Source organism: Sinocyclocheilus grahami, unplaced genomic scaffold (assembly GCF_001515645.1).
Source record: "Sinocyclocheilus grahami isolate Dianchi unplaced genomic scaffold, SAMN03320097.WGS_v1.1 scaffold335.1, whole genome shotgun sequence".
Taxonomy (NCBI): Eukaryota; Metazoa; Chordata; class Actinopteri; order Cypriniformes; family Cyprinidae; genus Sinocyclocheilus; species Sinocyclocheilus grahami.
Genome location: NW_015505514.1, coordinates 1206208 through 1276234, shown reverse-complemented (window position 1 = coordinate 1276234; position 70027 = coordinate 1206208). Strand labels below are relative to the sequence as shown.

The 70027-nt window shown below is 36.8% G+C and overlaps 3 protein-coding genes across 3 annotated transcripts; all 3 read left to right on the top strand.

The window, feature by feature from the left end:
• Positions 1-40280: 40280 nt before the first annotated feature.
• On the top strand, positions 40281-47432 carry LOC107602780 (small glutamine-rich tetratricopeptide repeat-containing protein alpha). Its single transcript, XM_016295354.1, has 6 exons — positions 40281-40442; positions 40523-40585; positions 40664-40701; positions 45031-45180; positions 45482-45604; positions 46840-47432. Exons 1-5 carry the CDS (start codon positions 40281-40283, stop codon positions 45591-45593), a joined length of 525 nt encoding a protein of 174 aa, XP_016150840.1. The 3' UTR covers positions 45594-45604; positions 46840-47432.
• A 76-nt stretch (positions 47433-47508) lies between these two features.
• LOC107602814 (zinc transporter ZIP3) lies at positions 47509-51670 on the top strand. Its single transcript, XM_016295408.1, has 3 exons — positions 47509-47722; positions 48259-48580; positions 50745-51670. The coding sequence occupies exons 2-3, from the start codon at positions 48374-48376 to the stop codon at positions 51480-51482; spliced, it is 945 nt and encodes a 314-aa protein (XP_016150894.1). The 5' UTR covers positions 47509-47722; positions 48259-48373; the 3' UTR covers positions 51483-51670.
• Positions 51671-55943: 4273 nt separating this feature from the next.
• Positions 55944-66429, top strand: LOC107602812 (excitatory amino acid transporter 5-like). The gene is made up of 8 exons (XM_016295402.1): positions 55944-56473; positions 59703-59782; positions 59890-60105; positions 61298-61340; positions 63826-64036; positions 64125-64224; positions 65363-65596; positions 65696-66429. Exons 1-8 carry the CDS (start codon positions 56219-56221, stop codon positions 65934-65936), a joined length of 1380 nt encoding a protein of 459 aa, XP_016150888.1. The 5' UTR covers positions 55944-56218; the 3' UTR covers positions 65937-66429.
• The last annotated feature ends 3598 nt before the right edge of the window (positions 66430-70027 follow it).

The window sequence follows — 70027 nt, the reverse complement described above, 5'->3', positions numbered from 1 at the left end:
ACAAAGCCCGGAAAACAAACGCTGTAGTCCAAACGAGCCGTTCGTTGTAGTTCTTGAAAAGGGATTTTTTAAAAACAAAATATCTCCCTTTGGAGTGGACTTTGAGATTTGTAACTTTCTAGATCTTTTTTATGCCCAAACATACACACTACACACTGACTAAAATTAAAAAAGTGAAAAAGCATAATAGGACCCCTTTAAATAGCAAATGCATTTGCGCCCATGGGCGTGCTAGTCTGAAAATGAGGTGTGTTCAGGCGCATTGCTGGCGCATTTTGAGGCAACTGAAAAAGACTGCACCATTTCCCAACAAAAACCTGGTCTAAAGTCTGGCGCAATATTTTTTTTGTTATTTAAAAAGAATGTTAGGAATATGCGCCTATAGGCAGATGCACAATGCTTATTACACACAGGGATGCGCAGCAGCACACAAACATTTTTAAAAATGAAAAATGAAAGGATTAAAATGTAAAAGATTATTATTGTGTACATAAATATAAAAATGCCTACAATCACAATCAGAGGCGTCATGCCCATTCAAAGTTTGACTCAGATTTTTGAGCTAAGTGGATTTTGAATGCAGCTTCCAAAAGACAAAAAATAGTGATTAATATTTTCTATATTTAATACAATCACACAGAACATTCAGTGCGTCATATCATCAGCTGCTAAATTCAAATATGCGTTCGCTGGCTGGCGCTGAGCCAACAACAGTTTCTACAGCACTGCGCCTTATAACCAATCACACACCATGCTGTTGAGCTTATGAATGCAATGACCAATCAGAACTGTTCAGATGAGTCATCGCTAAAATGTCGGTGTTTTCTTCACTGCTCGCTGACTGAATACCTTTTTCTGGCGAATTCTCTCGTCAAAAACAACGAAGTGCAAATGTGTGTACGAATCTGTAAGATATTAATTTCACAGTGTAAACAGATTCAGTGATATTTTAATGGGAGTTTTTGAGAGTGCTTGAACTCTAGACTGTCAGTGAAAATGTTCTTTGATAATGCAAATGTTCTTTGCTCTCTTTCTGTACATTAAAAGTGTTATGACAATGTTAAATTCACATTAAATATAAACTCAGTCGTATTAAAAATATGTTATGGCATGACACCCATATCTGTTAATTAAGTAAACAGACAGGTTTTAATGCATAGTTAATAGATTACATTATTAGGTTACTTTGACCATCGCCCACTATAGATCATCATAATCTATAAGGGTGAGAATCAAGATATTTCATGATAATTCAGTTAATGCGTTTGGGAATGTTTCGAATAAAAAGGAAAAAAATTAATAAAACAAATGCTGTTGTGGCTGCTGAGTGTCACATGATGACCCCCCCAACTCGTGCCCCCCTCAAAAATAATGAGTACATGACGCCCCTGATCACAAGGATAGTCTTTGTATGTATCAGAATTACGAGCACGAGCAGATCCGTTCCCTCACTAGAGAAGCGTTCAGTTTTTCCACTTGCAAATTCCATCATGTAAATAGTGAACCTGCCTTGGCGCAAGTGCAGCTGGCTTTTAAAGGGAATGGGAGATGAGACTCTGATTGGTTTATGGCACGTTACGCCCAAAACACACCCATTACTGATTAAGAGAATGGGGACAACACTTTTAGACCATACGCCGGGCGCGCCGACCATTTTCCTGTCCTTAAACTAGCAAAAGTGATTCGGACACGCCCTAAGCGCAATGCGCCATGCGCTTTAGACTATGTGCTTAGATCGTTAAAATAGGGCCCAATGTGTGAGGCATATTTGCAAAGATTGACTTGCGTATTATAAAGGCATAGTTATCCCAAACATAACAAGCTTTAGCTCTAAAGTAAATAGGTAGATAGATAGACAAAGCGATTGTATGGCTTTAGAAGTTATGAAATATAGTGCACAAGTTATGCGGCCACTTTTATGATACTGTTATTGTGCCTTAAAACTTGATAAGCTCAGTCTTTATTTGCTTTCATTATATTAACAAGAACAAACTGAATAGTCTTCATAAAATACCTTTTGTGTTCAACAAATTGAAAGTCCTATAGGTTTGGAATGACAGAATTTGTGAAAATAATAAATAATTAAAATTTTTAGTTCAACACTCCCTATACAGTAACAGAGTACATTTTTTTTAACATTTTCATAGGTGGCATTTCTCACATTAGAAGACAGATCTGTTTTATAAATTATCAAAACATGTTGATAAATTAACTGTGAGCCACACCAACCATGCAGTAAGTGTCTGATATGTATTTCTGTCAGCTAAATAAATGTAATGTGTAAATGTAAAGAATTCAGTCGGGAATGACAAAACGCCCAAGGCAAATGTCCTGCAGACTAAATAGATCTCTGCAGGAATCTTTTTGTTTCAGCATTTGCATGGATGGACTGCTTGGGCTGATGGTTATCTCACATCATCCTGTCAGGCCAAGAGATCAAAATCACACACTGAACAGTCTCTGTTTAATAAAGGCAACTTGTGGCAGTTTACTTTAGACCTTTTCCACAGTCACATTTCCCACGACAAGCGTGGCTGGTTTATTCCAAGGTCAGATCTCCTGCTGAATGCATTATCCTCTGAGCTCCCATGTCAGCTGAATGCTGAGAGACAGAAGAATCTTTAACATTTGTGTTCATTTCAGTATTGAAGGCTGATTTTGCCATCATTTACTCACCGTCATGTTTGTTGGCACAAAAGGAGAAATTTTGAAGAATGTTCATGCTGTTCAAATGAATATAATAAACAGGGATTGTCAAGCTCTGAAACAACAAGCACAATAAGAAATAGAAGAACTGTACATTTGAAAAAACAAAAAACCCCAGCTTGGACATTCTGTAAAATGTCTTATTTTATGGATTATGCAAAAACAAAAGTAAAGGTGAGTAAAGGAGTGTTAATTTATATCTATATCTATATCTATATCTAAAGAACTTTATAGAAATAAAGTTAGCATCTAGTTAGTTTCCAGAAGTTAGCACAGTTTGACCAACAATTGTCTGTCAACTATTTTAATAACAACAACAACAACAACAACAACAATAATAATTATTATTAAATAGGTTTGTTGTATTGTACTCCTTTATTATATTTTACTACAGATGTGGTCAACTTGAATAGTACTTTTCAAGATACATGAGGACGCCAACAGCACAAATGACTGGCATCAATCATTGGGCAGTTTTAATTATAATAAGGACCAGAGAATATTAATCTTATAATCTTATTGTTATAGAGCCTCTGACTATTATTTTCACAAATCATATCTTCTGTCACACTACACTATTTGTAACCTATACCACTGATCTTTAATTCATTACTTCTCTATTAAAGCGTTACTCCACCCCAAAATAAAAATGTTGTCATTAATCACTTATTAATCACCCCCATGTCGTTCCAAACCCATAAAAGCTTTGTTCGTCTTCGGAGCACAATTTAAAGGGGTCATATGATGCTGCTAAAAAGAACATTATTTTGTGTATTTGGTGTAATGAAATGTGTTTATGCGGTTTAAGGTTTAAAAAACACATTATTTTCCACATACTGTACATTATTGTTTCTCCTCTATGCCCCGCCTTTCTGAAGCGCGTTGATTTTTACAAAGCTCATGGGTCTGAAAAAGCGAGGTGTGCTCTGATTGGCCAGCTATCCAGTGCGTTGTGATTGGCCGAATTCCTCAAGCGTGTGACGGAATTGTTACGTCCCTTACCATATTGTGATGCCTGCGGCAACCACATGTGACGACCCTGGGCTGGACTCCGCTTCGTCCACGGTGAAAGCCGATCCGGCAATCAACAGCACGAAGTTGAAGTATTTACTCAGCGACCAGCACGGATCAGCTCCAGGAATGACGAAGCGATATCGTCCTCTTTTGGAAGGCCAAACAAAGTAGTTTCGCTTTCACAACGAAACACACAGCGCCTTCACGTCATGGCGGCGGCGGCAACAATACTACAGCGAGAATAAAAGTTACGCCTTCTTTCTTTGCGTGAACATTTGGGCGGCGTTATGCAAATCATCCCACATAGTGAGGTAGATATGTGGGGGCGTGTTAGAACGAGTCGTTTTAGGTAGGTGTGGCTGACTCTTAACTTTTATAAAGAATATCTCTTTGGATTTGAGACTTTAGTCTTTGCAACTTTACAGATCTTCTTTATGCACCAAGAGCTTGTAACACTCCAAAGAGAAAGGAAAAATTGAAATCGCATCATATGACCCCATTAAGATATTTTGGATGAAAACCGGGAGGCTTGTGACTGTCCCATTGACTGCCAAGTAAATAACACTGTCAAGGCCCAGAAAAGTATGAAAGACATCATCAAAATAGTCCATCTGCCATCAGTGGTTCAATCTGAATTTTATGAAGTGACGAGAATATTTTTTGAACGCAAAGAAAACAAAAATAATGACGAACGAAGCTTTTATGGGTTTGGAACGACATGGGGGTAAGTGATTAATGGCAAAATTTTCATTTTGGGGTGGAGTAACCCTTTAACAAACGACATTGTATTTATGACTTATTTCTTGATCAGTTAAAGGTTAAGTGTGTAATTTCGTCTCCACTAGGGACTGTGTTCAAACAGGTTTCCTGAACACTTCCCTGTCTGTCACTGGCTGGGCAAAGAGATATTCCCACCTCAAACTCATGCCATTGGTTGAGTCAAACAAACAAACAACTGTTTCGTTTTTATTTTTTGAGGGAATCAATCAAATGTTGCATATTAAGCTGGGATAAGAAACTATAACATTGAATTAACATTGAAAATTGAAAGTATAGTTAATTGGAAGCATAGATATAGTGATTGTATGTTTTTGTAATTGAATCTTAAGAGGAGTGTATGTGGGAGTATTTGTTCACAAACAGCTCAGTTCAGTCTATTTGTCAGCCATAATTTATATTATAATCAGTTTTGCAATATTGCTGAGCTGTAAGCCACAGAATATTGAAACAAGCAGTTTATCATAAGCAAGTAAGCTGACCAATCGAAATCCATATGCTGCTTGTCATTACCTTTTCTAATTATGATGTAACTTATAGGTGCAGAATGATTTTGATAAAAGCTTTAATTCTTCAGATAAGATTTCTGTATCATATGCAAAATGGGCGATAAATCATAGGGAAAGAGTTTTGAAAGTGGGAGGTTGAGATAAGCCTGAATGTTTGTTTTTGAAGAAATTCTTGGCATTTGTGAAAACAAAAGTTTGTTTCAGGAAATTATTCTTGGAATCAAACAGAAGTTATACTCACCTCACCCTCACCCTCACCCTCATTTGATTCCTCATTTGAAACATAATTTTTTTCCATGGAACACAGAAGTTGAATTATAGTTGAATTACACTGAAGAATATAGCATTATTTACATTTAAAATAAAGTAATCTGAAATTTAGGATATTCACTGCTTCTGAATATTCATTACCATTGAATATTCATTATTCATTGGATTTAATTCTAATATCAGTCCAATTGCACAGAAAAGAGTGACCTCCTTCTGTGTTTCACAAAAGGAAGTCTTACAGGCTTGAAATTACATGAGGTTAAAAAAAATGATTACAGAATTTACATTTTTAGTTGAACTAACTATAAATGTAGATCCTGTCCCTGCAATATTTAAGCCTTTTTTAACACATTGCTTTAATATCTCTCTACTGATTGATTCTCACCACTGAATGCAGTGATGGCCCTGACTGTCTCACCAGGTAACAGGATCCATCCAGTGACCCGCTGAGTGATGATGTTGAGAGGTCTTGTTTGTCACTGTTTGTTATTCTCCACACAGGATGCAGCTAATGGCCTGCACATACTCAGATCACACACCAACTGTGACACACACATAGAATACGGACAGGTAATGACAGCTTTTTAAGTAATCACAAATAGATGGGTACATGAAATTGGATATGTTACACTTTGTGCTTATTTTCTATTTCAGATGTAATGCTTCCTCTGTGAGATTTCTACATTTCTAAACCACATCACATTGCAAAATTTATAATAGCGGCCTTCAGAATTAGTGGCTGAGAAACTGTTGCAAACTTTCTGAAATTTAACATTGCTTCACTCTGCACATGAAAAACCTCATGCATTCATAATGCCAGTCAAGAGAATACATTTTCTCTTTTACAGATTTATTATTTGATTTATTTGTTTTTGCATGTTACAATAAATTGTAATATAATATAATATAATATAATTGCATCATGTGTTAAAGCATCAACCTCTGAGGTTTCATTAAAAATATCTTCATTTGTGTTTTGAAGATCTTATGGGATTGGAACAATATGAGGCTAAAAAAAACTCAATCCACTAATCTCGGTGATTTATTGCAGCATGTTGAGGGATTGTCATATTAAACCCGGCACCGATCTCACAAAAAAAATAACTATTTTATGAGATGATGATTTTGTAAGAATTTGCATGATGTGAATCATTCAGAAACGTACGTTTTTTAAAAGAAAAAAACGTAAGCATGAGGGTCCCTACCCTAGTGAAAAATAATCAGACTAAAATGTATTTGAAATACATTTATTTCATGCTACGTATACAAATAGATTTACATATTTATTTACTTAATACAAAACTTTTAGTATACTAAACTGGTTTACTTATAGTCTGCTAAATTGGCACAACTAGTGCAGAAGTAGTGCTGAGGTCCAACTAAAGATTCACTGAAGTATATTTGATTGTGCTAAAGTGGAACTATTGCAAGTATACTCTAGGTACACTTTAAATATCTCACATTTAAAGACTGATATTATAAAGATCATACAATTCTCATCAACAGTGACATTAAAACACATTTTAGGCGTAATATTATTAAGAAATGTGCATTGCGCACAAGTAGTACTCCAAATAAAGTTTAATTATAATATTTATATCAGTAAGTCTTGAGCGACATGTCAGTAAATATGTCAATAGATTTGAACTATACTTAGTATGAAATAAATGTATTTGAACTATATTACGTTTTTACTAGGGTAACCCCACTCCTAAACATAACCGTCACTGGGGCATGAACATATTTCACGAAAGCAGACAAATACAAATTTGTCACTAATTAGACAAAATATTAAATAGTTACAAGCTGTGATTGTGTTGGCTAAACCCTAGTGCTATAAGCATATTCCTACATTAAAGAACAGACCAAACCTCCACCATTCACAGGATGTTTACAGTACAGTTACAGACTGTTGCCTCTGAGTCTGAACCATCCCAGATTACCAGGCTGGGTTATTGGCCTATCTTAATGTTTATGAAGAATGAAGATTTTTAATATCTTTTTTTTAATGTAATTTTACCTCAAGTTTAGTTATTGGAAACGTATAATGACCAATTAGAATTCGGTTGTAAAACTAACACCGTAAGAAGTTTAGGTGTTAATATACATATATGTCTACAGCATGTGCAGTGCCTTTTGTTTTGATTAATCACTGAAATGTGAAGTTTGTTTGAAGCAAGTTGCCAGCTGTGGTCTTTAAAACTTCAGTGAAATTGGAGGCCCATTTGCTCAGATCCAAAATTCTCTGGCAACAGAAACATAATTTACGTTGTTTAAAAATGCTTTAGTTATTTTCCTGTTGCACTTTTAATTTAAAGAGAGCTTCAATGTACCATCGACGCAGCCATGAAATGTGCATTATAACAGCGTATATTTTTCTCTGGGTGGGTTATAGACCATTTGTAAGGTATTAATGACAAAAATGAAAGGATTCCAAAGTGTGAGGTGTGAAAAGTTCTGCCCAAAAACAGAGTCAGGCACAGATGAGATCTCTGGAACAAACTTGTACCATATAGTGCCGTTCTCCTTACACAGCCAATGAAATATCTACCATTTATTTACACTTCAGCTTGACGTAATATGTCTAAAACGGTGCCAAAACCATCGGAAGTCAAGTACAACATGTTAACTACATGCAAATCACATCATCACTTACGTTGGCACAACTGAACGATATTGATTGTAGTTGTCGTCTTACAGGCAAGGCAAGGCAAGTTTATTTATATAGCACATTTCATACACAATGGTAATTCAAAGTGCTTTACATAAAAGAAAAGAAAATAATAATAATTAAAAAAAAGTCACAACAATAAAACAAGGAATTTAAAAATGTAAGAGGTTTAAAATTAATTTAAAACAGTTAAGAATAGAAAATGATTATACATAAAATATAGTGCAATCAGTTCGGACTGTCAGACTCTGTTTCTGTCATGTGTGTGTGTGTTTTGCTCCCGATGTGCCTTCCTTGCCCATATTTGGTATTCTTCCTGTTCCTGCTCCCTGATTGTTTCTAATTTGAGTCCTAGATCTCCTCATTTTGAACAACTTTGCCTCTACGGCCAATGCTGTCAATCAAACTGGTCATTACATATTCAAGATTATTTAAAAAAACTACTTTTGCGAACTAGTCCTAGGTTTTTTGTTCAATCTCGATCAAACCACTGCAGTAATATTCTCTGGACACTCTAGATCAATAATTATCAAAAAAATGTAGAATTTTGTCCTTTGGTTACTTAAAACGGGCTCATTTAGGAAAGGGGTGTGGCCAGATATACCCTAAAGCCTATAAAACCTAAACAAAAACTCAAAACTTTACGAAACTTGGTGACAACATGTGACAGAAGACACTAAACAAGCATGCAAAGTTTCATGAAGATCGAACTGTAGGTGGTGCTATAACAGTTGAAAAGGCCTCAAAAATACAATATTTTTATTGAAAATGACCTCAAATTACAGAACATGTACATATATTCATAAAAACACTAAATATTCATATCACATGATAGATCTCCTCATTTTGAACAACTTTGCCTCTAGGACCAATGTTGTCAATCAAACTGGTCATTACATATTCAAGATTATTTAAAAAACCTACTTTTGCGAACTAGTCCTAGGTTTATCGCTCAATCTCGATCAAACCACTGCAGTAATATTCACTGGACTCTCTAGATCAATAATTATCAAAAGAAATTTGAATTTTGTCCTTTGGTTAGCTATAATGGGGTAATTTTAAAAGGGGCGTGGTCATATATACCCAAAAGCCTATAAAACCTAAACGAAAACTCCAAACTTTACGAAACTTGATGAAAACATGTGACAGAAGACACTTAACAAGCATGCAAAGTTTCACAGAGATCTGACCATAGGTGGCGCTGTAACAGTCATAACTGTCAAAAATCATCATATTTCTTTGGTAAATTACCTGCTTTTGCCAAAAATGCTATTTTTAATCAAAGAATTAAGTGGTTACAGCCATGTTAACAAAATCTTTTTCCTTATGTGCTTAAATGCCTTAACTGCTTGAACCCCGGTAATCGCTGCTTGCAGCTATATTTTGATTTAAATTCTAGTTGAAGTGTTCTCCTGCGTCTCCTCGTTCCTTCCTCCCCAAGTAACCGTGACATGGACATTGCACAGTGCTCATTCAATAAATGCACAGCTAAACAGATGAGTTTTGAGTCTGCGTTTAAATGTGACTTTTTTAGCACATCTGATCTCTTCTTGGAAGCTGATTCCAACTGCGGGCGGCATAATAACTAAAAGTGGACTCCCCTTGTTTTGTGTGAACCCTTGGTATTTCTAACTGATTCGATCCTAATGATCTGAGTGGTTTGTTAGGTTTATATTCAGTGAACATATCTGCTATGTATTGTAGGAAACCTTTTCCTTGTCGAAGCAGAGACCAGGAGACTCTTGGGTATCTTCAGCAGAGTACTTTATTGAGAACACTCTGTGTGGCGCTGCAGTCATCAAAAGTCTGACTAAGGCAGTAATACATTGTAGTTTATATACATTTTAAGGGGGCGGGATACATTCAGTAGAGGTGGAGACAATCTAACCCATAGCATGCAAAGTAAGTACAGGCAATTAGCCCGACACCAGGATTTTCCCAGCCTTGATCTCATCAGCATAACAGTGTCATTCAAATGCATAGGTGCTAATCCAATCAGTCTGAAAGTCCTAATTCAATCAGTATAACTACTCAAAGATTGGGGCACAGGCACCAAGACCAATTTCAAACAAAAGGTGATAGTCTCAGTAATCTGGTTCATTTGACTAACAATAAGAGAACAGGAACAGACAGAAACCTCTTCCTACACTTTGCTTAAGATAATCATTTGTCTGATGTAATTTACCTTAAATGTTAAATACAATGTACTTCACCTTAGTTTTTCATGTGATGCTATGTCAGAACATAGGATCAGCATATTTTAAACAGATTCTTAAATTTGTAATCCCACAATTCCCCCTTTGAGAGCTCTAATAACTCTCACAAAATACAAATTTAGACACTTAAAAGTTCATTCTTGTAACCTGTGATCGTTACAGGCACATAGCACTTGCTTTGTGTTGATTGTCTGTAGTGACGAACGGCATGTTTACACAGAAACAAACATGCAGCTAGGGTCCGTGAAGTTCTTACGGGTAATAGTCTTTTCTGGTTGGAACTGTCATTTCCTCGTGATGCGCGTGGGTCATTTGTTGAATGAAACACTTGAGACTGTGGACGCATAGATAGTACACCAGTAGGAAAAACAACAGCAGAATTGCTATTAGCAGTATTTGTTGTAAAAGACTGCAAACGGGACAGCCATCAAGTGGTATCTGCACAGAGTAAGAAAGAAAACAAAAGACGACAGAGCAGTATTTGTTGTAAAAGACTGCAAACGGGACAGCCATCAAGTGGTATCTGCACAGAGTAAGAAAGAAAACAAAAGACGACAGAGCAGTATTTGTTGTAAAAGACTGCAAACACTAGGGTTGTATCCTTTGTTCGATCTGAGTCTGCTATTGTTGTTCCTTCTTTCCCAATTTCCTAATTTCTGCGACACCTAAGGAACAGTGAGGTAAGGATGGACTAGTGGATGGGGGAAGTTCTTACGGGTAATAGTCTTTTCTGGTTGGAACTGTCATTTCCTCGTGATGCGCGTGGGTCATTTGTTGAATGAAACACTTGAGACTGTGGACGCATAGATAGTACACCAGTAGGAAAAACAACAGCAGAATTGCTATTTCCTTGATCCACAGCCAGGGTTTACCTAACAGGTTTCCGAACCATGAAGACTTATATCTTAAGTCATCTGGTGTAATTTTGCTGAAAGATCAATAATGTCAATCTTGATCATGTTGATGGATGACTGAAGTTCCCGTATTTACAGTGTGACACATGAGTCCAGGTTTTCCTTCCCTGACACAACACTGCAGCTGCTTTAATCAACATCACTTGATGTGGTCTGTGCCACTTAGGCTCTAACGGCTTGTTTCTGAATTAATTTATCATGCAACAAACAACTCCAATTCTGCATTATCTATGGGAGTTTCTGTTACTTCACTCGTAGGTGCGTTTGAACGTATAACACAATTATGAGTAATATCTCCTTCATCCTCTAACACAACTTCAGTCATTGCAGACATCATACATGAGGATGGGTTTGTGACTGACACACGCTGTAAAACAATGTTCGGGGCTGTGAGGGTTGTTAACCAATTTCTCCAGGTGACAGAAGTGACTTTTGCTTGATTCATTAGTGCGGACACTGCATGAGGGCATCTTATGTTTACAGTCTGTCTGTTAGCCAATTTTGTAGGAATTACTGTAATTTCTGCACCTGTATCAAGCAAAAAGTCAATCTCTTTCTCTTGTATGCTACCTTTCACAAAAATTATTTTGTCATTGTGATAGATTACAGGGGAAATTAAGCACTCACAGCCCTATCAGTTAACACCTGAGCAAGCTGCTCCAACAGTTCGGTGAAGTGGGGAGGGGCTGCTTCAGAGTAGTAAGTAGACTGAGTAGGAGCTGAGTAAAGCTGTTAATTTCTCCTAATATCTTCTTGCTTTTCCTACACTCTTTCATCCAGTGTTCAGGTTTACCACAGTAATGACAACTGCCCTCCCTCTTAGGATTTTTACGTTTCTGTCGGTTCTCTGTATTGACCTGAAAGGATACTGCTGCAATCTTTACTCTGGCTTTAACATCAGAGTCTCTTTCCCATGTAGATAACCTGTCCAAGTTGTTTTGCAAACTTCCAGTGGACCAGGTTAGATCTAAGAACGGCAAAGCAGATCTGTACTCTGATAAAAGGCAGTCAAACCATGCTCGAACTAGTGGTCCTTTATGATCCAATACCTTCTCTGGAGTGTCAGCTATTCCACTGTATGCTGCAGCTGACTGACAAACCTTTCAGTGTATTCACTCACAGTTTCTTCTTTAATTTGCACACAATTAGTGATTCTGGACCAGTCTATTTTGGGCCCCATGATATTCTTTAGAATTTTCAAAACACCTTCTCTCAAATCGCCTTTACTGGCATGTTGTAGTTCAGAAGTAACAGCAGACTCAAAACTGTTGAATTCAAATTCAGTTAGAATTTGTGACATCAGCTGTGTGACTTCTACTAACGACATGTCATAGAGACGCATTTTGCTGATCAATGCTCTTCTAAATTCAGAAAAATTTGTGCGTGCTGAGGGTAAGCTCTGGGATATTCTCTCTATATCTTTAGGTCCTAGTGCTTTGGCAACAGTTTGTACTTGGACAACAGAAGAGTTGGGAGGAACACTTTCAATTCCCTCAATTCCCTGAGATCTACTCCTAGCTCCACATACCTTCACTGAATCTACAGGCACATCAGTTACTGATTGGATGAACTAGTGAACTACATCGGTTTCAAAGAAAGCTTGTAAGTCAGGATAATTGTTATCAGGCTGACTAATTTCTTCCACATCAGTTTTTGCTGCAGCTTTGTTGCGGTTCAATTTCTTAGTCAAAGAGGATACTCTAGCACGGAGCTCTTTGTTCTGTTCCTCTAGCTTTAAGTTACGCTGAGACTGTTGTGTATTTAGCGCTAAACCAAATTCTCTGTGGCAGCAGATAATGCCTTTCATATTGTTCTTGCGAATACATGCTCCTAGTACCTTTTTACACTCATCTACAGACCAAGTCTTGTCAGGATGGACCTCATATTTCTGAGTTAGTTCTTGTCTAACTTTCCCCGGGACTATTAGGTTCATTTGCACTCCTAACAGTGATTTGAATTCGCTATCTGACCACAAAGGAGTCGCGAGACCACCTTTTTCAGTTGTGGGGATCAGTCTAGCATTCTTTCTAAACATTTTGTGAGTTTCTTTGTTACCACACAATCAAAACACTAAAACTTCTCTGATCAACAGAGGTACGCTTGTTAACACATCAACTATTGTTAAACTTCCTTGGCAAAGCAGAGGATAACAAATTTGCTAGCACTTTACTCTAAACTTCCCTGCTTAAACAGAGGGTAACCAATTCTTCTCTGCCGAAACAGAGGGTAACAGATATTAACACGTAATGTACAGAAAGATTCAGTATGGAACTTACTCAGATCTTTGTTGAGCTTGAAGTTTCAATCTGGATTCAGGTGAGGAGCTCTATCCGGGTCACGGCACCAAAACTGTAGGAAACTTTTTCCTCGCCGAAGCAGAGACCAGGAGACTCTTGGGTATCTTCAGCAGAGTACTTTATTGAGAACACGCTGCGTGGCACTGCAGTCATCAAAAGTCTGACTAAGGCAGTAATACATTGTAGTTTATATACATTTTAAGGGGGAGGGATACATTCAGTAGAGGTGGAGACAATCTAACACATAGCATGCAAATTAAGTACAGGCAATCAGCCCGACACCGACATTTTCCCAGCCTTGATCTCATCAGCATAACAGTGTCATTCAAATGCATAGGTGCTAATCCAATCAGTCTGAAAGTCCTAATTCAATCAGTATAACTACTCAAAGATTGGGGCACAGGCACCAAGAGCAATTTCAAACAAAAGGTGATAGTCTCAGTAATCTGGTTCATTTGACTAACAATAAGAGAACAGGAACAGACAGGAACCTCTTGCTACACTTTGCTTAAGATAATCATTTGTCTGATGTAATTTACCTTAAATGATAAATACAATGTACTTCACCTTAGTTTTTCATGTGATGCTATGTCAGAACATAGGATCAGCATATTTTAAACAGATTCTTACATTTGTAATCCCACGGTATTTAGGTCCTAGGCCATTTAGTGATTTATAAATGAGTAAATGTACTTTAAAATCAATCCTAAATATAACTGGAAGCCAGTGTAAGGACCTGAGGACTGGTGTGATATGCTCAGATTTTCTGGTTCTAGTCAGAATTCTGGCAGCAGTGTTCTGGATGAGCTGCAGCTGTCTAATGGTCTTCTTCTGAAGGCCGGTGAGAAGACATTACAATAGTCCACCCTGCTGGTGATAAAGACATGAACAAGTTTTTCCAAGTCCTGACTGGAAACAAAACATCTAATTCTTGCAATGTTTTTTAGATGATGGTATGCTGAATCACACCAAGATTCCTGACTTGCTTTTTAGTTGTTAGACCCCGAGAGTCAAGGTATGCATTCACCTTGAGAACTTCATCTTTGTTTCCAAATGCAATGACTTCAGTTTTTTCCTTGTTTAACAGAAGAAAGTTACATGGATACTCTAGATGACTACAGGCTAAGAGTACTTGGCTTGAACATTATTTTAGTCTATTTGAAAAAGCAGGCAACAGTGTATTGTGTTAGAGGACTGCTTTCATTAACATTGCAGCTCGGCATTCTAGCAGCAAAAGCAATCTATCCCATATGTTCCCTTGCATGAAATGATAAGCCATTTCCCAATGGAGAAGTTCTGGAGACAACCCAGGCTCAACCAATCATCTGTCAGATGGGAAACCATGCATCATAATAAACATCTTCAGCGGTGCCAGACCTATTGATAGTCTGAAATTGACATTTCCATCCATGTATAGTAATTTTAGGATTAGAGGAAGGACTGATTTATGCCTATTAATGAAGAGACTGAATCCACCTGGCTGCTTCAAAACAGAAAAGATGGTGTATGGGAAACAGGTAAATTTAGCTCAAAGGGAATCATTTAAGATTTTAAAGGGAATTTTGGACAGAATCACTGTTTTATGGCTGATCACTGAGACAGCCAGTGATTCATTGAACGAGCCGTATAACATCAACTCTGCAATGGATATTTATATCCAAAATATAGTGAAAACACTATATTAATTAGCACAGTAACAAGATCGGCAGTTTAAGACATTAACTTGTAAGCACAAAACACAAGATACTTCTCTTTTCAATATAAATAAGGCTTTATTGGATAAATCTAAGACATATAAACTAATCTAACACATAAACACACGCATTCACACAAGTTGCAGAAAGACAGAAAGTCAGCAAATAATTAGTTTAAGAGAATGAAAATGTGAAATCCCAAGTTTACAGCAATATGTCTAATTGCAAAGACCTAAACAACCATCAATCACTTAATTAACCCTCGCATTGAGTTCCTCAATGAGGTTAAACTTTATATTAAATGCAACAGTTCAGCTAGGATCTGGAGGTACTTGCGTTGTGTGCGCGGTTCCCTTCCTTGTCTGGTTGCCGAAAGGGGTTTCCCGAGGTCGCTGATTGGCTGGAAGTTCAGTCTTGGGAAGCCAGTGGTTGGGCGTTGGCTGACGACGCAGAGTTGTGGATTGAAGTTGAAGTTTTAGACGGCACTCTTTCGGAGACATCTGGCTAGTGCTAGGATCTGATTTATGAACATCCTGTTGTCTTGGGCCTCTGTGGAATTCGGCTCCTCATGTTTCAACCATGTTTTGACCAAATCTTAGATTGTCTGATTCGGTCTGATATCCTACAATGGACATATCCTCTGTAACGTATTACTGAATGATAAAGCAAGAAAAGGTCAAGTGACTCTCAACTGGTGGGTTGCAACCCAGAAATGAATCTGATAGGATCGCAGATAGCAGGGAAAAAACAATGCAAATGTAAATAGTAACATTTATTGTGCATAAATGGAATGGCAAAATTAATAGGTGTAGTAAATCAGCTCAAAAGGGAAATATTTATGACTAATTATAACTGGTTATGATTAATAATAAATATTTAGATTAGATCTTAGAATTAACTTTAGCAGAATCAATATTACAATTATTTGATCTGTCCGTCCACCGAGCAGACAATATAATAATTTATCAATTCAAGGAAAGATTATTTTCCTGGCCAAGGACTGTTTGAAGTCAGACGGGGAGATGCGAGTGGTGGAGCTGTTCAACATCTCCTTGATAGTGAGAGGAACCATTGACAATTTAGCATCCATATAAATGTGTGATCTGGGGCCAGGACTGTAATTTATATGCAAATGTCAAAGGCTAAAAGGGGTCTCTTAAGCCATAAACCCCAAAGACCATCCATGATTTTAAGCAGACGCTACATAGGCTTATAAACATTTTAAAGCAAGCAGAAAAGGCTTCCCATATCCTTTGTTGTTCATGTCAAAGGTCAAGCATTCAATCAAACTGGTAAAATCTAGATGCCAACAAGAGCAGGTGTGTGACCATGACATGCCATTATGCTCAAAAAACAAGGAACAAGACTACAAAAATATTAAATATGGGATCATTCGCAATGAGAATAAACATTGTTTTTGCCAACCACAATGTGAAATGTGAAATACTAATTGTTGAGAGCATGAAACCAGTGAACTTCAACTGAAATTTAACCAAACACTATTAACCGCATTGATGTGTTGTTTATGCATTAATAGTTAGTCTTCACTTTGGACTACAAGGGCCCTATTTTAACGATCTAAGCACATGGTCTAAAGTGCACGGCGCAGGTACACTCAGGGCATGTCCGAATCCACTTTTGCTAGTTTAACGACGGGAAAAAGGTCGGCGCGCCTGGGTGCATGGTCTAAACGGGTTGTCCCTATTCTCTTAATGAGTAATGGGTGTTTTTTGGGCGTAACGTGCAATAAACCAATCAGAGTCTCATCTCCCATCCCCTTTAAAAGCCAGTTGCGCTCGCGCCATGGTGGGTTCTCTATTTACATGGCGGAATGTAATTTTTCATTTTTAAAAATGTTTGTGTGCTGCTGCGCTCTTTAAATAACAAAGAAAAAATATTGCGCCAGACTTTAGCCCAGGTTTGAGTTGGTCTATGGCGCAATCTATTTTCAGTTCCTCAAAATAGCAACGCGCCAACAATGAGCCTGAACACTACTTTTTTTTAGACCAGCACGCCCATGGGCGCACAAATGGTCGCAAATGCATTTGCTATTTAAACAACGAGGTGCAGGACGGGAAAATGAGAACTGCGTCGGGCTAAAACTAGCAAAAACACTTGCGCCGCATTGCGCCGGGTGTATGATAGGGCCCCATTAGTTAGTTCTGCAGTTTGTTGGCTGAGCAAGTCATACAGTTCTTACACTGATTACTGCACACTGTTTAATGATTTTAATTATTTTTCTTTGTAAACATGTTCTAGATGGACATTTTGCTTTATCAGCTTCTCATGCCTGTCACTGAGAAGTCAAAAAAAAAAATGCTGTCGGATTAGACAGATGAAACTTTATTGAAACTAAGGCTGTGTTCACACTTTGCAGATTTTCTAAGATTAAAACAAACTCTGGTGTGATTGCTCAGTTAGTGTGGTTTATTCAAATCAGTGTGAATGCTGCCATCCAAACCTTGGTGTTCGGAGGAAATTAACTATGGTGCAGTCGACTGAAATATGAACGCAATATGGGCCAAATACATCTAAACAAACCAAAACCCATTACAGTTCAGCACAGGCATCAGAACTGCTGTCTTCTTGTAGCAGATCAATTTCTGATGCTGTTTTGACTCTGTTACACATTTTATAAGCTCTCATCTGGTAAAAATACCACAGTATGTACAAACAATGAGTGGATTTATTCCATTTTGGGATTTGATAAGTTGTTCATTTAGATGTTCATAGCAAAAATACATCATAAAAGCTGTCTAATCAGGTTGTGAACTTATCTTTGTGCCTTTTCGTGTGTGTGTGTGTGTCTTTAAGTTTGGTGTTAAAAATTACAGCATAAACGCACTTCTCCTCATTTGGACATATGAAGAAAACAGTGCAGTGTTTAAAGGACATTTCTGTTGATTGACTTCACAAAGTTTATCGATATTTTGGTACTGATGTGTGAATGGTATCTTAACAGTAAAAAGATGGAACACCATTGCTTGTGTGAACAGCATATTTGTGTATTTAACAGAAAAGTGAATCTGGTCATTTTACAGGAATTTACAGTGTTTAATGTTTGAAACCAGCTAATGATTAAACTGCATCACTGTTTTATTGTCAGAAGTGCAGAAGCCGGTCTAAAAGGTTAACTTCTAGTCTGTATTTTCATTATAATTCAAATCAGACTAAAGCTACACAAGAGATCAGACGTGAATGCTGTATGTCCCCTGAGACGGCAGTGGAAGTTAGATGGGAATGAGAAGAGATGCCTTCTAATCATGTATCTGATTGATTAACTTGACTCCCAGGATAGAAGTGTGAAACAAAACAGCACACTGTCTCCACCCTGGTCAGCTGTTGTGTTCATGGTAAATGTGTTATTAAAGTGCACATAGAAGATGACATTTTTAATTTTTAGATATAATGGCTTTTTCCGTCTCAACTGAAATCCATTAAAGATGATTCTCCTGAGGACATTAGTGTCAGTCTTATCAACATTCTGCCAGCTATTCATGCTTGACAATTTCATGTTTGAGGTGTCTTAGAAAAAAATATGTTGCTGACAAATTCAGAAAGCAATGGTGTTACGTTGACAAATGGTAAGACTTTGACATTTAATGATGGATTAGTAGGCCTATTTAGGACTTGTTACTCAGTTCATGCATTATTCATTAATTTGTGCACAGTATATCATGGCAAAACAAAATTTGCTCTCTATATCCTGCTTTTTATTTGCCAGTGAGTATAAAAGAGAATAAATAGCACTCAATTTATATAGTGTTAGCAACCCAAGTAATGGGCTAAATTCCCAGTGAACTCACCTACTGATAAAATGCATTGCTTAAATGCACCAGACTTGGATCAAATCTTAATGAAGCTTTTTTTTGTTGTTGCATAGAACTATGAATTTATCAACAATAGGCTACATAAAAATGCATTGCATGTGTGTCAAAGTAAATGAGTCTCTAAAAATATCATATCAAATGTAAATGGTCATGTGTGGCTCTCACATTTTTATTGTGTTTTGGTGTTGGTTTAATTTTCAGTGACTCTTAGTTTGCCTCTCTTTGGTTTTCTTGCTTCCTTTGTCCTGTGTTCCCATCATCATTTGTTGCTATGGCGATTCATTGGGTTAGTATCACACCTGTTGGCTTTTTAGTTTGTTAGCATGTGTATTTATGTCCTTCAGTCTCTTCAGTTCTTTGTCGTTTGTGCATGCACATGGTTATGTTGCCTTCTATGGTTTGGATTATTTTGTCGGTTTAATAAAGTTATTGTGCTATTTACTATCTCATCCTTGTCTCTTTCATGGGCGTGTATCCATGACAGTGCCAACCCCACAAAAACATTATATTAATTTGTAAAAAGTTTGAAATACCTTGAAAAATATGTTTAAACTAAAATGAAAACATAAAAATAAATAAATAAAAAAAACTTTTTTATTTTAACTTAATGGTTACACCACATGACATTCTCAGAGAAATTAAAATTATTGTTGAAAATAGTTACTTTACATGAAACCCACATGAATCGGTAACTAAATACTTTATTATTTATCGTGGACATCTTTTTTTTTTTTTTGTAATTGGTTAAGTCCAGTTTACTTTTAGAGGCATTTGAAGACTAATGCAAACCATTCGAGTAGTTTTACATTTCCAGTAGTGTTTAGTTTTGGCTTGCTGAGCCAGTGTGCCCATTGTTTCAAACTGATTGAGAAGATTATCAGTCTGTAATCTGAATGTTGAAGTTTGTGTTAAAACGTTCCAGTTAAATGAAATGCATGTCAATATTTTTTTGAATACTTGGCAACAAGTTTATATTATAATTAGTTTGTTCCTGTGGAGCACATACTCAGCATCATTTTTCTGATACAACACTCATTCAGTGATTTAGTCAAGGCTTATTTTGTTTCAGCAGTTTTTTATCATTAGTTAATACTGACCAAGAAGAGAATATCAGCTTTGTAGGCTTTAATAGTAATGGTCAGTTCCTTGTTCATCCTGGCATTACTTCACAGAAATATTCCAATAAATGATATAGCAGCTGTGAAGACTTCCTGTACATTCAGTCCCCCAGAGAAAACGCACCGAATTTAAATAAAACAACATGATGTTTTACAACAATGTATGATACAGACAGAAAATGCAAATGTAGTTTTTTTTTAAAGCTTGTGTTTGCATTTGTTGTTGAACTGCATTTGTTTTAGAACTTTTAGAAATCATATATTTTCAAAAAATATGTACAGCTGTTTTACATCAGACATTCAATGAGATAAGAACCAGGGTTATTACAGTTAACTAACTGAAACTAAAATTACAACAACAAAAAAATCGATATACATAAAAAATTAAAACTAAAAATAGTTTTAAATATTAATAATAAATATTAATAATAAACAAATATTTTAAATTTAAAATGAAAACAGAAAATGTACAAATAAGAAACTATTCAAATTATTAATAAAAATTATAATAGTATCTTAATGATACTAAAATAACACTGATATGAATGTATTGTTCAGCAGGGGTTCCCAAACTTTTTTTTATGCTAGCAACCTCCTAAACATTTTAGAGTAAAAAATGCATTTGTTCTCTTTTATTTATCATTTTATTTTCTTTGTCATATTATTACATTGATTAGGTCTATATCAAATTTATTGTATTACGATATAAGAATGAATAAATCAATAAATTCAGTAAGTGAATCAAAATGATTAATTCATTGAGTTCATTCAGTAAAGGACTTGTCAAAGTGATTTACCAGGCTGAAATTGTTTATTGCTAAATCTTTTTCAACAATTCATGATTAAAGAAACTGATTCATAGGAGTCATTTGCTCGTGAATCAGACTACATGGGTTTTGTTGTTTTTGCTTCCACTGCAGGAAACACGGCTGTGTAATATAAAACACTTGTGATCATTTGAAAAAAATGAGATTACAGGTTATACCCACCAACAAGTTAACTGAATTTGACAATTTCTATTTCTCAAACTTCTAACATAGCATTAAAATCACTACCATTCTCCCACGCTGAATCACTTCTCAGCATACTGTATTATTCAATGCAATGGCTATTCTGAGAAATGAGAACTGATGTGATGTGATATTGGAGAAGCATCAAGACTAACATAACCCGTAATAATGTTGAAAACAGGCATATTGTTTACCCTTGAACAGCAGACAGACGCATGTTCCTAACCTGCACAGAAGGCTGAGGTGAGACATTGCTCGACCTACTGGGTTTCAGAGGCATCACATCAATGGGCTTATTGTATTCTCTTTGAAAGAAAGGCCCTGACAAAATGTCTTGCCAGTTCATCCATTTGTGTGCCGCACAAGAGCCCCAGTGGGTTGCGTGCCCAGAATTCACTGTGCCTGTGCTGGACAGCACGTCTCTCCAATACCATTACTGTCTGAAGCATCCACATAAAACCTAGGTCTATTTACTATAGACTATTTCAGGGGGAAAACAGGGATGGAAGATTCAGTTCTGTCATAAAGGAATAATGCATGTTCACTGAGTTCAGGTAAATAACAAATCAAGACTCTCTGTTTTTTCCCCTTCCAGCTCAAACACTGTATGGATTTAGTTGCTTTTGTAGGCTTTTGATTACAGTTAATAATCCTGATCGAAGCTGACTGGTTCTTTAAAGCTGCTACTTTTTGATATAGATATTTTTAGTAGAATTTACATGAAAGTGTATTCCAGACTCAGATAGTTAAAGTCACAACGTAAATTGTGGGGCAGGGACTTATGTTTTTTTTTTGCGTCGGTTGTTGATTGGATGTTGAGACAGAGGCAGATGAATGTGAGATTGAAGGGTCGGAGTTAGTTTAAGCGGATTCAGTGATTGCAGAATTCTGTCATTTTCACTGGAAGATCCAGTTATGACATTTTGATAAAACATTACAAGGTCAAAAAAATAAATAAATAAAAATTAAATCTAAGGTATTAAGACATACATGATGGAGACATAAAAGGAGAACTAGGACAGTTCTATGAGATGAAGAAAAAAAACTATTTAACAATTTATTGATCCACAAAAATTAATCTACACAGTTTGGTCACAGGCCCCCTATTGTCCACAGCAATATTCAGCAACATATTAGCCTAATATGTTACCTGTAGTACATCTGCTGTAATGACAAAGTTTATTATTATTATTATTTTGTATATACTGTATATATCTTGATGTTTTAGCTTCCACCCCCCTCCCAGATCTAGATGGTAGCATGCTTGCAATTCAATCAGTGTGTACACAATGAGCAGGACTGATCGTAAATTTGACATTTAATGACTTTGGCAAACTCGATTGCTTTCATCGAAGTCTCTAGTGTGCAGGAGATCATTTCCACATTGCTGGCTACAGGCTGCCTGTCAGCAGTGCAGTGTGACAAGCAAGACTCTGTAATTGAGTTTCATGCTTTACTATTCAGAGTGTTCAAACACAGGGCAAAAACTTGAGAGGTTTAAGTATCATTTTGCATTCTCTGAATTATGTTACGTCTCTCTGATAGGAGAAAAACATTTGCACATGAACACAACCAAGATGATTGTACTAGTTAGTGTTCAGTGGCTGTTTTGCATGAAATTGTGTGTGGATTCAGAAGCACGAAAGCAGAAAGCAAATCTATTGTGACATAATGGACGCTTCACCGATATGAAGGTATTCAGACGGTCAGCCTGTCTGTTTACACAACTCTTGCTGCTTCATTTGCATCAAAGCTGTATACTGTCCTACTTCAATCTCACGCTCTAATGAGGTTGGTTGCTCAATCATCTTCATTTTTTCTCACATTAATGAATTAAATCCATCACTTTCCATCACTGAAGACTTTCTCTCTGTATCTTCCATTCTTTCCTCTTGCTGGCCTCTAAGAGAGGAGTGGTTGTTTTTCTTTTATGGTTTTGGGAACTCTTGCTCAAATTATATTATAATTTTTATTTAGCTGACCTCATTTTAGTAACCTAATCACTTTGATAATGGAACTTGGAACAATAAATATATATCCATCATTCCTTGGCCAAATGTTGGCACCAACATTCTTTAAAAGTTTGGGAAATGTAAACAAATCATAACTGTGGGATTGTTAATCCATTTCATCATGACCTAATCAGGCGCAATATGATAAGATTCCAACGACAAGCAATTTGTCTTCAATGATAGCAGAAATATTGCGCAATGTGACACAGTCACAGCCAATCACAAGATTTTTGCTGTTCGTTGCACAGCTTTGAGGAGCAAGATTTTGGACCAATGATATTTCAGTGGGAGGGGTTACCAAGTTCAAGACTGCAGAAATAGAAAACACTTTTTTTAAGCAGAAAGACTGAAATAGTATTTTCTCATAAAACATACACTACCAGTCAAAAGTTTTTGAGCCATACGATTTTTTATGTTTTTTAAAGAATTCTCTTCTGCTCACCAAGCCTGCATTTATTTGATCAAAAATACAGCAAAAGCGGTAATATTGTGAAATATTTTTACTATTCAAAATAACTGCTTTCTATTTTAATATATTTTAAAATGTAATTTATTCCTGTGATTTCAAAGCTGATTTTTAGCATCATTAGTCCAGTCTTTAGTGTAACACGATCCTTCAGAAATCATTCTAATATTCTGATTTGCTGCTCAAAAACGTTTATTATTATGTTGAAAACAGCTGAATAGTTTTTTTCAGGTTTCTTTGATGAATAGAAAGTTTAGAAGAACAGCATTTATTTGAAATAGAAATCTTTTGTAACATTATAAATGTCTTTATCGCCACTTTTGATGAATTTAAATCATTCTTGCTAAATAAAAGTATTAATTTCTATAATCCCCCCCCCCTCCCATACCCCCCCCCCCCTCCCAAAAAATACTGACTCCAAGCTTTTGAATGGTATAGTGTATAATGTAACAAAAGCTTTTTATTTCAGATAAATGCTGATCTTTGGATCTTTCTATTCATCAAAGTATCCTGAAAAAAATTGCTCAACTGTTTTAAATATTAATAATAATAAATGTATTTTGAGCAGCAAATCGGAATATTAGAATGATTTCTGAAGGATCATGTAACAAAGAAGACTGGAGTAATGATGCTGAAAATCAATATATTCAAATAGAAAGTTATTTTAAATAGTAAAAATATTTCACAATATTACTGCTTTTGCTGTACTTTGGATCAAATAAATGCAGGCTTGGTGAGCAGAAGAGACTTATTTAAAAAACATAAAAAAATATTTCTGTTTAAAAACCTTTGACTGGTAGTGTACTACAATGACTTTTGTTGTTTTTACAACTTTGAAAAAAATATATATTTTTTACAGTGTACTAGACTGGATGTGATTTAGGATGCAGCTCAAATGATAAAATATCCTGTTGTTTGTAAGTTGTCATGGTTTTGGCAGGATGGTTAGGACAAGAACTCATATTTATTTGAAAGAAATAGCTTTAGCATCTGGTGTCAACAATTTTATTTGTGAGAAAGAAAAAAAAATAGTATAATACACAGAACATTTTTCTGCATGGGTGGACAGGGAACATCCATGTTTCTATGATATTCCGGTACCTGAAAACGACTCAGGCCCCTTCTTCAATGTAAGTCTAAGGGGGTTTTCCCCTGTTTTATCATTCTAGACCCTAAAAGTCTCAACACTTTTACAAAAAACAGCAAAGCTATCCTCTACAAGCTGAACGATTTGCAGTATTATTCATGTTTGTAACACAAACACTGCAGGGTGAGATATGCACCAAGGGTTTTGAAAGCATCCCTCCCATCAACATAGCTTTTATCATCATTATCATCTTAAGAGCAAAGCTGTCTGCAAACAATATTTTTAAAATAGTCTTGACCTCTGCTGTGACCTCTCTGACCTTGGCAGTGCGTTCAGTCTCAGATGATGCTCTCTCAAACCAGCTGGAAAGTTGTACTTGCCAAGAGTGACAGTTCACTGTCCCACTGAGTAGACATCATCTAAAGCTGAGAAGACCCTTTGTTTCCCCACCATTAATGACCTGAAGATCTTTCTGCTTGAGTGTTCTCTGAGAATCTTTCATCCTCAGAGAACGTCAGAGAAGTCAGTGCTTTTGCCTACATATTTAAGCAATACTAATGTAGTTCCTTCAAAGAGCATCAAAGCCCCTCAAATAAATCATTTAAAGTCACCATGAATTTAAAATTGACTGGCCAATAGTTCCTCTCCTTCAGCAACCTGTCAGTCACACAAGATCACAGCAATTAGCAAACGACAACAATCCAATCAATTCCCGCCCTACATCACAATAGGAAAGAAAAGACAATCACAATTTCCATTTCTTCTTAAGAACAGAACAAAAGCTAACATAAGAGGGACCTGTTTAAAAAAAGTGTTCCTCAGAGTATGTCATTACTACTTCATTAATAAAAGCATGCTATGAAATAAGAGTGAGGCCAACATGGCTTTGATCATTGTTAAAAGGAATCTGAATGGTGTTCACCTCCATTTGTGCATGATGGGCCTTTGAACAATAGTAATGGTTTCTATTTTTAAACACTACAAAGCAGTCCATCAGATGTGCAGCCTGCTCCATCTTCAGGCTTTTAATGCTTTTAGCCGCTTGCTCTGTGGATTCAGGTTAAAGTTCATCTCACCAAAAGCAATACTATTTGTTTTGTCTAAAAAGGTTTATGAGATACAAGATATCTGGTATAAGGTATTTTTATACCTTGAGGTAGAATAGAGGCGTATATTTACTGAACTACACAAACAACTGAATGACTCAGTAAAACTCATTTGTGTTGTTTGTTTATTGAAGATGAGACTCACACAACCCTTTAAATATGCCTTTCATAAGCTTATGGTGGCTTTTTGAAACATTGTTTGAAACTGAATTCATTCTGATTTAGAAAAGCAGCATTTTTCCTGTTCTGTTAAATGCACTAAAATCTTAATTTGGTGCAAAAAAATCGAATCATTAGTTATTAAAAAAAAAATTATAAACAATTATAAAATACTAATAATGCCTCTAGGAACAGACTGCTTTTGTAAAACACTATGATAGACCATATCAAAAGGGAACGAAATTCATTCAAAGGCCACGATTTGTTGCGGTTTATGAAAGTGGTTAGACAGTAATATCCTCCTGACTACCAGCTATGTGTTACGGGTTGGTGAGGGACACACACACACACACACGAGGACGAAGGAAATAAACAAAAGGTATTTTAATAAACAAATCCAGGAGACAGGCAAGTACACCAACATTACATAAACGAGAACGGACTCTGACTAAGGGAAAACAGAGTATTTGTAGGGGAGCAAACGAAAGAACTAATGAGTTAATGAAACAGGTGAACGAAATGACAATTAGGGGCCAAAGTAAAACTAGGTCACAGGGGAACAGAAACTGAAAACACAATGAAAACTAAACATAACCCTAACATTACTCCCCCCTCCCGGAAGGCGTGTCCCGTGCCGTAACAGTACCACCGGGGAGGACTGGAACAGGATGGAGACAAGGAGAGCCTCCAGGGCGGATCAGGGAGCCATGGCGAAGCAGGCAGTTCGGGTCGCCATGGCGGAGCAGGGGCCTCGGGCGGCCATGATGGATCCTCCGTGGCCTTGGCTGGCTCGGCCACGGGTATATGGCCCCCCACCCAAAATTTTCTTGGGGAAATCTAGGAATCCTGGGGGTCACTCAGGAAGAGTGGGCTCTTGAGGGCGCTCTGGAGGAGCGGGCACCTGAGGGCTGGACAGGACCAGCAGAGGCGAAGGAGGCTCAGAGAAGCGTGTTAGTGCGGTTTCTGGGGTGAGGACGGGTGCCGAGAACCCCGGGGGCAGCGCCATGTCCATTATTGCCGCTTTACACGCTGGAGCGAGCTCTGGGGCTGGAGCCGACACTGGAGCCGACACTGGAACGAGCTCTGGGGCTGGAGCCCTCCCTGGGCTTAACTGGGGATCAGGAGCCCTCCCTGAGCTTAACTGGGGATCAGGAGCGTTCGGGGGCGGGAGCCTCCCTGGGGTTAACTGGGGATCAGGAGCCCTCCCTGAGCTTAACTGGGGATCAGGAGCCCTCCCTGGGCTATACTCGGGAACCGGAGCCCTTCCTGGGCAGAAGGCTCTGGTGGAGCTTCGGAGGACCACGGGGGATTTGGGGTTAGGCAGGCGGTAAGAGCCGTTGGAGTGGTATGTGGAGGTTCTCGACTTAAAAAATGTCTGGTAAAGAAAGTAACACATTGAATTAAACATGATATTTTGATGTAGAAAAACTTGTCTTGTAAAATGTACACCAACAATCAAAAAATATATATAGTTTTTTATATTATGCACACCAGACACTGAATATGGAATAGTTAACCCCAAATAAAAAAATATTTCATTTTGCTATTTAATATGTGGCTGTTAGCTTTTTTCTGAACTAAATATTATTTATAAATTCCCCATCTCGAGACAGAGAAGGTTTGAAATAAAAGATGTACAGTGAAAGGTGAAAGGGTACAGTGAGTGTTTTCATATACGGCAGGATTTTCATCTGCCCAACCATGATTGATTTCCGGTGAAAATAAAAGCAGCAAATCTTCAGGGTGGCGGAAGGGCACATCTCTTTCACAAGTCAACCGTAATAGATGTGACCATGAACATAGCATTAGAGTGTGTGTGTGAGTGTGTGTGTGTGTATTGACAGGCTGTTCCCTGTCCTCAGAGGCCCTGTCTTTCTCGCTGATTGAGAGGAGCTTTAATTAAGATAAATAGGCTGTGCTTAGTCATCTGTTTAATGCCAGGCCTGGAGAGTGAGTGCTTTATCCTCTTACAGGTTTACAGAGGTAATAGGGAATTATTGTTTTGGAGATGAAAAAGAAAATCCCATCAGCAGCTAACTTTTTGTTTTTCATCTAAACTTCATTAAGACAATGGCACCACTGCAACACTTAAATAGATTATAATGATTTGATGAATACACCTCTAGGTGGGCAGAAGTTTTATTAAAAGGTTTCTTTATTTTCCCCGGGTGTTTTTATAGCCCTTATTATTGTTCACATTAGAAGTTAATGAGCTTAACGTGATGTAGACAAGGAGGACATGTTGCCAAATCAACATCTTTGTTGGTCCTGGAAGAATATACTCATCAACTAATCAGATTCTAGGGTTAGGTAGGGTAGGGATATAATACTTGCACTGGATGCTTGTTGTGTGTCACAGTGTCTCAACTTAATTGAATCCATTACAATCATTGCAGTGTTTCAGTTGATGAACTTACACATCTTTGAAATGCTGCAGAGCTTTTTCAGACACTTTTTAAATGCACACTATTGTTCAAAAGTTCACGGTCAGAAAGATGTTGTCGTTTTTAATATATAAAATTTAAATGAATCATTTTATTCTGCCTTTCTGCACTTTCCGCTTCAATTATAAAATATTATAATCCAAATTATATATTCTTGAGCAGCAACAAATCAGGATATTAGAATGATTTCTAAAGGATCATGTGACATATATTTTTACGGGTCGGTGAGGGACACACACACACGAAGGAAAGAAGGAAATAAACAAAAGGTATTTTAATAAACAAATCCAGGAGACAGGCAAGTACACCAACATTACATAAGGACTCTGACATAACCCTAACATTACTCCCCCCTCCCGGAAGGCGTGTCCCGTGCCGTAACAGTACCACCGGGGAGGACTGGAACAGGATGGAGACAAGGAGAGCCTCCAGGGCGGATCAGGGAGCCATGGCGAAGCAGGCAGTTCGGGTCGCCATGGCGGAGCAGGGGCCTCGGGCGGCCATGATGGATCCTCCGTGGCCTTGGCTGGCTCGGCCACGGGTATATGGCCCCCCACCCAAAATTTTCTTGGGGAAATCTAGGAATCCTGGGGGTCACTCAGGAAGAGTGGGCTCTTGAGGGCGCTCTGGAGGAGCGGGCACCTGAGGGCTGGACAGGACCAGCAGAGGCGAAGGAGGCTCAGAGAAGCGTGTTAGTGCGGTTTCTGGGGTGAGGACGGGTGCCGAGAACCCCGGGGGCAGCGCCATGTCCATTATTGCCGCTTTACACGCTGGAGCGAGCTCTGGGGCTGGAGCAGACACTGGAGCGAGCTCTGGGGCTGGAGCCGACACTGGAGCCGACACTGGAACGAGCTCTGGGGCTGGAGCCCTCCCTGGGCTTAACTGGGGATCAGGAGCCCTCCCTGAGCTTAACTGGGGATCAGGAGCCCTCCCTGGGCTATACTCGGGAACCGGAGCCCTTCCTGGGCAGAAGGCTCTGGTGGAGCTTCGGAGGACCACGGGGGATTTGGGGTTAGGCAGGCGGTAAGAGCCGTTGGAGTGGTATGTGGAGGTTCTCGGCGTGGGGTGAGCTGGGGAGACGCGGCGCACTCCTGTGAGAGTTGGATGACGAGGCTTGGGAATATTCATTACTTCCTCAACTTCCATATCAGAGCTATTTAGGAATAGTACGAGAGTAATCAGCTCGATCAAAGGAAAATCACCCGTAGGGAGATCGCAGCGGATTGTTTCGTCATCCAAACCCAGCAGGAAGCACGCACCTAGAGCGGCGTCGTGCCAACTCGCCCGGTTGGTGAGCTCGAGGAAACCCTCCACATATCGCTCCAACCTCTGACCGCCTTGCCGCAAACCCCACAGCGCGTCCTCTGCTGCAGTCATCGTTGGGTCCGTTCTTCTGTTACGGGTTGGTGAGGGACACACACGAGGACGAAGGAAATAAACAAAAGGTATTTTAATAAACAAACCCAGGAGACAGGCAAGAACACCAACATTACATTAACGAGAACGGACTCTGACTAAGGGAAAGCTGAGAGTATTTAGGGGAGCAAACGAAAGAACTAATGAGTTAATTAATGAAGCACAGGTGAACGAAATGACAATTAGGGGCCAAAGTAAAACTAGGTCACAGGGGAACAGATAAACTGAAAACACAATGAAAACAGAACAAAACTAAACATAACCCTAACACTATGGAGTTTTGTCCACTGTAGAGGACATTATGTTTTAATGATTTCTCTGAGACGTTACATGTCACAGTTTTAAATCTAGATGTCTTGTACAGAGCACATTCAGGGCTTTTCAGAGATACCAAATGATTGGATGTTTCACCGTGACCACTCCCTATCTTTGGTCTTTAAAAATGGCTGACATTCATTTAGTGATCAAATGTTACACCCTAATGGAAATATGATCATATTTTGTAATTATCATTTAAATCTGAGTAATTGACAAATTGTTTGTCATAAATCAACATCTCAGGAAAATGTTATGGGGTTTCAAATCAAAATATGACCTGTTATGAAACAGGACATCAGTTTCATACATGTCCACTGTAGAGGACACCAGGACTTAAAGCATGTTTATTACACATTTTGGGAGACACAACAAATGAAGAGAAAAAATTATATATCAGTATTCCTATTAAATATGAGATATTATTATGAAAATCTTGCTAATTATTACTCCCATTATTGCACTTATTTGTTCATTCTATGTTGCCCCAAAAACCCATTAATATGCAAACTAGATACAGTTTATAGATACATTGTATATAATGGAAAAACTAGTTTATGGCCATTTTACACACATTTTGCATAAAGAAAAATGGTTTTTAAAAATATCTTTCATAACATAGTTGAGAATCATCTTTATATAAAGTTTGGTATAAAAAAATTAAAATTGATTTCTGGTTAAAACAAAAATCCCACTCTTTTTGCCTTTTCATGCCTTTTTATTTAAAAAAAAAACAGGACTTTTTAAAGAGGACATGGCAGAACATATGAAGAAAATATAATTTTTCAAAAATTTAATTTTCAAAAATGTTCTTATGCTCTAAACAACATGACAAAATACTAAATTCACAAAACTGTTTTTTCCTGGTAGTCTGGAGGATATGTCTGCCAAAAACCATTAGGTTTGGCAGCAACTGCAAAAATGTTCCCCCTTGAACCTTCTTGTCTTAAAAGGAAACAAAAACTAAAATAAAAAAAGGAAAAATTGTCCCTTTGAGATCTATGAGTGCAAAAATCACAGAGATCTGTGCTTTTGAAGCATGTCAAGCCTTTCTAGTTGAATTGGTCAAGTAAACTTTATGAAAATGACTGAAAGGCAGTTTATTTTTTAAGTATGTAAGATGATATTTGTTGCATTATTTGAGATTTATTATAACATATAGGGCAGACTGCAGCTAGTTTGTACACTTTGTACTCCAGTTAATATTCCCCAGAGTAGGTTTATGTATTTCCATATCAGAAACATACCTTAGTCTTATATCTACAAAAATACTGAATATTTAAACTGTTTTTTTTCTTCAGGGAAAAGGTATACTTCACTTAACATGTTTACCTTTTGTGACAACATGTCATGCTATTGGGTTAAATAGCCAATTATATATATGCTTGTCAGCAAAATGTATACAATAAAACAATTGTGAAACAAACAGATAAAATATTAAAAAATAAAAAATCAACATTACAAGGATGTTTTGGACAAGTAATACTGCAGTTAATGAAATGCATAAATGCATATCAATTTAAACAAAACTCGCCCCCTACAGTTTATGCATTACTTATTGCAAAATCACATTTTTGTGGGCTCAAATATTAAAACATAGAATAAGACATTGTCATATAGTGAACATAAGCTTTAAGTCTGAGAATTTTCACTGGGACAGCTTTCGCTATTAATACCTCAGACAAATCAGTTAATAAAGCCAAACAGACTGATGTCTGCGTACACTCTATTCATTTACACTAATCGGTCTCAATAGGAAGCACAGCAGACTTTCACATAGAGCTCTGGAATAATGTGGGAGGAGTGGGAATTTGGCATGCCTTCAGACTAATGAGACTTACATTTTCATTGAGATTATAGTCATAAATTCAGATGTAGAATTTTGGCACAGTAAATACAAGATTCACAAATACTGCCAAATTATATGTTGCATTTCTTTGGATCTCGGCATGATGTCTAGCTTTTGAGGATCTTTTGGTCTACTTCATTTTGTCAGGCAGGTCCTATTTAAGAGATTTCTTGATTGCGAACAGGTGTGGCAGTAATCAGGCCTGAGTGTGGCTAGAGCAATTGAACTCAAGTGTGATATACCACAGTTTTAACAGGGGGGCAAACACTTCTTCACACAGGGCCATGTAGTTTTGGATTTTGTTTTCCCTTAATAATAAAAACCTTCATTTAAAAACTGCATGTTGTGTTTACTTGCGTTATCTTTGACTAATAATTTAATTTGTTTGATGATCTGAAACATTAAAGTGTGACAAACATGCAAAAAACATAAGAAATCAGGAAGGGGGCCAACACTTTTTCACACCACTGTATTAGTTTCAAAACTCAAACATCCTATAGCAAGGTCTTGCTTGCCCAAGGCCTACAGTGGAGTCTAAATAAATCACTCTATTGAAAATAATTAAATCCATCACTGATGGCTGTTGCTATTTTTGCCTCAAAATTGATTCGTAGTCAATCATGTCAAACAGAGATGGATATAATTATTTAACTTTTTCAATTTGCACCAGTAGGCCAATTGGTCTCACAACAAATAGCAAAATAGGCAGACAAAGGACAATCTTAAGGGACCATCACATTAGAGAAATTTTGGCAAAATGTAACTTTTTCACCCTCGTGTGAAACTCCTGATTAAGTTTGCAATTGAATTTTGAGAGGACAACAGAAGATTGACTTTTTCACTGGAGGAAGCATTATTATTCTGGTTGTTGACTCATATTTTGTATATTAAATTTAAAATGCCTTGATGAATTTTTTTCATTAGTCTACATACACAAAACATTTTGCTTTACAAAGTTGTGTGGATAATTTGTGGATTATTGTGATGTTTTTATCAGCAGTTTGAACTCTCATTCTGACGGCACCCATTCAGAGGATCCATTGGTGAACAAGTGATGCTAAATTTGATGAAGAAAACCTGATGAAGAAACACAATCATATTCATCTTGGATGGCATGAGTGTGACTACATTTTCAGCATTTTTATTTTTGATTTATTTATTATGTATTATGTATTTTTATTTATTTATTTATTTTTATTCCCCTGCTTTTTTTTTTTTACTGATGAAGCTGAGAGTTTGGGATTGTTAACCTGCTGATTTTTTGGGTGAGATTGAGATATCAAAATTAAAGGATGATTAAGAATATGGAAAGTGGGCTACTAGAGGGATTTCTTAAGCGTGACAGGCAACCATAACCGGGAGCAATAAACCTTGGCTACTAGAAAGAGGACATCTCTTTGTAACAAACTTAGTCTGTAAAACTCTCACAGGAAATTACCAGGAAACATGCCTCTTGTCAAGGCCGCAAAAGGGTTATGAGCTACGAGTTCCTGTGAAATGCGCTTTGCTGTCGTTATGATCTCTCTATGAGCTCTGTGAGGGTGATAAACGTCTCAAGGAATATTCACACCTACCACAAATTACTGGATTCCATTACAGAGTGGGCTCAAAAGGTGAGGCTGTCAGAAAGATTAGGCACGGCATCGCACAGCTGCTGCTGTTGTTTTATGACATGTTCTGTGGACCCTCCTACAGTATGTGCTTGGAAGCTGTATAGCATAGCCTGCAATACTTTCTGCAGTTACAATTAGGCCTATGATAATGTTTATGTTGTTTATATTGTAATATGTTGTAGATGAGTTAAAATAAGAGTTACGCAAGTACATGAGTTTTTTATTACAAGTATCTTTATGAGTGAGTCACTCAACAAAACAATGATTCGTTCAGGAACGCCACTACTGTTTGTTATTTGGAGATGAGGAACTGTCGATTCTGCTGTGGCTTTGTTTAAAACCATTTTCATTGGAACAGCAAAAATACACAAAATAACTGGAAATATTTTCTAAATTGTAAGTTACACATTTACTTCAATTTAATGTATTGTTTGTTGAACTATTGTAGCTAAACTATTGTAGCTAAAAGCATTAAAACAACTGCAGTGTTGGTATGAATATCAACACAAGTGTGATTACCTGTGGGGAAAAATATACAAAAAAAAGTCATAAAGTAACTGAAAAGTATTAATGTGCTTTTGTCTTTTGAAGTCATGCCTCAGCTTTGAATGAGGAACACACAAAATAAATGTCACTTCATTAAACTCAATTAACAACTCATAAAGTAAAAAGCTGCATGTTTGTAAGAAAAAAAGATGATTTTAACTTCAAACCGTTGCTTCCAGCTAACATATGAGATCTCTATCCATAATATTGCTTTTTCCAGTAAAAATGTTGAATCAGGAGAGAAATGTGCACAGATCAAGCACTGTTAACGAGCGAAAAGCTGTCCAAAATAGTTCTAAACAAATATGTGACCCTGCACCACAAAACCAGTCATAAGGGTAAATTTTTCGAAATTGAGATTTATACATAATCTGAAAGCTGACTAAATAAGCTTTCCATTGACGTGTGGTTTGTTAGGATAGGATGATATTTGGCCGATATACAACTATTTGAAAATCTGGAATCTGAGGGTGCAAAAAAAATATTCATTTGGACAATTAAAGTTGTCCAAATGAAGTTCTTATATGCATATTACTAATAAAAAATTAAGTTTTAATATATTTACGGTAGGAAATTTACAAAATATCTTCATGGAACATGATCTTTACTTAATATCCTACTGATTTTTGGCATAAAAGAAAAATCAATAATTTTGACCCATACAATGTATTTTTGGCTATTTCTACAAATATACCCCAGCGACTTAAGACTTTTGTAGTCCAAGGTCACATATGTTTGTGGATTTAGAGGTAAGAGAACAACATGGGATGGACTTTTTCACTGGAAGAAGCATAATTATGGATTATGGTACTTTGGCCAAAAATTTAATCAAAACATCTTAATGATTTTTGTTACAAACACAGCTTTTTATTTCACAGGATGTTAACTGACTTTCAGTTCAAACTCACTTTTCAGTTCAAATTCAAGACAGAAGCTCTGCGCACTCAGTGTCATTGGAGTTTGAGGAGCTTGGATGATCATGCCTAACATCTACTTTTGAGTAAATCATATCAGAATTATTCAGAAGTATCTCATTTTTAACCACTAACATTGTGTGTGACACAGTGGCTTGGTTCATGCCTTAATATGGCTCATGATTAAAGCTTTTTCCTTTTGAAGTATTCTGAGCTTCTCAGAGAGCAAGCCGTAACAAAACAAACGCTCCTACCATCAGAAAATGGTGCACATGACTGAGCAATGAGGAGACTTACGATGTGTTATGTAAGAACACAGAGATTGTTAATATTTCTAATTAAACTCAAATATTTACATGATCATGACTTAGTCGCAGGGCCCTAATAACAGACTGATGTGTAACAGACTGAGGCTTTCTTAATATAATTCTCTAAATTGGACATTGTGAAGAAAAAAGAAAATCAGGAAATTGCTTGGCAGAGGCAAATAGAAAGAACACCAAATTGCTTTCAAAACAACATCTTTTGCAAAACTGTTAGATAAAGGCCACCAAGTTTAATAAGAATGGTGATCCAATATATTATTCTAATACAAGAAAAATTATTATAAACACATATTTCACTATGACTAAACAAATAGCCTACATAAATTAAGCATATTAAATAAAATAAGCCACATTTATGCTGTACATTTCTGATGAAAGATAAAACTGTGCTGCCCTCTAGTGTTACCTTTATAAACTGATACATACCTAGTGTATTGTGCTGTAGGGCCATGGTTGGTGCTTGCTCTATATTGTAGGCCTACAGTATATTTGTGTGTTTATGGAGGAGTGATTTATAAATGCAGGTCAGCATTCTTCCAACATCATAATGCTCGGTTATTGTCTAATGGAGCAGTCTCTGACTCTGGGTGACTCCTTCATTTCCCCCACATTAATGTTGTACACTGTTGTCTGCAGGGATGTGTAAAAGTTCACAAGTGCACCATCATTAGACAAATTAACCTCAAAATGTGCATTGAAAAGTTCACTGAATGCCCCAAAGGAGCAGTTTGCCTGGCATGAGACGAGATGCTTATTCAGTGTTGATGTAAAAGCTGTCAATCCTGCTTTTCTGACATCCAAAGGTATGAATGTTGACGCTGGTTGATGGTTGATGCTCCTCCAAACTCCAGCCTGAGGACTGAGATAAGGACACTGAACAATAGACAAGCATAATGTGCAGCAGTAAACAACATTATTAAAGTGATTATTTAAACATTGACTCATTGGCTAGTGAACGCCTATGATCAATCTCATTCACTTTTGAGCAATCTGCATGAGCTAAGAAGTTGACACGATATATTATTGAAATGCCACTACCTGATAAAAGATTACAAGTCTTTCAGCAGCATCGCATGCACTCATTTTTGGAGACTTAAGTCCTCCAGCTAGTGGTGGAAGGAGATGCATCAGTAACAGAAGGGATGTCATTTCTTGGTCGTAGACAATTAGTCACACAAATTAATTGAATTTTTAAAAAAAAGAAGTCCAACGTTGATGGATCTCAGTCCGTCTCGCTCAAATTGAGAGTCACCAGATCGGTAGGCCAGCATGGCGTCCGCAACAAATCCACACCAAATTCACAATGTACAAAGTAAACTCAGTCAAACAAAAATAAGGCTTAGATGATGAATGTAAGGTTTACATTCTTGCCTCAGACAAAGAGAAATTAGGGTTTTGGAGGAAAATATTCCAGGATTTTCTCCATGTAATGCAAGTGAATGGTGCCCAATTTATCCAAAATCCATATCTATAAATAAATACATAAAAAATGTAAAACACTCAAATTGATAAACAAAATCATATTGAGTTGTGCTATTTTACCTTAATGATTCATATGATCCATGGAGTTATTAATAATTAATAATAAAAGATGTACATTTCAAACATGTGCATTCTTCATCACGGCCTATTGCTGCATTCCTTTTACTAATTACATACAATTATTTTAATAATTGTATTAATTACATAGCCTACTGTGTACAATTCATATACCTAGTGTAATTCAGATTTATCAACTAAATTGCATTTATGTAGAATTTTTCATTTAGCATTTTACATTAATGACAGGGAGGGAGACCAAATCCTTTTTTGGCAGTATTGTTGCTTGTAGTTATGTATGGTTGCAGCTTGTCACGTAATATTTCATTACATAATGTCAGAGTCAGTGTACATAAGCAAATTTGCCCACGTCAGTCAGTTTCATAGGTCAGTTTGCACGAGTTGAGCGGTAACGTGTGAAATTGTTTATTTCATGTATAATGTTTGTTGTTTATATCATGTATAGTGTTTGTCATATACATGTATTTTGATCTTGTTAATAATAAAAAATAATAATAATAAAACGAGTTGAGCGGTAACCCACCGTGTGACGTCACGTGCGTTACGGCAGCCGTGCACGCGCACGCACACGAGTCGTCACACTCACGCTACTGGCGAGAGAGAGATCACTGAGAGAGGAGTGTTGATTTGCGAGTTAATGGAGGAGTAATTTATAAATACACAACAGAAAATGTTTCTTAAGCCATTCCTCTTAACCAAAAGTCTGTATAGTTAGAAAAAATGACACGACATTATCACTCACTTTTCAGAAGAGCAGTTATTTTAAGAAATATTGTTTTAGTGGACTCCAATTAAACATTTTTACAATACTGATACAGTATAAATATATTCTAACACAGTATAAGGTAACACTTTAATTTAAGGTGTCCTTGTTACACATGTTACATGTACTTACTATTATAAAAACAATACGCATAATTACATGCAGGTAACCCTAAACCAAACCCTCATCCTAACCCTAACCATATAGTAAGTACATGTAGTTCATTGATATATTAGTCAGTACTTAAATGTATAATTACACTGTAACAAGGACACCTTAACATAAAGTGTAACCTAGTATAAATATTAGTTTTTAAAATTAAATGGCAATTGGTTCAAATGATCTATGCTGAAAGCTCTGTTAAATGAACACCAATGCACAAAATAATTTATATTAACAACTTGTTTATTTTTTGCATTCTCCTTTGCAGTGTAATATAAAGTTGAATTCACACCTTACAAAATAAGGTATGGTATGGATGTCTGAATCGAGATTGCAATCTTTTAACAATTAATCGTGCAGCTGTGCCAGGATAGGAACTATGTTCACCTCTTAAATGTGAAATCAACTGTTGACTGCTGGGATGCTCTGACAAATAAAACAGGTCAGCATTCTGTGCATAACGCGCAGCCTCAGAGAAAACAACATTATTAAAGTGATTATTCAAACATTGACTCATTAGCTAGTGAAAGAAGACTTCATGATCAATCTCATTCACTTTTGAGCAATCTGCATGAGCTAAGAAGTTGACACGATATATTATTGAAATGCCACTACCTGATAAAAGATTACAAGTCTTTCAGCAGCATCGCATGCACTCATTTTTGGAGACTTAAGTCCTCCAGCTAGTGGTGGAAGGAGATGCATCAGTAACAGAAGGGATGTCATTTCTTGGTCGTAGACAATTAGTCACACAAATTAATTGAATTTTTAAAAAAAAGAAGTCCAACGTTGATGGATCTCAGTCCGTCTCGCTCAAATTGAGAGTCACCAGATCGGTAGGCCAGCATGGCGTCCGCAACAAATCCACACCAAATTCACAATGTACAAAGTAAACTCAGTCAAACAAAAATAAGGCTTAGATGATGAATGTAAGGTTTACATTCTTGCCTCAGACAAAGAGAAATTAGGGTTTTGGAGGAAAATATTCCAGGATTTTCTCCATGTAATGCAAGTGAATGGTGCCCAATTTATCCAAAATCCATATCTATAAATAAATACATAAAAAATGTAAAACACTCAAATTGATAAACAAAATCATATTGAGTTGTGCTATTTTACCTTAATGATTCATATGATCCATGGAGTTATTAATAATTAATAATAAAAGATGTACATTTCAAACATGTGCATTCTTCATCACGGCCTATTGCTGCATTCCTTTTACTAATTACATACAATTATTTTAATAATTGTATTAATTACATAGCCTACTGTGTACAATTCATATACCTAGTGTAATTCAGATTTGTCAACTAAATTGCATTTATGTAGAATTTTTCATTTAGCATTTTACATTAATGACAGGGAGGGAGACCAAATCCTTTTTTGGCAGTATTGTTGCTTGTAGTTATGTATGGTTGCAGCTTGTCACGTAATATTTCATTACATAATTTCAGAGTCAGTGTACATAAGCAAATTTGCCCACGTCAGTCAGTTTCATAGCACGAGTTGAGTGGTAACGTGTGAAATTGTTTATTTCATGTATAATGTTTATTGTTTATATAATGTATAGTGTTTGTCATATACATGTATTTTGATCTTGTTAATAATAATAAAAAAAAAACGAGTTGAGCGGTAACCCACCGTGTGACGTCACGTGCGTTACGGCAGCCGTGCACGCGCACGCACACGAGTCGTCACACTCACGCTACTGGCGAGAGAGAGATCACTGAGAGAGGAGACTACTGGTGAGTGTGTATTAAACACACGGTTTAGATTCTGTGGAACCAAATAACAGCCTGAACGATTTTAGAGTGAAACACTGAATGACGGCTAGCTCATTTTCAATCCTCATTAAATCTTCTTTTGGATTTATGTTAAATCACTTGAGTTTTTATAACACTTAAGGTCATAAAAAGAAAAGCAATAGTCATGATACAGTCTAATATGATTATTAAACTTTTAAAGGTTATGATTTAATTAAATCAGTGTGAGTACTGCACATTTCAAAGTCAAAATGCAGCCTTGTTCCCCAAAGCGTGAGCCTGGAGAACATGCATTTATTTTTATTTAGCTACTGTTGATACATTATGCAATGTTTACCTTATGGTGTTTATATTGTAATAGGTTATAGATTGTTGTAAGGATACCTATTATATCATCTCTTTTAATGAACAACTGGAAGTAGTAATACATTTCAAAATCAGAGTCCTGGTGTATTTCAGTCTTATCGTGCATTATTGCACTTTTTTCATAGTTATTATTGGTATTTTGGTTACTCAATAAACTGTATGGCATTTAATTCAGCATCAAGTCCTTGAATATGTACTGCAGCCTGTTTAATTAAGTTAATGATTATAAGATACATGTTCTGATTCTGAATGGACATGCTGTATTAATTTGATTTATGCAGGTCTTAAAAAAGGTCTTAAAGCCTTAAATTTGATTTTAAAAACCCTCCAAATACCCTTATTTAAAAAATCTGATATTAATGGATTTTGATGTCGCGTTTATTTATGCTTTTCTTAAAAACAAGGCTTGCTCTTGCAAGTTTGAACAAATACTCGGAGGCTGTGAGCTATTACAAGAAAGCACTGGAGCTGGACCCTGACAACGACACCTACAAAGCCAACCTGCAAATAGCAGAACAGAAGATGAAGGAAGCGCAGCCCAACCCCGTGAGTTCACAGAACCACCCTGATAACAGTTTTGTCTCGCTGTGAAAAACAGAGTTGTGCTAAAGCCCATGTTCTTATAGGCAGGGGGTTTGGGTGGAGTCGAACTGGCCGGTTTGCTGAGTAACCCTGGTTTCATGAACATGGTCAGTAGAAATATATCTTAAATGCTCATCATTAATGCTTACTTATGCTCATCATTAACTCACTGTCACTCTCTTTAGGCATCTAATTTAATGAACAACCCACAAGTGCAACATCTGTGAGTAGACAAAACTTAAGCACAGCATTTGTTCTACACCAAATACACACACTATACATAGTCATGATGAATTCATATGGTTTTGAAAACTCTGATCTTGTCATGTGGTGTAACCATCAAGAAGGAGCAAGTGATAGAGCATTTTATCCTTTTATTTCCTTCAGTTATTTTCACACTTAATTATGCCCGTTAAAATGTATACACAGGGTGTCCGCGGGTCCTTAAAAAGTCTTAAAATGTCTTAAATAACGTTTTCCTAATATAAAGCCTTTAAAAGTCTTAAATTCAGATTCGATGGGTCTTAAATTTTTTTGGTCTCATTACCGCTAAAATATCTTCAGTCTGTGATGGACCTAATGACTGTTTACAATCATTGGACAGCCCGAAGAAGTTTTCTTCCCCGCGGTAAGTTACTGCATCATCAGAGAGAATTGCAGTAAGTTAGCAGAATACAGAATACAAGCTCGCTCTGAGACTCACTCTGTTTGTCTCGAGACTTCAGAACAAATGAGCGTGACAGCACACATAAACTCAGAAGAAAATTCAAAATGTTTAGTTTATTCATAACATGATATAGTTAAATAACACCATGACAAGTGAGCTATTTTGCTCAATATTCTCACGACTCAAAAACAACAACAACAAAATAAACATTCAAAACACCTAACTTACAGAGTGCACACATTACGTGAAGTCTAGTGCGCGTGCGCATTTACAGCGCTCTTTTATGGCATGATTCAGTCTATTAAAATACATTCAGAATGATCACAAATTCAAGACATGGGGGCAGAAAATGTGTACATTTATACAACTTCATCTAGTTAATCAAGTTCACACGGAAGAGTGCCTTTTTTTCTCCAAAGATTACCATATACAAATGTGATTTTTTTTACAACAGTTCAATAAACTATACGTTTTATTAAGACTTACGTTTTAGACCCCATATTGCCTGTTTTTGCACTATTTCGCCAACAAAAATAATTCCAGACAAAGCCACAGTGCTGTTTTGCGTCTCTGAGCAACATGACGGTGTTTCGTTCCTGAATGAATCAACTGTTTAAATCAGGGGTGAACAACCCTGCTCCTGGCCATCGACTGTCCTGCAAAGTTCCGCTCCAACCCTAATCAAACACACCTGAAGCAACTAATTAGGGTCTTCAGGATCACTTAAACATTAAAGGCAGGTGTCTTTGATTAGAGTTGGAGCTAAACTTTGCAGGACAGTCGATCGCCAGGAGCAGGGTTGGGCACCCCTGGTTTAAATGATTCGGTTAATTCGCAATGACTCACTTATTAACAGTGACTTACTGCCACCTACTGGCGGTTTTAATTTCACATTTAAAGTATCTTTTCATTTTTTTAAATTATTTCAAATATCAGTATTCAATGTTTTATGTTTAATATATCAAAACATTCTTTATGCATTGTAAACACATCTAAATGCCACTTCAGGTGCAGCTTATGTCGGGATTGCAAAGATGAATTTTGTTGATACTGATTTCATTTGCTTGGTAACAGCCCAAATGTCTTATTATTCTAATTCACTGATTAAATGTAAGAATTTGACTCAAAATATAATGCACACTTATAGACAAATGGCTTTATGAAGGTAAAATGCCCATAAAAGGTCAAATCTATTTAAACTTATTGGAAAAGATTAATTTCTATCTGACCACCACACAGAATATGAAGAATATCAAAAACTTTAGGAGTCAGCTGTCCACGAAAGTCCTTAAGATACCAGCATGATAACACACTCAATCAGTTGAATGAATGACTCAATACTCACTCATTAAGTGACTTACCGTCACTTACTGGTAGTTCGGTTGAGAAGTTTATTGAAAAGTATGCATTTTTCCCCTCAACATTTCTTATTTGTATACTCATAAATGCATTTAAAACATTAATCTCATAACATTATTTATTGCAGTTGTAATTATTGTTATTTGCAGTGTAAATTATTTATTCTGACTGGTAGCAGCCCTATAGTGTATATTGAATTTATTGATAAATTGTAATAATTTGACATGTAAGATGATGCATACATCTAAAAAGGTTAAAAATAGGCCTTTGTAAAGGTAAATATGCAGATTTAAGTATGTAAAAGCTGATAGAACACTGATGAAAATATTGCTTCAGAATAATTTTTCTCCACCAAAAATCTCAGTGATGCAGTTATTTTGCGGGGATATTTTGTATGGAATATTGTCTGCTGATATGAAAAGTTCACTGTATATCGTTGTAATAAATATAATTTATTACAGCAATGATATTTTGATTTCTTTTTAATTTATACACATTAAATATTGCATATATGTATGTAATAAAATGTGTATTTCCATTACAGGTGTAGGTCTTAAATTTCATATAAGGTGGTATTAAAAAGGTCTTTAAAAGTCTTAAATTTAACTTGTTCATATCTGCAGAAACCCTGATGCAATCTTGTTACTTTCACTGTTAATTTTATTGCTCTATCATATGTTATCTTTAATTTAATAGCGCATTAGAGCTGCCCATTGCAGTGGCTCAATACTGTAATCACAAGATGTTTTCCTGTAATAATGCATGGAACCACTCGTTATACATACATTTTGTAGCAGCGATGAACATATTTTCTGAAATATAAGTCACGGTTTTTAAAAAATCTGACATGTGCTGAGACTTATATTCCAAAGCGACTCATATAATGCAATTAACGTCAAGCAAGCAAAATGCACAACATGCGTGCACATTTGTATTGGTGCAGAATGAGAGAGACCCGCAGTGTTACTCTATCTTTTATAAAGAATATCTCTTTGGATTTGAGACTTTAGTCTTTGCAACTTTGCAGATCTTCTTTATGCACCAAGAGCTTGTAACACTCCAAAGAGAAAGGAAAACTTGAAATCGCATCATATGACCCCTTTAAACTGTGTGAGCATTAAAGACAGAAAAAACCTTAATAAATTGAAAATGGTTCTGATAACATTTGAAAACAGTATTGATGAACATACAGTGCATATTTGAATGCTAAAAATGTATTTTGCTTTGTTTGCGGAGGTGATGTGGGCGTTTACAGGTTCGCACGTCTCACGTGGATGATTACCGTATGAATAGCGCGCGCTGCATGTGGGCGTGATCACATTACAGATAATGAGCTCAGATGGGAAAGACTGGACCTCGTGTTGGTTTCATACGGATTACTTCATCAAAGAATATTTGTTTTAGATAATACTTCCTTCATTTAAAAGTAGACACTTCAAGCTATCCATAGATATGTTTCTCATGTCTGTGTGTGAAGTATTCGCTGAGTTTTGGTTCATTTTAGTGATGTGTTATTTTAAAAGGCATATAAATATATATTTTTTCTTAACACTACATTTGTAAAGTAAGTAACGTAATTATATTGACTTCAGTAACTAATCAAATTACACAAATTTAAAATGTAATGCGTTACATTACTGCGTTACCAGAAAAGTTACTGTGTAACGAGTTATACCCAACTCTGGAGACTCGTATAACCTAGTGCATTTCACACAGGCTTTTATTTTTGCTTTAAATAAAGTGTATGCTTGATGTTTAAAACAAATGTTGTTTTTTGTGAATGCCATTGTAATTTTTTTTTTGTTTTGTTTTGTTTATGATTTAGTTTTTAATTTAAATGATGCGTGTGCTAAAGGAATGAACAGCAATTAAGATCGTGCAACAGAAGTGTGCGTGCTCTCTCTCTCTCTCTCTCCTTACCATCAAGTAACTTTAGTAAATTATGCATTGTTTTACTTACTTGCTTTTGACATATCCGACCGAACTACAAACTTTCCAGTGACATCTGAGAAAGGGATATTCGCTCAACAAGCTCGCTCATCTGTGCCACCTCGCGCTCAATCCACTCAGCGTGCTTTGATTATCAGCTCACTCACATCAGCTATACAGGCGTGAATATTGAATGTTTAACATTATACTAATTACATTTACTTCATAGACATCCTTAATCTCTATAACTCCATTCTACTCTCTGTTGTTCTGTTGTCTGTGTTTCTTTGTCTGGACACAACACTGTTCACACGCTGTGTGATATCGGAACGCTTTAATGAGTACGAGTTCAAGTACAGAAGCGCAGTATCGGGTCTGATACTGATACCATATGTATTTAATAATAAACACTTAAATAAATAAAAAAGTTGAGTTGTACAAACATTTAAATTGCACAGGTTTTATGTTAAGAAATGCCAATTGAACCTCACTTTACCAACGTTTTGATGTTGTGACGATGTCGTCTTGATGTTGTGACTTGTGATTTGTGTTATCAATTAGCAGCAGTTTATATCAGTTGCTTCTGTGCCCATGTAGGATGTCAGGTATGATGTCTGGGGCTTACGGTCCTATGGCAGGAGCCACCTCTCCAGGAGCAGGAGCAGCAGCAGCAGCAACAACAACAACAACAGCTGGAGCAGGAGGTGCAGGTGTTGGTGGCAATGACCTCTCCGGCCTCATACAGGCGTAAGTTTTAACATCACTATCCTGTGATTTTCATAGGTTTCCGATGTCTGGGGCTTACGGTCCTATGGCAGGAGCCACCTCTCCAGGAGCAGGAGCAGCAGCAGCAGCAGCAGCAACAACAACAACAACAGCTGGAGCAGGAGGTGCAGGTGTTGGTGGCAATGACCTCTCCGGCCTCATACAGGCGTAAGTTTTAACATCACTATCCCGTGATTTTCATAGGTTTCTGTTCTACTTCCTAACTGAAAGTTCAAGGTTATATGCAGTGGGGCTGAACTAGTGTTTTTCTGTCACGGGACAGTGGTCAGCAGTTTGCACAGCAAATGCAGCAGCAGAACCCTGAGATTATTGAGCAGCTGAGGAGTCAAATGCGCAGTCGACCTCCCAGTAGTGCTGGCAACGACGAACACTGACACTCCCTATGGTACCACACATCACTCAATTAAAGTTTTGATCTGAACTAATTGACATTTAAAAGACTGGAACATAGCTTTAGGTTTTAGATTTTAAGGCAAGACACTAGAGGCAAAAACATAGTTTTTTCATGCAATGATCAATTTTGAGATTTTTGGACTATTTCGCATTTTTATAATTGTTGTTTCAGAGTAGTGGAATGAAACCATCCAAAATAGACTTAAGTTTTTATTTTATTGCACATTATCTGCTTGAGTGTGTAGATTTAAATTACTATACACATCTTTAAAGTTGCTGTATGTAGAATTGACACTGAGTGGTTGAACTAAGCATTGCAGTCCAAATTCAAAATATTGGAGAGGGTTTTTTTCACCCGGCCCCTCCTCCTCAGACTTGACGCACATGCAGGTTGCCAGATTGATGACACCAACAGGAACGAGTGAACTTGACAATGAATGAAATGAAGTACGCTGCATTTTCCGCCAACTGGCAACACGGGGTGCCGAAATACAATTGGGTAAACTGGCAGTGAGTGGGCTTCACAAACCAAAACGGACATTCCGGCCCAGAACGCAGATTTTCAAAGGAGAATAACTGACTGTAGCATTGTTTTTCAGATAAACAAGTATGTTAACTTAGCATGTTTCTTAAATATCTGCAAACACATTATGGTATTTGTATGCTTTAGTAGAGTCAAAAACTTACATACAGCACCTTTAAAGACCATTTTAAAGGCCGTCAGAATTATCCTCTTCAGTAGCGCTAACGTAAACCAAACTTTGAGTTTTGTTCTTTTCTGTATTCTGAAGGTATTTACAGAAGGGTTTGTTCATGTACTGTTTATGGACTCTTGACAGTATTTTCTCATTTATGTAGTGATAAAAATTCATATCCAAAATCATAAAAGGGTATATTATATATATATTATATTATATTTTGGAAATGTATGCAAATGTGTGCATATTTAATTAGACAATGCCTTGGTTGCAAACTTAACATTTTAGAAAACTTGTAAAAAAAAATTTTTGCAATTCTTAATGTAATCAATCAACCTGGGAAGCATGTTAATCTGTTAGTTAATTTTTTAACTTCATTCACTTGGTGTCTTGTCTTAAGATGTTTTATAGGTATTTTTAATGTTGTTTTTGATATTTAGCTTTACAGATGCATTCAAACAACAGCTTATTTTAAACAGAATATCTGTTTTAAACTAGAACTTAACGTTACCTCTCTCATTTTGTGCAGTTTAACTCTTGACCTGGTGGACCTTTGGAAGATGGGCTACTTTTTTCTTTTTTAAGATATACCTTGTTCCTTCAACTCCAGGGATGAGACTGTTTATTCATCTATAAAAACTGCATGAGTTCACTGCCCCACATTTCCCTACCGGCTGGAAGAGGTCATCAGTGCTCATGCACCCATCATATTTGGGAACTGGACTCAAACAAATGTCTGATCAAATGAAACATCACACTGGGTTAACATTGTATGCTCAAGTAATAATCCATGTTACTGGACCGTGATTAATGAATTGCTGCTACATGGACATAATGCAGATTTGCTGTAACACCTCAGTGATTGGCCTGTCCAATGACAAGTCTCAGTCTGAACTGAAAGGGGTTGACAAGGAACATGTGCAAAACTCAACATTGACAATTAAATGTCAGATTTCAAATAGGACTATTGCAGCTGAAGTTTAATGTTTCCCAACCACTTACCATGCTTGCAAGCAATGAGATTTGTCAGAAGTACCATTACTTAACAAATATTGTTCTTAATTTGTTCTGATCATTTTGGATTAAAGGAAATGGATGTTTTTGTCCATTTTGGAGAACTGATGTATGTGTGATGGTATATTTAACGCGACTTGCCATCCGTAAACATCACTGTCTCAAAACCTAGCGAGCTGACAGCAGTAGCAAAGTTTGAACCATTAAAGCTTATTTTGCCACTTTTAGAGGCAGCGAACATTTTGCAATTCATTATCCGAATTTAAAAAGTGTGACGTTCCAAACGCGCCTATGTTGCCTAACAACGCGAACTATAGGCTGCTGCTCGCTAGTTCTCGAGACAGCCACTGAACAGGTGTCGCAGCCTTCAGCAGCAGGAAGTATCGGCACACCCACGGGTAAAACGCTTCATTTCGTGCATAAGTATATGAATTATCATCTTCTTACATTTCACTGTTTGATGAATCATATTAAACGGCGTATTTAAACCAGTAATATAGAATAAACGCCTTTATGTGCGTGCGGTACTTGTTAGCTTAGCATTTAAGAGCTATAGTAAACAACTCCAGTTTGCATAGAAATTCGTGAAAAACAACAGGCTTGCACGTCTTAATATAAATGTTTTTTTTTTGTCATTAACGAGTTTTCTCTCTCTCAATACATGCACATTATAAAGGCTTTTTTCTACTATGATAGCTAGCAGCTCACCAGAGGTAGCATGCTAATCTGTACACTGACCTCGCCAGTCACCTTACGAACATATAACGCCTCAGAAATGGGTTGTCAGGTGTGAATGAATCCACTGGACATGCCTGACAACAGCTGTCGAACTGATACTGATTTGAAGTTGCTTAAATTGGGATGTTTCTCATATATTAGTTACGATAATTATGAAACACTGTGCTGTGGACTGACGTTTGTGATTTTTGTCCAGGGATGCTGTCCATGACCTGACCTCAGTCGGCCTTAAGAAGAGTGTCTTTGGCTTCAGTGTTTTATTTCAGATACACATGCTTTGTTGAAGTAGGATCACAGCCCATCTCCTCAGTATGGAGATAGCTGTAGCCAAAATCCTGTGCCTGCTGGGGGTGTTTGCCCTGATGTTAGCAGGCATCCTTATTCCTGTGCGGGTGATGCATATGGAGTATGATAAAGTCACGAGGTATAGAAAAGTGGTTGCTTTAAGCAACTGTTTTGGAGGAGGCGTATTCCTGGCCACCTGCTTCAATGCCCTTCTACCAGCAGTTAGGGAAAAGGTATGTTATCAAGCATGGTTTTGGAAAAAGTTCACTCAAAAATAACATTATTTAAAGGGGTCATATGATGTTGCTAAAAAGAACATTATTTTGTGTATTTGGTGTAATGAAATGTGTTTATGCGGTTTAAGGTTAAAAAACACATTATTTTCCACATACTGTACATTGTTTCTCCTCTATGCCCCGCCTTTCTGAAACACGTCGATTTTTACAAAGCTCATCGGTCTGAAAAAGTGAGGTGTGCTCTGATTGGCCAGCTATCCAGTGCATTGTGATTGGCCGAATACCTCAAGCGTGAGACGGAAATGTTACGCCCCTCACCATACTGTGATGCCTGCAGCAACCACATGTGACGACCCTGGGCTGGACTCTGCTTCGTCCACGGTGAAAGCCGATCTGGCGATCCACAGCATGAAGTTGATGTATTTCCTCAGCGACCAGCGCAGATCAGCTCTAGGCATGACGAAGCGGATATCGTCTTCTTTTGGAAGGCCAAACAAAGTAGTTTCACTTTCGCAACGAAACGCACAGCGTCTTCACGACATGGCGTGACGGCAACAATACTACAGCGAGAATAAAAGTTACGCCTTCTTTCTTTGCGTGAACATTTGGGTGGCGTTATGCAAATCTTCCCAGATAGTGATGTAGATATGTGGGGGCGTGTTAGAACGAGCGGTTTTAGGTAACATGGCTGACTCTTAACTTTTATAAAGAATATCTCTTTGGCTTTGAGACTTTAGACTTTGCAACTTTACAGATTTTCTTTATGCACCAAGAGCTTGTAACACTCCGAAGAGAAAGGAAAACTTGAAATCGCATCATATGACCCCTTTAATCATCATCAGGTTTTTCCAAAGCCGTATGATATGCTTTCTTTTGTGGAGCAAACATAGACATTCTGATGAACATCCTGGCTGATTATTTACTAGGTATTATCTGTGTAAAGTGCTAAAATGAACTTTATAACAATAAATAATTGTTTGGTAAAGTTCAGATGGCCTTGTTCAAACTAAATGAAAGCGATGGTTTAAAAGGTTTAAACTAGTATTTTTCTCATACACACACACGTACAGTTTTGCTTCTGAAGACATTCAGGGCATCTGAAACCACATACTGTCTTGAGTAGGTACAACATCTGCATTTGAACTTTGTGAATGTTAAAAAATTATGTTCTATAAAATATGAATTTGGGTGGTATACATGGAATTTGGATGTAGTATATCCGCCATGCTGTTCATACATCTGACAAACTTAGGTTTGCAATACATAGATTTACTTGATTTTCCATACATTTTTTTTTTTTTTAGAAATATCATGTTAAAATGTGAGCATCAGCCAACAGAGCTTTGATCAAGCATTTAAATGTCATCTTACTAAGACATATTATTGTGAGATATTGACAACTGATATTTATATGCGTTTTACATAAGTAGTCTGCTTTACTGTTTTAAAGATCTCATTGTTTTACATTACAAGCTATTAGAATTTCATACTTTTGTTCATATAAATATCAGCAATTGCATCTGATTGCATATTTTTCCTCAGTTTGAGCCTCTAAATAAAATTGAGGTTTTTTTTTTTTTTAGGTGTTCTTGAGAATAAGATCCATATTCTCACTTCATCATACTATATGCACAATAAAAGCCTCATTTATCAAATATGATACTCAACAAGAGAAACACTTTTTTTCTTTTTTTTAAAGATTTTGTCTCACTAGTCTGCTTTACTGTTTTAAAGATCTCATTGTTTTACATTACAAGATATTAGAATTTCATACTTCTGTTCATATAAATATCAGCAATTGCATCTGATTGCATATTTTTCCTCAGTTTGAGCCTCTAAATAAAATTGAGGTGTTTTTTTTTTTTTAGGTGTTCTTGAGAATGAGATCCATATTCTCACTTCATCATACTATATGCACAATAAAAGCCTCATTTATCAAATATGATACTCAACAAGAGAAACACTTTTTTTCTTTTTTTAAAGATTTTGTCTCAAGTTAAATAAACTGTTTTTAATAATAGTCCTGTAGTTTTTACAGGGTTAAGGATTGTATTTATCTGTTATACTAAACTAAAGTCAGGCATACAACCAGTATTACCATCAGGAAGTTCACTGGTAATCAAATTATAGAAGATCTGACTTCTTACCTTTTTGCCTTCAGGTTGATGACGTCCTGAAAACATTACATATCGCCAATCAGTACCCGCTGGCAGAGACGATGATGATGATTGGGTTTTTCCTCACAGTATTTGTGGAGCAGGCCGTGCTCACTTTCCGCAAGGAGAAGCCCTCGTTTATCGACCTGGAGACGTTTAATGCTGGTGGCTCGGCAGCGGGGAGCGACTCGGAGAATGATGCTCCATTCATCGCTCCCGCTCGAGGTTCCAGAGACCACCAGTACCATTCCCATCACCACGGACACTTCAGCCCTTCAGAGCTGATGCACGCTGGTCCATTGAGATTAGCTAGCCTGGTGCTAGCGCTGTCCGCTCACTCTGTCTTTGAGGGTCTCGCTTTGGGCCTTCAGGAAGATGGAGCTAAACTCGGAACCCTCTTCATTGGTGTGGCCATCCACGAGACGCTGGCAGCAGTGGCACTGGGGGTTAATATAGCCAAGGCGGGAATCTCCTTACGGGATGCCAGTAAACTGGCCGTAACAGTGAGCCTAATGATTCCTCTGGGCATCGGGATTGGAATGGGTATTCAGACGGTCCAGCACTTGGCAGAAAGTATTATATCTGTAGTGCTCCAAGGCCTGGCAGCCGGGACGTTCCTCTTCATTACGTTCTTTGAGATCCTCTCACGAGAGCTGGAGGATAAACACGACAGGTTACTGAAGGTGCTGTTTCTTGCACTGGGCTACAGTGTACTTGCAGGGCTCGTCTTCATCAAATGGTAAAAGGGGTTCAAAATGTAAGATTTTCTAAAACTATACTGCTCTTCTAGAGCACCATCTGCCAAACATCGTAACCAAGGGTTTGTGTAAATCTACTGTATAACTTTTGATGTTTTATAGTGCAAGGGTTTTCAATCTTTTTGTTGCCAGTAACCCAAAAATATGATTATTTTTTATTTTATAAACACACACATATATACTAATATTGTCATATTATTAAATTAAAAAAAAAAAATAATAAGCTTTATTATTGTCACTGTACTAAGGCCAGTGACAATAATAAAAATTCTGATGAATTTCAGGTTAAGAGACAAAAATTAAATGTAAAATTATTAAAATATTTACTTTAATTTGTATTTATACGTTTTGTTAGATGTATAAATCTTTAAAACAAAACAAGATTTGTTTGTTATTCCTTACTGTTTAAAATAGCTGCAACTACAATTTTGATTATTGTCATGAATTACATCTTTGAAAAGCATGAGGAAATCATAGTATCACATTTGGTCAATATTAAAAATAGTGTGCTAATAACCATTTTACATTAACGCATTAACTTTGACAACCCCTAAATTTGTTGGATTTTTTTATTTATATATTTTAATTTCAAATTTTCTGCGATCACCATTATCATTTAAACTTCTACACTTGTATGTCTGTCTCAAATCTTGATGTATCTGATGAATTTCAGGTTAAGAGACAGTGTGTACCCAGTAGTTTCACTCCAATCGTTTTTACTCATCCTTTATGTAAATATCATAGTCAATATTTGCCAATATTACAATGACTGTTTTGAAGGATTTGCTTATAGAGAATATTAGCTGAATGCACATGTAATAGGATGTGAATGTTGAATGATTTAGTGAGAACTTTGTGTTGAAATTGGTCAGATATGTTAACATTAAATTGAGTAGTTGAGTGCACAGTTGTTTAATTTACTTGACACAACAGTTTCACTGGTGGTTCTCTATTTGATGTAATCTACGGTTATAGTTGTATGCTTAATTCAGATTGTTCATTGTTACATTAAGCTATATTTGATCTATTTTGTCATGATTTTGACTACTAACCTCAGTTTGAATGTGATGAGGAGTTTGCCTCATAAGCACCATGCTAAGCTTCAGAAGTAAATGAAGAGAATTGTTGAATTTATAAAATCCACTTACAAGCTTATGTGGCACATATTTGAAAATGGCATATGGGTATTGATATTGCCCAGATTGAGCCTCGGGAAATTAAAACTTGACCCTTATGTATCTGAACAATCTTTGTTTTGTATCCTTAATTTAGTTTGACATTTGTGTGTACTTTACAGCTTTATGAAACATTACGGTTACATTGTAAAACATATCCGTCATGTCGAGGGGATTCTTAATAGTGTTTTCATTGTTTAAGTATTTCTGGGCAGTTTCAACAAATCAAGCAACATATGTAAAAGAAAACGAAGAAAAACGTTCTTGGATCTAAGGACTCTTTGCAACCTGAGTTTGCTGCTTTAAGAGATTAACCATACCTTTGTGTTATTTTCTTTTGTATTTATTAATTTGTTTCTAATCATGTATCATTTGATCACTTTATTATTCCATTTAATTATTAATAATAATGATATATTCTCAGTTGATTCATTCATTGATATTGCTTGATTGATTTTGGGTACTGGACAAAACTGGCTATTAACAGGTTTTGGGTATCAGACAAAATGGATATTTTTTCCAACAGGATCTGGCATCCGGGGTTGGATCCAATGACTCGATGTAAGATTTGTCGGTAGGATGTCGGCACTATCTGTCAATCTGTAGCCATTTCCTGTCTGTGCTCTTTTACATGTGTCAATGAGATTTAGTATTTGAGTGTTGCAAAACTCTCCTTTTTGAAATGCATATGGGATTCTGTGTAATTATTAATCAGCTTTAATTTTTTATTTAATAAAGTGATTCTCTTGGTTGTGTGATTTTTGATTCTCTTTACTGTCTGAATAGGTATAGCCTAGTTGGAAGTGTTCCAGATCACCATGTAACCAGTCTGCTCCTTTAACCTGGAGTGTGCTACAAAGCCCCAATCTGACGCACATAAATCCTGACCTATCAGACCCATTAACACTGACTGATTACACACCATTGTCACCTGAAACTGCCTTTTGTCATGACAGGTTTATGGCTGATTGGATTACTGTTATATCCAAGGTTTCATTGACTAGCACACTGTCTCCAGAAAACCTGGCCTTGTTTACAATAACAGTTCATTGATAACAAAATATCACATCAAGCCACTTGCAAACAAACAGTATTAAACTATTCTGTTTCATTCCAGAAGGGGTCCAGAATCCCTAGCAAATGCCACTGAGAGTAACCACAGACATAGTTCATCATATTACCTATGAAAATGGTCCACTAATGTTTAATCATCAGAACAATATACCAAATATTTTAGCATTATAATGCTTAAACACCATTTATGGGGTCTATTTGAAGATTATGGCGTAGATCTGTAAACTTGCAATTCTGAGAAGAAAAGTCCAAATTGTGAGATATCCACAATTGCGAGAAAAAAGTCAGAATTGTGAGATTAAAAAGTAGCAATGATATATACAGTGGTGTGAAAAAGTGTTGGCCTTCCTGATTTCTTATTTTTTGCATGTTTGTCACACTTTAATGTTTCAGATCATCAAAAAATTTAAATATTAGTCAAAGATAACACAAGTAAACACAACATGCAGTTTTTAAATGAAGGTTTTTATTATTAAGGGAAAACAAAATCCAAAACTACATGGCCCTGTGTGAAGAAGTGTTTGCCCCCCTGTTAAAACTGGTTTATCACACCTGAGTTAAATTTCTCTAGCCACACCCAGGCCTGATTACTGATTACCTGATTACTCTTAAATAGGACCTGCCTGACAAAATGAAGTAGACCAAAAGATCATCAAAAGCTAGACATCATGCCGGGATCCAAAGAAATGCAGAAACAAATGAGACCGAAAGTAATTGAGATCTATCAGTCTGGAAAAGGTTATAAAGCCATTTCTAAAGCTTTGGGACTCCAGCGAACCACAATGAGAGCCATTATTCACAAATGGCAAAAACATGGAACAGCGGAGAACCTTCCCAGGAGTGGCCGGCCAACCAAAATTACCCCAAGAGCACAGCGACGACTCATCCAAAGTTTGATGATCTGAAACATTAAAGTGTGACAAACATGCAAAAAAAATAAGAAATCAGGAAGGGGGCCAACACTTTTCCACACCACTGTGTATATAATTTTTATTTTTTTTTATTCCATGGAGGAAACAAACTGAATTTCAAAATGCAAACTCCGAATTCTGAGGAAAAAAGATTTTGAAATATAAATTCGGAATTGCAAAGGGGAAAAAAGTGAATTCTGATTTTTAAAAAAAAAAAATTTGTACTGCGAGGTTTATCTTTTTTTTTTTTATTATTTAATTTTTAATTATTTTTTTTTGCCTTCAGAATTATAGAAACCATGTCTGAACAGTGAGATAGGCCTATACAATCTCATTTAATAGCTATATTTCTATTTAATTTCCGTAGCAAAATTAACTTCCATATTGAAACAAATCCGTGAATGAATTTAAATCTTTTTAGTGAACTGATTCGAGTAACTAGCCACCTTATTTTTCCCATAAGAGAGGGTGCGGCCAATTCTAAATGTTATGGCTCTGGCCTCAGGTCTCATTCACGTCCAGCTATTTTTAGCTGTACAAAACAGCTCATTTATATTGCAAATTGGTGTGTCTTACCATATTATTTTAATGTATTATCTTAATTATGAACACACTGGTTTGTAGTGCCAACAGTTTTACTGTTTACTGCATGTTGTTATTCTTCTAGTTATTTCCCCACAGCAGCTAATGAACTGAAAGTCTTCCTCATTGAAGAATAAGGTGGATATGAAAACTCAAAACTCTCACCACTAATGATCACACATTTAAGTGTGAATAAAAGTATATCAAATGAATAATAAATTGGGTGAAAATTAGTTAGAATCTGTGTTTATGTACACCAGTCTAGATCTATTTTTACTCTAGCTCTGAACAGGAGATCGCAGCACTGGCAATGCTAAGGTCATGGGTTTGACTAGGAATGCATGAACTGATAAAATGTGTACCTTGAATGCAATGTAAGTCAAGGTGTGTGTTAAACGCAAAAATGGAAAAGGAAACAGAAAGGCTAAGCACTATGCACTATCAATGGATCACGCTGGTGATGGTCAATGCCTACTCAAGTCAAACCTGGGAAATCCCTTTAACCATAAGACAGGCTGTATCAAGAGTAGGCTACTCAACTTTAATAAACACGACAAATTCACCTGTGCCAACCTATTCTCCAGAGAAAAAATTTGTGCTTAAGGGATGCTCTCAATTGTAATGAGCTCATGTGAATGCACGTGCTGACTTTCCTTGTGGCTTTAGAGACAGATCACCTGTCCTCACTATGGATTAGGTTCGGAAACAATGCAGTGCATTACTATTTCACCCTTTGCTACAGTAGTAAATACACAAAAAGTGGAGGTTATCTGACATCACTTCATACCAAAAACCCCAGAAGTGTGGCAGAGCCACTGACAACAGGGAAGTGTTAGATTTTATTACTCCATCCTAATCCTCTAAGCCTCCTAATTCCCCCCGACCGTGGTCTTGAGATGCTGGATGGATGCATGATGGCTTAGTCCCTCATTAGAAAAGGTTACGCTTTGCCCTCCTGCGTTACTCGCAGCGACTCGCCATGGAGGAGCTACTGATACCCACAGATGCCGAAGAGGCGCCTCCGGAGCCTGGCATCTTCTTCTCTCCAGCGGGACCGGCTAAAACCCAGCTGGAGAGAATGAAGGACTTCATGGCAAGCACGTTCTCGGCCAGCGTCAGAAAGTATGTGAAGGACTACATCAGGAAAAACGGGCTGCTGACGCTCTCGGTTCTAGCCGTGATCACAGGATGCGTCCTGGGCTTCACGCTGAGGGGTCTGGACCTCTCCACACAGGTAAGGCTTATTAAACGTGGATTTTAGAGAAATAAATGACTGTGGACATGTTACTGAAAATGTACACAAGGAAGGAATTATGGAAATGTACACAAGTTGTTGTAGTGATGCATTTTAATAGCCTAGGTCCCCATCAAACATATTATCTATTTCTGAAATGGTCAAAATGTTTTGTCATGCTTTTAATCAGTAAAACACAAATTTAGAACATATGTAGAACTAATGTTAATTAGATATTTGTAGACAATAAATGCTTCTTAGATGAAGATCTTATCTTGGAGATGTATGTGTCCTGTCCTGTCTAAAACTTTGGTGTCAAATACTAGCTATAGTCACTTTGTGTCTTCATAAATTATGTAAGATTTATGTTTTGAATATGGCAGTCAGATAGTGGATGGAAAGCGAAGTATGTCATGCTGTGTGTCAGAGCTCTTCCTATCTATCAGCTTCAACAATTTTATTTCAGTTTTGAACAGTCTCTGTGTGACACTGAAGACTGGAGTAATGATACTGATAATTCAGCTTTGCATCACAGGAATAAATTATATATTTTAAGTATATTAAGACCGTTATTTTAAACTGCAAAAATATTTCACAATATTATTAGTTTTTATTTGGTGCTTTGATAAAATTAATGCAGCCATGATGAGCAGAAGAAACTTCTTTAAAAAACAATAAAAATCCTACTGATCCCAAACTTTTGAGCGGCAGTATATATGCCAATTTAAGGAATATTTCCTGTTGTACTGGGTTTTAACTGAAATAAATTGAGATTATTTGTATTTTTGTTGTTGTTTAGAAATCACTACTGAACCCAGGTCACGTGATCATAAACCCCAGAAATAATAAATACTATTATAACTATGTTGTGATGGGATGAGGCATGTAGGTTTGAATGTCAAGAGGTACTTAAGGACATCTGTGCTCAGTGATCTAATCCCAGACAGACAGCAGTCCAGCTGAGACAAATGGAGGTTGACGTGAGAGACAGTCTCGCTGCCCGTGACGCCTGACCCCTGACCCAGCTGAACAGCAGAGCAAATGGCAACAGTCAGTCAGGGGAAGTAGCTCAGATGGGCTGCTCTCAGATAGCAAATTCATCCGGCCTTTTTGTGGATAGGCTATATGCAGTTATATTAATGCATTACATTAAGCATCAGTACTATTACTCATACTTAAACATAGCCTAATCATAATTTTATTAACACACTTTTAAGAACAAATCTTAAATTCTGGCATGAGGAGAGGTGTGCTATATTAGGGATTCACCGATGTATCGGCCAATAATTCGGCCGATAAAAGCAATTATCTACTAGACATTAACGCAATGTCACTTTAAAAATAGCGCAGGCTCTGTTTGACCCTGTGAGAATCACCGGTATCCGGTAGGCCTCACGTGGCCAGGCTTACCGCGAGTTTTCCCGTCACCAAATGTTGAACTGAAATAAATTGAGATTATTTGTATTTTTGTTGTTGTTTAGAAATCACTACTGAACCCAGGTCACGTGATCATAAACCCCAGAAATAATAAATACTATTATAACTATGTTGTGATGGGATGAGGCATGTAGGTTTGAATGTCAAGAGGTACTTAAGGACATCTGTGCTCAGTGAGCTAATCCCAGACAGGCAGCAGTCCAGCTGAGACAAATGGAGGTTGACGTGAGAGACAGTCTCGCTGCCCGTGACGCCTGACCCCTGACCCAGCTGAACAGCAGAGCAAATGGCAACAGTCAGTCAGGGGAAGTAGCTCAGATGGGCTGCTCTCAGATAGCAAATTCATCCGGCCTTGCTGATAGGCTATATGCAGTTATATTAATGCATTACATTAAGCATCAGTACTATTACTCATACTTAAACATAGCCTAATCATAATTTTATTAACACACTTTTAAGAACAAATCTTAAATTCTGGCATGAGGAGAGGTGTGCTATATTAGGGATTCACCGATGTATCGGCCAATAATTCGGCCGATAAAAGCAATTATCTACTAGACATTAACGCAATGTCACTTTAAAAATAGCGCAGGCTCTGTTTGACCCTGTGAGAATCACCGGTATCCGGTAGGCCTCACGTGGCCAGGCTTACCGCGAGTTTTCCCGTCACCAAATGTTGTTCGCCTCCCATCCAGTCTACTTGCTAAGAGGTTTGTGCTTTGTTACTTCTGATAAGAAACTTACCAATTCTAATGCTAAATTCAAACAATAAATGCCATTTTAACACATTTAAATGTGGCATAACAGATCGCTGTAGCGCCTCAGAAACGCCAGTCATATCATAAGTTATAGCGCGAAATAAACATGAATGAACATAAGAACAGAAGGTAGGCCTATGTCGAAAGGTACAATACAACTTATCGGAATGTATCATGTCTCAAGTAATCACTCCATCAATGTTTCAGCTGCAGAAAGACGTCAATAAAACAGCTTTTGATCTGTTACTTGAACTTTGCATTCACCTTGCAAGTGTTATGTGTTCACAGCTGGTTAGTTAAAAATAAATAAATAAATAAAACACTTGAGAGTTTTACTGTTAATTACATATGAATGTTTAAATCTGTCACAATGACAAATTCTTATGAAAACATGTGCAATTGAGTTGTATACCAACATTTCAGTTTTTATTTGAGTACTTGTGATTATAATAATATAAACCTTTAATTTTATAGTAATCTACCAAATGAGAGGGTTTTTCCCCCCTTAGGAAGAGCAAACAATTGGTATTGACAGTAATACTTTGAAATATTACAGTATTAGCCTACAATTTAAAATAATTGTTTTTCATTTTAATATTTTTTTAATTTAATTTATTTATTTGATGGCAAAGCTGAATTTTCAGCATCATTTCTCTAGTCTTAAGTGTCACATGATCCTTCAGAAATTATTCTAAAATGCTGATTTGCTGCTCAAGAAGCATTTCTGATTATTATCAATGTTAAACACTACAGTGTGATACACTACTATTTAGATTTGGTCATAGAATCTAGTGCTCACTGCAGACACAAACGACATCCAGCTCCCCAATGGGTGGAGTTAATCATTCCAAACTTCCATTCCAAACTCCATTATTTTTTTTTAAATATGACAAAATATATCATGTGGTAGTAAAACTGGATGGCATTTCAGCCGGTGTTACCAACATTAATTCTTTTTTTTTCTACACTGAAATGTTGAAATTGTGCAAAATTGCTTATAATCTGAAAAGCTCTTTCTCTGTTTTTGTAATCAGGCAAAAATATATTTCTCCTTTCCTGGTGAGCTGCTCATGCGGATACTTAAAATGTTGATTCTTCCCCTAATCACTTCCAGGTGGAGATTTGCCTCATTCTCATCTTTATATTTGATACAAACATTTTTGTCTTACATAAAGATTGTGTAAATATCTCCTCATATCAACTCGTACTGTCTGCCTGTAGTTTAATGTCTGGACTGTCGTCTATGGAGTCGAAGGCCTGCTGCAGGATGGGGGTGCTGACGGTCACCTACTACCTTTGGACCACATTCATCGCAGTAGTGGTCGGCATTGTACTCGTTCTTATCATCAAACCTGGCTATGGGACACACACGGAGAGCAGTAGACTGGGAGGTGGACAAGTCATAACGTCTGCAGATGCACTGCTGGATCTGGTCAGGTATGACTGTCCAAAAAAAATTGGTCAAGTAGCAACAACATTCTTGTAGGTCTTGAACTAACATTTATATCAGCCAAGCAGATTTTAGGAGTAGGCCTAGATATGGGGTTAAAGGCTTGGACAACCTCCTAATCAACCTATAGTGTTCTGTTTCAGTACTGCTGATCCAGGAACATGTACTACTTGGAAAATGGGAAAGTTCACAAATATGAACAGTTCTGTTCTGATATAGTTTCACACCAGTATGACTTTTTTTGTGACACAGAAAGAGAAAGTTTTTCCATGCAGTTACAAAGCATGGGGCATTCAGGCTTAAAAAATGACACAAAAAAGCATTAGAAGTATTAAAAGGCATATGAATTATGCTAGTATATCTTCTGTCTTCTGAAGCCATTCAATGGCTTTGTGTGAGGAACCGAATCAAATTCGCACTAGCTTTCCTTAGCATGTTCATGATTTGTGGTTGAATTGTTCTTTGAGTTAGATCTTTTCAAAAATCCGGTTCACAAAATCAGTCTAAATGAACCTCAACAGTCTGTTCTTCACACAAAGCTATTGTATTGCTTCAGAAGAATGTATTATAATATGAGTGTGCTATATATAAAAGGAAAATCATGTACCAGTTTTAAGGTGTTTTTACACAGAAGAAAAACAGTTGGAATGGCATGAGGGTGAGTAAATGATGATAGTGTTTTCATGTTTGGGTGAACTTCTTTAATATCAGCATTTTTATTACTAAAATACGCTTTTGAGGTAATTTTCTCCTCATTTTGATAGACATGTTCATAAGTCCCTCAAAACACATCAAATGTGTCTCTTGGACACTGTAAGTGCCATTCATAGGAAGAGTTGCCCATGTCTGGGGATTTTAAGCCATCCCATACAGTGCAATCCTATTAAAGCAGTGATTATGGTATTTTTAGTAATCTGCACAAAGGGCCAAGTAAGAAGAGCAGGACCCTCCCATTCCCCTCTGCCCATAAACACAGCAAGCTTCTGTTGGTCTTGTGCTGCTATACTTGATAATAGCTGGCCTAAGTGTTCACGTCTCCAGGGTGGACGCCATATCATAAAGTATAGATGTGGTGTAATATAATATTCATAAAAAAAAAGTTAATGAATTGGCATCATATGCTTTAAATATGGCCAGTTGCTCTACACTTTTACACTTATACTTTATTTCCATCCGCAGGAATATGATCCCCTCCAATCTCATTGAAGCCACATTTCAGCAAGTGAGTAAACAGACACCTGTCAGCTGTGTTTGTACTACCAGCATGAATAATACCTGTCAAATTGTATTGCTCAATTGAAGTATGTTATTTAAATGTGAGTTTGGCAAGCAGTTTTTGAAATTTCTGTATTGCCTCGTTCATGTAGGTTTTGCATTCTCAAAATAGTTACCTGGAGACAATCCCATACATGTTATTTATTATTCTCAAATAGTGTTAAAATCAAGGTTGGTCCCAGCCAATGCGCATGCACAGTCCTAAACATGCGTCTCAGGACACTGACTTTGGTTCCATTTGACTTTCTATGGAACCATCAGTTGTAGTGATCCGATGACTTTACCATCACATTGACAAATGACTCTTTTATTTAGAAGGCGGGACTTATTCCACCATAGTGCATAAGTGCCCGCCCACTTTTTCAGCAGTATTGGTTCTATATTTTTTATCTATATTTCCCATGAAGCATTGCGAATTAGTTCAATTTAAAAAACATATATATATAAAACTATGAATTTAAAGCTGTTGATTGTATCTATAGAACCTATATTTTTAAAGGTTTTTGCCAAATATGCAATATGTACTTTGTATATATTCACACTCACAACCACCAACACACACACACACACACACACAAATATTTAACTATTCTCATAGCGTATGTAGACTTGCGGTGATTCATGGGAGTGGGCAGGGCTAAGGAACTCGTTTGGTGGGCTGCGACTCTCTAGTTGGTGGAATTTTCTGTACAGCATCATGGGTAATGAAGCTGTAATTCCACTATTAAACATGATTATTGTGAACAATTGCTTTCCCAAAAGCATATGCAATCAATTAATAACCTCAGAGCTGATAACAGGTCTGTTCTTAACAGTGTTGGGGAAAGTTACTTTTAATAGTAATACATTACAATATTGCTTTACTCCATAAAACAAATTGCATTACTTTTTATGGAAAGTAAGGAATTACGTTACTTTTGCATTACTTTTTGTCACCTGGTCTGGGCTTGCTTATTTGTTTTTTAATAAAAATAAACTGAAAAGTTATATTTTGGGCAACTGTAAAGGCCCTTTTACTCCAAAAGTGAAATTAATAAGTCTCAGGCTGAAGGAAGTGACTCTGTCTCTGCACCTCACTCCCAATTTCTCTCAACACCGGGACATGAAATGTGTCAGTGAATAAATAGGGAAACAAAGTAACTTGTGTTACTTATTTGAAAAAGTAACTCAGATATTCCATTGTAAATTTAAAAGTAATGCGTTGAAAAAAGTAATCTGATTATGTAACTAGCGTTACTTGTAATGCTTTACCCCCAACACTGGTCCTTAAAGATTTATCAGTTACTTTTAAAAATCATTATCTCATTGGAGAATTTTTTTTTCACTTCCGGAATTCGACTGTTGCACTCTATTGCATTGCACTGTCTCCAATTCATAGTAATGTGAGTAAACCATTTTGTGTATAAATACACAGTCTTTGACGATACCTCAAATCATGAGGTTTATTGTCGACTTTCACCTGGTGGACAATAAAATCCATTAGACTTGCATTGTAGGATCAGGATAGAACATTGTTATAACCAGATTTATAAAAGCAAAAACCACTCACAATTTCTTAAAGTGCCCCTATTATGCCATTTCCAATATTGCCTTTCATGCAGTGTGTAATGTAGCTGTATGCGAATGTAACGATCAGCAAAGTTGCAAAGCCGAAAGTGCATGATAAATAAAGTTATTGTCTCCCAAAATAAAGAATCGTCTCTCTACAGCCTAAACGAGTCGTTAGTAATTCGAATCCCATTTGGGTAACACATTTGCATAATTCCCGCCTATGTTCTACGTTGGCCGACACACAAACACTAATTTTATCGACGACTGCTTCTCGGGGAGTTAAAAAAAAAATCTCGGGGAGTTCAACGAGGGATTCACTAAACGCTTGCTCTTGAAAGATGGCTCAGTACCCTGATTGTTTGGACCAGCTGGCTCCACTGAATTACAAGTATGATAAATAATAGATGTATATATTTTCTATCGAGCATTCAAAATACGGAACTATGGCAATGGGCCTATTGTTTCCGACACTCGCTGTACGCTGTAGACCAGTCACAACAGACTGGGCCATCTGACCAATCAGAGCAGAGTAGGCTCACGGAAAGGAGGGGTTTAGAGAGACTGAATCTTAGAACTGCTTTGAACGAATCGTTTGAGAAAATGAAATGAGGTGATATTAAATACATATTTTGAGAAAACGAAAGCATTTTTTGACCTTGCATGCATGTAATCCTATTGTAGGAGACTCCCAAAACAATATTAGAAACCTTAAAAATGGCATAATAGGGGCACTTTAAGAACATGTAAAACCTAGCTTTGCATAATCAGCACACGTTTTTTTCAGTTTAACACTGTAAAGCTGCTTTGACACAATCTGTATTGTATAAAGTGCTATATAAATAAAGGTGACTTGAGTTGACTTTTATATTTTGTTGTTTCAGTATAAGACAGACATTGTTCCAATCATAAAAGTGAACACAGTGAACACAGGACGCCCACATTTTGTCTACTTGATGCCTGATGAAGACAATCCAAAGGGTCGGTCGGTGCTGTTGGAGCTAACGCCACCTCCAGACATCGAGTATAAAACCCGACCAAGCCACAGTCAGCAGATGAACGTACTCGGCATTGTTATTTTCTCAGCCACAATGGGTAAAACATCTGCCTTCACCTAATGAGGCATCTTTACTAAGTAAAATCATGATCAAATGCATAACTATAAAAAGCACTTTTCATTTAGGTCTCTTACTTGGTAAAATGGGCGAACGGGGAGTTCCTCTGGTGAACGTTTGCCAGTGCATCAATGAGTGTGTGATGAAGATCATTAATGCGGCTGTATGGTAAGAGAAGAAGCACTGGTGTGAACATAGTCATACTCAAAAATCTGGCAATCAAAACTATCATCTCATTTAGGGGTTTTAAAGGAGCAGTTCCATGCAAAAACTGTTTGTTGTTGAAATGAAGATCAGGAATTAGTATTTACAGAATACTTGGCCAGGATTGGCCATTGAATGGGCTCAGATACCATTAGCTGAGGATCTGAGTGGAAGTTTCCAGCATGCAACTGGCACGGGCATAACGGCTGTAAGCATGAAGGTGTTAAAGCCATGCTGTCATTCAGCACACGCAGGGATTATGGATCACCTGCGTTTAAGAGCTGTCACACACTTCAACATGATGCTAGGTAGTGTGGGGCTAACAACGCTGTCACCCCATGTGTCACACTCCAAAAAATATTTAGGCCTAAATTGAAAATTTATCCTTTTGAATTGCAGATAAAATTTCCATCCATTTGTATTACACAGTTTTAAAGGGGTCATATGATTTTGCTAAAAAGAACATTATTTTGTGTATTTGGTGTAATGAAATGTGTTTATGCGGTTTAAGGTTAAAAAACACATTATTTTCCACATACTGTACATTATTGTTTCTCCTCTATGCCCCGCCTTTCTGAAATGCGTCGATTTTTACAAAGCTCACCAGTCTGAAAAGTGAGGTGTGCTGTGATTGGCCAGCTATCCAATGCGTTATGATTGGCCGAATACCTCAAGCGTGTGACGGAAGTGTTACGCCCCTTACCATATTGTGATGCCGTGTCCCGGAGCGATGAGACAAAAACATTAAAACCCATTATAAATGAGGCATTTGTTGCATCCAATCTGTATGACATTCTACAGAACAGAAAAGAGATTTTGAAGAATTATTGAACTGTTTTTGTCCATACAATTAAAGTGTTCCACAAAAGAAAGGTTTGAAATTAATGAGGGTTAGTAAATAATGACGGAATTTACATTTTTGGGTGAACTATCCCTTTAATGTGCCAAATTAATGACAGGACAGCACTGTCGAAGACGAAGTCTTGCTCATAATCACATATAATAGTCCTCAATATGACTGAAGAATTTGAAGAATCACATTCTTGAGAATCATATGATTAATTCCTACCATACTCTTTAACTTCTCTGTATTTCTCAACAGGTATTTTCCTTTTGGGATCATCTTCCTGGTGGCTGGCAAAATCCTGGATATGAATGATCCCTCCACACTTGGGAAGAAGCTGGGCTGGTACGGGGTGACGGTCATGGCAGGCCTGTTTGTGCACGGCCTCATCTTGCTTCCATTCTTTTATTTCATTCTGACATGGAAAAATCCTTTCACATACATCAGAGGGCTTCTGCAAGCCATGGTCATTGCCCTCGCCACGTCATCCAGGTAAAATGTGTAAATGGCTTGTCCCCTCTCCATTAAATTAAGCAGAAACATGCATTGACTTCATGACCTTGTAAGTGTGATATTCTCTCTTTTTCACAGTTCTGCAACGCTGCCCATTACAATGAAATGTTTGTTGGAGAACTGCCGAGTGGACAGGCAGATTGCCCGGTTTGTGCTGCCAGTGGGAGCCACCATTAACATGGATGGAACGGCACTTTATGAAGCAGTCGCTGCTATTTTTATTGCCCAGGTCAATGACTACGAACTGGATTTCGGACAGTTGGTCACCATCAGGTACTTACAGACAGGCAAAGATGTAACCAAATATAGCCAGATTTAGTGGTCGACCGGACCGATATATCGGAACTTTTATTTTGACAGTGCTCAGAACACCAGCACCTGTGCACACAGAGCACCTGTTCTCTGTCTTCATTAGTTTACTGTCTCTGTTTAACAGTTCTAATAAATTATTACACAGAACAAAGTTAGTAAAGGGCATCCGGAAACAGATAGCATTTTCTTTTCTATTAATAGTAACAAAGACGTTCTCATCAAACGTCAGCGTTCACCAAATGCGCATTTCATTTAAACAAATCTTTGAATAGCCTATCTAATGAACGTTTAATTTCACCAAGTTACAAACTTTGTCGAATTCAGCTCTGAAAAGTGTGCATTTGTCGACTGCATAAAAACAACTGCTGGTTACAGTGTTTACTTCCTTTTTATTCATATTTTAACAATTTCTTTATTTGTGTAAAATACTATAGTAGAATTACAGAATCAAGAATTTGCCCTCTAAATAAATCTCTTTATTTTACAGGATAGTTTTTTTTAATCAAGTAAATATGTTTTATATATTTTTTCATTTTCAAAATATATAATTTAGTAAATATTATGTCAAATAAATATAAATTTCAGCAATTAGTATGCATGTGTTTTTACTATATTTAAATTAATAGTGATATATATATGAAGAATTCAGATGCAAAAGTCTCTTAAGTGCCATTTCAAATTTTCTTCTAAAATTAGCATTTTTGTCAGGCTCCTATGTTTATTGAACATAGAAGAACCTATTCATTGCCATTAAAGTGAAATTACTGAACTTACACATAGGAGCGTGAGAAAATGCTCATTTTAGAAGAAAATTTCAAATGGCGTTAAATATATGAGTGTCACAGCAAAGGGTCTGAATACTTAGGACCATGTGATATTTCAGTTTTTCTTTTTTAATAAATCTGCAAAAATGTCAACAATTCTGTGTTTTTCTGTCAATATGGGGTGCTGTGTGTACATTAATGAGGAAAAAAAATTAACAAATGATTTTAGCAAATGGCTGCAATATAACAAAGAGTGAAAAATTTAAGGGGGTCTGAATACTTTCCGTACCCACTGTATATATATAGGCTTTATAATGGCCATCGGCCACCCTGCTCTCTAAGATTTTGGCATTGACCATCAAAAAAAATCCATATTGTTTGACCACTAGTCAGAATTGGGAAACTAAATGAAAATTTAAGAATCATCCATTTTGATCTACCACTATTCTGGATATTGGAGGGAGGACATCCCTGGACATCCCATTTTGTGCAAACTCAGTTTTAATAGGAAACTAGATCAACTCATCTAGCATGATCAGTTCCATCAGGAATTGGGTAAAATCATAATAATCATACTATTCTCATCTCCTCCAGTATAACAGCAACTGCTGCCAGCATAGGTGCTGCAGGAATCCCGGTCCCTGAAGCCTTAATGGTATTTATGAATTATTCTCAATGTTTATAAAAAAATACTCTTAATCTTGAAAATGTATTTAAAACCATTTTTCTTTTTTTTAACTCTAGATTTTTTTTCTTTGTTGTGGACAGTCTAACATGTCATTGACCCATTTACAAGTTTGTTATACAAGTCAAAGGCTTTTGTAGCATCATGCCTAAACTTTAGTTAATCTCAAAATACCACAGGCTTATTGATGATATGTGACCTTCTTTTTGTCAGGCTAAAGCAAATGGAGCTGCACAGGACAGCCAGACTGCTCAAAACATGGAGAATGTGCCTTTAACTAAAGTACCACTGCTGGGCGGCAAAGACTGTATATTGGAGGTGGTTGGTGACACTGTTTTTGAACGACCCACGGTCTACTACAATATATGTCAGGTCTGAGTCACCAGACGGATGCCTTACACATATCCAGGAACTTCCTTTCTACCACTGTGCCACAAAGAAGTACTGAACAAACACATTCTCTGGTTCTTCCATCTCTGCTTTTTAAAACGGACTAATATTGGCTGTTTTGCACAGCTTAATACATTTAGAATACATCCTATTCAAGGGAAATGCTTCTATTTACAAGGACAGGACTGAAAAAGTTATTTTATTTTTTTGGCCTCTTTTGCTGGAGGTAGGCTACAAAAGTTATTGCATGCTGGCATGCATTCAGGAATTTTGTCCTTCAGGTTCATGCTGATGTTACGGTCAAAATACGATCCAGAACTGCGATGACATCCTTCAACAACATCTTAATCTCTGATAGGGAAGGAAACTGAGTGACATTTCAAAATGCACAGTCAAAAGCCAATTATCCAGCATCACATGCAACAACACGGGTGACTGATTTGCAAATGTTATTTATTTTTTAAACATCTGCATTATTGTATTTTTGTGTAATGAACTTGCAAAACGTTTGTAATAAACAATATATATATATATATATATGAGATACAAAAATGGATGTAATGTTTGCACAGTGATGTTATGAGAAACGGCACGCACCTGAGGACAGATGGTTAGAGCGTTAACATCGGATTTAGTTTAGAAGAAAACAAGGAGTGCTTACGCCTAATTAGATAGAGCTGCTTGCATCAGGTTTAAAAGATCAGGATGGTCAGCCCAAAGAACATTAATGACAAATTAGCCATTCAGAGGTTATGACCACTGAAACTAATTCAGCAGGGACAAAACAGATGACCATGTTCCAAAGCACAGCTGACCCAATTATTAAGGCCTTAATCCTAATCGCATTCAATTTTCAATGTATTTTTTGTAACAAATGTTTACAAAGTATTTCAGGGTTTCTGCAGTTTTTTTAAAGGTAAGTTTAAGACTATCTAAAGACCTTTTCAAGACCAAGGAAAATTAAAGGTAAAGTGTAAATGTCTAAGGAGCAGAAGATGCACATTAGCAACCAGTGTTGTGCAAGTTACTCTGAAAATGTAATCAAATTACTGATTTAACCCAGTAACCACGTTACTGTTCTGATTACTTTTTTCAAAAGTAATTAGTTACATTACTAGTTACGTTACTTTTTTCTGCATGAAATTTATGAGATCCCAGCATACACGCTCCCGATTAATATTTGTTATTAAAGCATTAACATTCACAGAACTCTGTTATTTTTAACTAAAGCGAGCGGCTGGCACTTGACTCGACAGTGCGTGTGCTACATCCTTTTTACAATCTCTAGATTATAAAACACTGCATTCCGTCAGCAATGTAACGCGGCAGTAACGTAGACACCTCGGCTTGAAACTATACTCTAATTACTATTTTGAAAATTATAACGCGTTAAATTACTCCGTTACTAAAAAGTAATCAAATTACAGTAACGCGTTACTGCCCAACACTGTTGGCACCACTTCAAAGCTTGAAAATACACGTTCCAACAGAGCTCCTTTACTTAAACATGGAAATAACTTTTACTGTACCTTCTGATCACACTGCAATAAGCGATGTTCATCCTTAGTATTTTTGTCGTTTTCCAGTCTAAAGACTCTTAAACCATGATATACTGACAAGCAAAATGAAACAAGTTTTGTTTTCTGATCAAAATGAAGTGAGTTTGAGTAAAACAAGAACCAATATCTGCCAATGGGCTCAGAAAAATGTACTCAATTCCAAAGAAAAAATACTTTTCATTGCCCATCGACAGATATTTGTCCTTGTTTTAGTATAAACTAGAAGAAAGCAAGACAATATACTTAATTTGCATTTTAAATAAATATAACATGATTCAAGGATTAGATATTTGTACTGGAAAACGAGACAAAATATATTAATTTTTGCAGTGCAAAAACATTTGCAACATTTAATGCCATAACTTCATGAATTTAAGACCTTTTGCTCTGATTTGAAACTTATTAATTTGTGAAAGGGTGAATTAGGATTTTTGGGACCCACAGAAACCCTGTATTTGCACATGCAAAAATAAGGGATATTAAATTTTAAAGCAAGCCATTAAAATACTTCACCTAAATAGAACGCTAACAACTGAACAGGAAACAGAGAAAGTATGCAGTGGTAATGATTGTTGCAGTCAAACTGGAGCTGCAAGGGGCACTATGGGTCTGAATTCAGAATAACTTTGATACTATTGCTGACAATTTTTCTCTGGTAAAAATTTATTGATAATTTGTCTGCAGACTGTACAGTGAGTCT

Bases quoted from the DNA above. Each gene is read 5' to 3' on its own strand.
- LOC107602780 (XM_016295354.1), top strand. From the start codon at position 40,281: ATGCTTTTCTTAAAAACAAGGCTTGCTCTTGCAAGTTTGAACAAATAC. The intron at 40,586-40,663 runs GTCAGTAGAAAT...CACTCTCTTTAG, and splicing joins ACCCTGGTTTCATGAACATG to GCATCTAATTTAATGAACAA. The intron at 40,702-45,030 runs GTGAGTAGACAA...GTGCCCATGTAG, and splicing joins AACCCACAAGTGCAACATCT to GATGTCAGGTATGATGTCTG.
- LOC107602814 (XM_016295408.1), top strand. From the start codon at position 48,374: ATGGAGATAGCTGTAGCCAAAATCCTGTGCCTGCTGGGGGTGTTTGCC. The intron at 48,581-50,744 runs GTATGTTATCAA...TTTTGCCTTCAG, and splicing joins TACCAGCAGTTAGGGAAAAG to GTTGATGACGTCCTGAAAAC.
- LOC107602812 (XM_016295402.1), top strand. From the start codon at position 56,219: ATGGAGGAGCTACTGATACCCACAGATGCCGAAGAGGCGCCTCCGGAG. The intron at 60,106-61,297 runs GTATGACTGTCC...TTCCATCCGCAG, and splicing joins GCACTGCTGGATCTGGTCAG to GAATATGATCCCCTCCAATC. The intron at 65,597-65,695 runs GTAAAATGTGTA...TCTTTTTCACAG, and splicing joins GCCCTCGCCACGTCATCCAG to TTCTGCAACGCTGCCCATTA.